This window comes from Phaseolus vulgaris, chromosome 5 (assembly GCF_000499845.2).
Source record: "Phaseolus vulgaris cultivar G19833 chromosome 5, P. vulgaris v2.0, whole genome shotgun sequence".
Classification (NCBI taxonomy): domain Eukaryota; kingdom Viridiplantae; phylum Streptophyta; class Magnoliopsida; order Fabales; family Fabaceae; genus Phaseolus; species Phaseolus vulgaris.
Genome location: NC_023755.2, coordinates 37,135,226 through 37,207,314, shown reverse-complemented (window position 1 = coordinate 37,207,314; position 72,089 = coordinate 37,135,226). Strand labels below are relative to the sequence as shown.

At 31.6% G+C, this 72,089-nt stretch overlaps 5 protein-coding genes and 1 long non-coding RNA gene across 8 annotated transcripts; 3 read left to right on the top strand and 3 right to left on the bottom strand.

Moving 5' to 3' along the window:
* Positions 1-14,430: 14,430 nt before the first annotated feature.
* LOC137834559 (uncharacterized) lies at positions 14,431-15,783 on the bottom strand. Its single transcript, XM_068642581.1, has 2 exons — positions 14,910-15,783; positions 14,431-14,625 (listed from the first exon to the last, which is right to left on the bottom strand). The coding sequence occupies exons 1-2, from the start codon at positions 15,772-15,774 to the stop codon at positions 14,585-14,587; spliced, it is 906 nt and encodes a 301-aa protein (XP_068498682.1). The 5' UTR covers positions 15,775-15,783; the 3' UTR covers positions 14,431-14,584.
* Positions 15,784-20,431: 4,648 nt separating this feature from the next.
* On the top strand, positions 20,432-22,085 carry LOC137835709 (lysM domain receptor-like kinase 3). The gene has a single exon (XM_068644325.1). The coding sequence runs from the start codon at positions 20,665-20,667 to the stop codon at positions 21,961-21,963; it is 1,299 nt and encodes a 432-aa protein (XP_068500426.1). The 5' UTR covers positions 20,432-20,664; the 3' UTR covers positions 21,964-22,085.
* A 2,331-nt stretch (positions 22,086-24,416) lies between these two features.
* Positions 24,417-24,905, bottom strand: LOC137834410 (transcription factor TCP15-like). The gene has a single exon (XM_068642466.1). The coding sequence runs from the start codon at positions 24,903-24,905 to the stop codon at positions 24,417-24,419; it is 489 nt and encodes a 162-aa protein (XP_068498567.1).
* Positions 24,906-26,051: 1,146 nt separating this feature from the next.
* On the bottom strand, positions 26,052-32,324 carry LOC137835708 (phosphatidylinositol N-acetylglucosaminyltransferase subunit A). 3 transcript variants are annotated; one of them, XR_011085118.1, is made up of 9 exons: positions 31,883-32,324; positions 30,280-30,425; positions 29,130-29,702; positions 27,740-27,894; positions 27,450-27,540; positions 27,180-27,296; positions 27,000-27,103; positions 26,524-26,703; positions 26,052-26,438 (listed from the first exon to the last, which is right to left on the bottom strand). XR_011085118.1 is itself a non-coding variant. In XM_068644323.1 (9 exons), exons 2-9 carry the CDS (start codon positions 30,403-30,405, stop codon positions 26,352-26,354), a joined length of 1,344 nt encoding a protein of 447 aa, XP_068500424.1. In that variant the 5' UTR covers positions 30,406-30,425; positions 31,883-32,324; the 3' UTR covers positions 26,052-26,351. The 3 variants fall into 3 exon arrangements, 2 of the variants coding, with proteins under 2 accessions (XP_068500424.1, XP_068500425.1); XM_068644323.1 differs by having other exon boundaries at positions 26,524-26,614; XM_068644324.1 differs by having other exon boundaries at positions 26,524-26,614; positions 31,873-32,287.
* A 20,771-nt stretch (positions 32,325-53,095) lies between these two features.
* LOC137834409 (uncharacterized) lies at positions 53,096-58,531 on the top strand. Its single transcript, XM_068642465.1, has 2 exons — positions 53,096-55,898; positions 57,462-58,531. Exons 1-2 carry the CDS (start codon positions 53,096-53,098, stop codon positions 58,529-58,531), a joined length of 3,873 nt encoding a protein of 1,290 aa, XP_068498566.1.
* A 3,699-nt stretch (positions 58,532-62,230) lies between these two features.
* LOC137835707 (uncharacterized) lies at positions 62,231-64,589 on the top strand. The gene is made up of 2 exons (XR_011085117.1): positions 62,231-63,526; positions 63,697-64,589. It is a non-coding gene; the product is annotated as an uncharacterized lncRNA (long non-coding RNA).
* Positions 64,590-72,089: the final 7,500 nt, after the last annotated feature.

The window sequence follows — 72,089 nt, the reverse complement described above, 5'->3', positions numbered from 1 at the left end:
TGGTGAGATAATTATTAAGTTCTATCACCACATTTAAAAATTATTCGTTTTAAAATTGAAGTTATGAATTACATTACAATATTATTCTTAAAAAATTATATAAATCATCATTAACGATTATTAACCGATATTGAACTTAATATACATAAAATAAGAAAGTTAAATCTCTCTTACTACCTTATTATTATTTTTTTTATTTTACTTTTCATTCTTTTAATAGATTGTAGATATGTCCCCAAACAATGCAATGACACGTTTAATTTTAAAATAGGTGGTTAATCTTAATCATAATAGATTGTTATTAATATTAGTATTTGTAATGAATAATATTAGTATTTAAAATAACTAAAATAATGAATAATGAATATATATCTTCCTTCTCTTTTGAACTCTTCAAAAAAGCATTATGCTATTATCTAAAGTAAGTATATTTTTATTTCATCATACTAGTAAAATAATAGTTTTCTTTCTTTTTGTTTTTTTCTCTTTCTCTCTTTATTTAACTAACTTCAAAATTCATATAATTTTTTCACATATTTTTATTCTCTCTGGTCGTATTTTTGAATTACATCTCATTTCTAATCAAAGACTTTAATTTCATTCTTCTTCTCTAGAATTCAAATATATACGAACTTTACTAGCTACACATATACATGTGAATTGTTGGTTTGTTTACCAGACTTAGTCTTCTTAACAAATGAGTCTTATTTATCTACTGTTGTATGTTTGGTATAACCAGCAGTTAAACGAGTTCCCTACCAATTAAAAGTTAAAAGAATTAAAATATATAAAATAAAAAAAATAACCAAAATAAGCAATTATACCTTTTATCTCTTTTTTGAAAATTATTTCTTATTAATAATTAATCAGTTTTTATGCTATAATAAAATAAAATAAAAAGTTAATAAAAACAAAAGAGCTTCACGAACTTGTCTGTTAACGTAAAAATAATCCCCTTAACCCACATGTTAGACGAATTAACTTAATAAAACTCACACTTACCGTAATTTAACATTCACAAGCATAATATTTTGTGGATATCTGTTGCTAAATTTTACTTATAGAAATAATAAAATAAAAATCATTGAAAAATAATAATAATAATAATAATAATTGATTATAATGTAACAAAAAATATAAGAAAACAAGAAAATAGTAAAATAAAAAAGACTTAAAATCCTTAATAAATTATAAACTTTTGTTTAAATCCCTATCCTAATATTATTTTTTAACCAAATTTTAATTTTTTTTATTCAATCAACTTATTTTTTTTTATTGTATAAAACAGCTCATATTCATATAATTACTTAAATTATCATGAGACGGATATGATTTAACGTATGTACATTCTTCGGTACTTTAAAAAGTGTAATACATGTTTTAATTAGACTGGAAGGTGAACAGTGAAATGGATACAAATAATAAAAATACTTAATTTATTAATTATTTAAATTAAAAATATATATGAAACGTGTCTACCCAAAATAAAGAATAGTATGAGAGTATTAAAAATGGTTTTGCGGAACCCACGATTGGGTGAAACCAACCATGTATCTACAAAGTGCGGCACATCACGTAAGATGTTGAAAAATTGGTGGCATGGATACGCCAAATTTCACCACGGCCTCATGCTGCACTCATCTTCTTCTTAACAATGGGTGGAATACAAATCTTAATCCAACACATTCCAAGGATTGTGTCAGCAAAACCCATTTTTAATAAAACAACTACTTTTGTAACCTTTTATTTATTTATTTGTGTTTCGACATCAAATTCATAGGATAAGGGAGTTTAGGATTTGTGTTTTGAAATTTTAATTTTTTTTATCAGTAAAAATAAATAAAATAAAATAAAATGAGATATTTTAGGTATTCTAACATAAAATTCAAAAAATAAGTTTTCAAATTTTTTAACACCTACCTGTACCGGTCGGCACCGGACGACCGAGTCGAATAACTTAATTAAATAAAGAACGTGGTTACACATGGAATAAAGAGCAGATACAATTACCGTTGATTAAGTCAAGCACGTTCTCTATAGCACTCCCTTCATTTCCGAAAGCCATCAGACACGACCTAGGGACCACTAAGCATGTCCCTAGCGAACAGTCGCTTGGTCCACATGGCTAAAGCCCAAGTCAACCTACTAAAGGAACTTCCGAAAGGGGAAAAATGTTCGTTTTTCATTCAATCATAGAATGCTCGCTAAGCACCATCGCTGACCTGAGCGTCGGAGTGCAATCGCAGGTACCCTACCGACCGGCTGAAGCACGCGAGGAGGAAAAGAGGTTTGAAGAATAGAACAATCAAGAGCAAAGAAGGATCGTGTATCGACGTGGATCACCATTACTCAGCCCAACTAAGGATTCAACAAACATTGCACTACAGATCAAGATAAAATCCAAGTACAAGATATAGAAACCCAACAAATACAGTTACATTAACTTCCAAAAGAGATCACACTCTCGATCAAGGACATACATTCAACAACTAAACAAGATCTTTGCCATCATGAAGTACCATAATCAAATGCCAAACTTGACAAATTAATACAAGACATATCATCCAACAACTAAACCATATATTTGTCCCAAATACAAAATAACCAATTACATTAACAAACGGTATTAATATTTCGAGTTTAAATTTATTGAAATAAAGAAGAATCCCGTTGGTTCTTGGTAGTGATGGGAAAAAGAATAGTGGCAGTGGCGTGAATACAGGGCAACCCTGGTGGCAAAAGAAAACAAGGGTTGTGTGTGTGACAGACAGAGAGAGAGAGTGATGGCTGAGAAAGATTGACAGTGACATGCACGCACTGAGTACTGTTACACTATGGTCACTCACCCGCTGGAAGGAGGAGGTGTGCAGGAAGCGAAATGAAAGAAAGAAAGAAAGAAATGTGTTTGGAATCGATGCTGCCCTGCAATACCTACGAATACACTACACCCTCTCTCGACTAGGCTTTCTGTTGTGTTCTTTCTGACGTTATTCTATTGTGTGACCTTACTGCAATTAAGACCTACACTTGTGCACTTTATTAGGGATTGTTCCTTTTGCTGTCTTTTCTTTTTATGGTTCTTTTTACTTTTCTTCCTTCCTCCAATACACCAACAAAATATTCAATCAATCCCTTCACAATTTTTAATATATTTTCTCATTCTCTCTGTACAGAAGATTTTCAATTCAGATCCAATTAACAAAATCTCATCTTACCCTTTATTCTCTTTCACCTCAGAATTCCCCCTTTTTTTTCTAAATTCTCCTGTACCAAACCAACTCTGATTATCTCCTAAACCGCATTAACGAATCTTGAAATGGCCACATGTACATTGAACTAAGAAGAAAAAGGTGTTTTACTGAGATTAATGTTAAAGTTTGTAATGGTGTGATATGAGTGGATGGAGAAGATTCTGATGTGTAGCTGAGAAATAGGGTGGGTATGTGTTGTAGGTTGAAGAAAGAATATAAAGAAGAAATTTCATGGAAAGGAACATTGGACGATCCTTCAGTCACCTTGACCATTCATTTGCTTAGTGACATTAAAGCGTCTAAAGACGTGGGGTCTAATTCAGATGCAAGATGCTTTTCTATATACTATTTCTCTACTTATAACCAACAAGAGAATATCAAGTTGCTACTGGGGGGATTAATTTCTCTTCTTCTCTGTAAAATATATTCTCCTTAACTAAGTTCAAATTCTTTTAATCTATATTTTAAAGAATTTGCTTTTTTTATTGTTTTGAACTAGAGGTGTACTGTCATATCTTATTGGTATGGCTGAATCAAGATTTGTTCCTTTTGCCACCATTTTTCTGGATAACACATTATTCAATTCAGACATCTAACCATTGTTGACACACTTTGCTTATGGAGTTTATATTCATTTGAGAAGACATCTAACTTCATAATGTTGTGGACTTAGCTAAATGGGAAACTTACAATACCAAAATTGACATTGTCTTCTATCTTTTTTTTTTCTCTTTCTGTTAAACCAAAAATCCTCCCTACACTCTTTAGATTTATGCCACTTATGCCTTTTACGTTTCCGTTCAAAGTTGGATGGTTAATCCACAGTAAGAAAATTTCGTTCTTGATTTCATTGAGACCAATTTAGATGTTGATCAACTCTTTTTCTTCACCTTCTTTCTTATCCTTGACCCAGACAAAAGTTCTCCACAAAATATTGAAGTTCATATATTTACTATAAGATTACAAAAATAATTATTTTTTCATGTTTTCTAACAAGAAAAAGAGCCATTTAAAAATACTTAGAATTTAGTAAATGCTGAGTAAGGTAACACTCTAAGAAAAATTATTAACTAAAAAATAATTTTAAAGATAAAAAATAATTAGTTATTATATTGAATAAATTAGATATTATTGTAGAGATTAAAAAATTATTAATATTTAATATAATTTATATTATTAATATTTTTTTAATTAATTTATAAGTTGGAATATAATTAGGTACCAAATATAAGGATCGAGAAAAATAGTTTTAAAGTAGAAGTGGTACAATTAAAATGATACATAAATATTTTTATTAAAGTTAAAATAGTATATAAATAGAAATTCAGTTATTCATGTCTTATTTTACAAGAATCACTATTTCTTTAAAAACTCTTTTTTTTTTCCTTTAATCTACCTTCTCTCTAATATTTTGATCTCCTTGCTCATCAGTTTGATGACTGGAATCCGCCATCAAATTCTTAGTAGTGAATACTACAAGACTGTCTAATCAGAATCTTTAATAGAATAAGTTCAATTTTTGCTATTATCTTTGAGTCAAATTTTGAACTTGTTAAGTTTGTCTCTGAATGTGACTCTTTTAGCTTTAGGGTTAATCTCTGTTAGCTTAGGATCCTAATAATATAGTTAGATTTTTTTTATCATAATTATGTGGTGCAGGTTAGGCTACCTTTAACCTTTTGGTAGATTTGGAGCTCTTAGTAAGCATCTGCTCAAGTTCAGGTAAGGGAAACAAGTCTTCTTCTTTTCAATAGAACCCTAGGTTAGAATATCTAGATGTGAGGGTGATGTGGTCACCAATTCCAATTTTGCTTGCAAAATTGTCTTTTCTAAGAGTAAATTAATATATTGACTGAAATGGTTAATTTTGAATATTATATATTGATTTTAAAGTGAATAAGTTATTGAAAGTGTTTGTGGTTGAGAATTGAAAGTGTTAGAATGGTAATATAAATGAGTTGAATTGTATTTGAATTGTGAATTACATAAAATGTGATGTTTGATGACAATTGGTTGTTTTATTTTAGACGAAGATTGATTTAGAGAGCATATATGAGTGAGAACTATCAATTGAATGTGTAGATTTATAAGTTGAATGTGTAGATTTATAAGTTGAATGAAATTTTAGTTCAGAAATATAATAGGTAAAATAGGTTTATGAAGATTTTTTCTGCATATCTCGCTCAGACGAGAATAAAATGAAAAGATGGGGTGTTATCAGGTCTATTTTCGCCCAAACAAGAAGAAATCTCGCTCAAGCAAGATTTGGGATGAAATTATAGGTGCTCTCAGGTTCAATCTTGCTCAAGCAAGAGAATTTTCGCTTGGGCGAGACTCATTTTCGCTCAAGTGAGATGATTTTCGCACAAGTTAGACTTTATAAAAAAAACAAAAAACAAAAATTTAAGTCAATGCTCGAATCTTCCAAGAGTAGAGTCAAGTGTCTGAATATGTTGGTCAGTAGAATTCTAACATAAGAAATGTGAATGATGTTTTATGATAAACACTTGACGGTCTGAAAAATTGTATGCGATGAATTATATTTGTTAAATTGAAATTATATAGAATTATTTCATAGCTAGCTTACCCTATTATTTGTTGTGTTTTGTTTTCTTTATCTGTGATGATGTGTTTTTACATGGGAGCAGATGATGTTACATGTAATAGAGTTCCTCAGTGAAGAGTTGGAGGATGGGAGGAATTTAATTTGAATGCTTTGTTTTTGTTGTGTATATATATTAAAATCACTATGAAGAGGGATATCTTTTTTAAATAAAATTGTGAGATAGTTGTATATGTTCATAGGTTAATTAGATATTGCTCTTTTTTTATTTTATTAAATATGGATAAAAATAGGGATGTTAAACCAAAATTTTAACTACCAACTACTTTAGATTTTTAAATTGAAGTTAAAATTTGGTTAGCTAATTAAATATCAATAAACTAATTAGATACTAATAAATTAATCGAAACTACTTTAGATACTAATAATATTTTAGTCTGTAAAATAATATTATATCTAATTTAATCCATATAATAATTAATTATTTTTTATCTTTAAAATAATTTTTTTTAATAATTTATAATTTAATCAATATAGTAATTCATTATTTTTTGTTTTTAAAATAAATGTCTATTTAATGATATTTTAGTAGTGTAAGTAGGTTATTAACTTAAATTTTAATTAATATAAAGATGTTTGTAAATAAGTTAAAAATAGCCTATTTTATCAACTTATAATTTAAATCTATAAGGTAGAAGTTACTTCAATTAGTTTATAACTTATGATTATTTTGGTAAAGTCAATGAACTATGTTTTAAAAGTATTTAGTAAATAATTTAATTATAAGTATATAACTTCATACTTTTTATATTACTTTATTATTTCTCATGTAATTCAAACTAAAAAGATTAATATTTCAAATTGAATAAACTAATGTTTCATTTCATGATAGTAACTGAAAATTAAATGCAAAAAGAACAATGGTTTAAATTCAAAAAATAAAAATTTGATTAATACTCATTAGATTAACTCATTTAAATAAAATTATTTCTTCAAATAAAAGAGACACGTATAACTTTTAAAATATAAATAAAAATACTAAAATTATTTACAAAGAATTTAATTATTTTAATAAATCTTTTAGTACTTCTATTTATTTTTTAAAGTTTGTATATATTTTTTTATATTTGAACCTGTTATTTTATGTAAATGAGTTTATCTAACAAGTATTAACAAAATTTAATAATTTTTATTTATTTTTTAAAATTTATTTATTTATTCTTAATTTAAATTACTGTTATATTGAATTTCCTTTTTATAAATTTTATTGATATAATTTTCATGTAACATCACGTAATGCAACATTTTTCACCACAATTTGTAATGTTAAATATTTTGTTTTTGAATTATTCTCTTTGCTTATGGAGTCTTATATTAAAGAGAATAATAAATAATAATCAATTGCATATTTTCAATCTCAAAACAAGAGGCCCGTTAGTGGCCCAATCTAGGTTGAGAAATAGTCAGCCTTCAGTTACATGCCATTGACTGTTTCTTCATGCACCTCCATAAGTTCTTATGTCACCTCCATACAAAACGTGAAATACCTTTTTATCATTTTTACGTATTCCGAAATATAATAGAGAGGTATTTTTGGAAATATGAAAAATTATGGAGGTGAGAGAATAATATATAGAGGTGCAAGAAGATATATACCATGCAATTCAGTTCAGAATAGTTTGATGCAATTGCTTCCTGCACCATATCACTGCACCCAATCACAGGGGAAAAACCCAAAATACCCTTAAAAAAATGGGTTGCATATAAAATTACATTCTGGACCCCCTTTTCCAGAACACAATAATCTCTTTCGGATAAATTTTTTTGAAATGTATTATTTTCAGTTCTGGATTTTTTTATCCGAAATGAGATTTTAATTTTTTTTTCTGGATTTTTATATCCGAAACACAAAAATCTATTTCGGATTTATTTTTTCAGAATGGATTATTGTCAATTCCAGATTTTCATTTCAATTATAAAGGGTATTTTTGAAATTTTTGAAATTATGTTGGATGCAGGTTCAAAAGTGTTGGGTACAGGGAGCATTTGCCATAGTTTGAACCATATTGACGGCCCAAATGCAGATAAGAATAGCCTTTGCCCCATGAAAGTATATTTAGATTTTCTCAAAAAACCCTATTTTTAACACCAGTACACAGTGTAATAATTTTATAAATTAATCAAGATTATGTAATGTAAAAATAAAAATATAATACTTTTAAAACTAAAGGAGGGATTGTGTAGGATTTTTAAAAAATTGGAGACTTTATGTAATTTGAACAAATTTCAGAAAATGCTAATGTAATTTATTTTATTTTCAATCATGTTTGAGCTTCATCTTTATTATTTTTGTCAGTATAAATTGCATGTAATTTAATGCTTGTGTGTTCACATGTTTTAAGTAGTAAAAGCACACTTACCACAATAAGAATAATAACAACAGTTTTATGAAAGAAAAAAAAGAAGAGAAAAGGTTATCAAAATGTCATGACTAAAGATAAATTGGTATAAAAAAGGTATACATAAAAGGTAGTTAAAAAACATATCTTTTTATATATTAGTATATGCGGTTTAAAAACTGATCAAATTTTACAAAAGAAAAAAATTAAATAAAACTCGTTTTATTTAATTTTCAAATTTTTTTATATTTTTTTTATAAATAATACTTATTTTCGTATATTCTTAGTAAAGTGACATTTATTTATTGTGAAAGAGAATATGACATAAATGTAATATACGTCAATAGACTAATAATTAAAAAAGGACAAAAGCAAAATTTAAAATATTTTATCGGATACAAGTTTATTATTAGATTTATTAATTCTTATATATAAAAAACAAATGTAGTAATTTGCTTAACACAAGCATGAACCGGATGTTGTTGCTACATAGAGAATTTTTATATTTCATTTCACTTTATTTAAGATCCCTATTTTTATCCATATTTTATAACCATATGGAATATATATAATTCTATAATGTTTCAAAATATCTTTTTTTATAAAAAATTTAAATATTTACATAAAATTAAAAAAAATATTTAAAATAAAATAAACATTTTCATTCTCGAGTTTCTCACTTTAGTTTTATCACTTGTAACATCAGCTGCTCATGTGTAAATACATGATCATCACAGATTAAAGAAAGCAAACACAAAACAAAAAGGAGGGTAAGCTAGCTATTTTTAAAACTTTTAATGTAATTATAACTTTAAATATCAACATAAAACCATCAATTTTCATACATTTCCACAAACAATCAAGTGTCTATCATAATTCATCTTTTTCATGTCAGACTATTACTTACTCACAACACATTCACACTTGACTATACTTTTGAAAGACTCATGTATTGAAATTAGTATCCAGAGATTTGCACATGTCATACTACTTCGTTGTGAAATTCACATAGTCATGCACATAATGATCTCAATATCTCATTATATCATCATCCCATATGACAAGACATTACAAAATAGAACAATAGAACAAAGATGAATAAAAGAGAACAGAGATGAACAAAAGAGTAAACAGAAGACAAAGGATATGAGAATGAATATCTCTTCTTTCTTGTTATTCAAATCAAAACAAATGGTCTGAATATATACAAGTAGTACACTCATTCTAGGTTTAACTAAAGAGAAAAAGAATCAATAATTAAATACTAGAATCATAACACACAAGACAAAATAAAGGTTATTCACCTGAAACAACTGATAATTAGAAAATACACCCAATTAATATTAGGATTCTTCTATAACTCTGGTATCCGTATCCTTTAATACAAGATAAATCTATTTGGTTTGCTCTGATAAGTTCTTTCAAACCCCAAACTCAGCCAAATGATCCTCTTTCGACTCTCACCAACTGAATAACTTCATCTATATGATTTTATTATCTCCGTATCATCTCATTCATAGGATACTCAAAAATCAATACATCCTAATAACAATTTCAACACGGTATTTCTTTTCCTGAAAATATTATGTCTTAGATTACAATTTCACCTCATTGCATACATCATTTAATACATCAATGCATCATTCAATCACATCATATTTTAAACTTTCTAAACAATCCAAATATATCTAAAAATTCACTTAAACACATAACTAAGTTCCTTTAATCATATTTTAAATAAAATTTATAATTTCACTTAAAAACAACAGACAATAATGAAATAGGGTTTCTAAAGCAAAAATAAAAAAATTAAGTTTTTTTTTACAGGATAGCTTGAACAAAAATTTGCTTGCTTGAGCGAGAATGGGTCTCGCCCAAGTGAAAATTCTCTTGGTTGAGCGAGATCAAACACAAGAAACCCTAGAATTTTAACTCAGGCCTCGCCTGAGCAAGATTCCTTCTTGTTTGAGCGAAAACGGGCCCGAAAGCACCCAATCTTTTCATTCTATTCTTGAGCGAGAATTATCTCGTCTAAGTGAGATATGCAGAAAAAATATTTGCATAATTCTGCCTAATTTCATCATTAAGAGTCAAACAAAACAATTTAATAACTCATTCACTTCAAAAGTAACTTACATTATATTAATTATAAAAATCAATCAAATTTTTAGATTAAAAAAAAGCCTCTAACATAAATCATCATATCAAAATCAACATATTCACATTTTATTTCAAATAATATCCTGCATTATTCATAAACAATCAATTGTGCAAACAAGATTTGGAATTGGTGACCACGTCACCCCACATCCAAATCTTCTAACCTAGGGTTCTATTTGAAACTAAAACTAGTTTTCCTTACCTAAACTTGAGCATATGCTCACTTAGAACTCAAAACCTACCAAAAGCTCAAGGGTAGCTTAACTTGCACCACAAAGTCCTGATAAAAAATATAACTACATCACTAGGATTTTGAGCGAACATAGACTAATTCTTAAGATAAAAACATTACATGCAAGCTTAAACTAAAGGTGAACCTAACTAGATCAAAACTAACTCAAATGAAAAAGGAGCCTAAATGAACTTACTCTATATAAGATTTTGATCGGGTAGTTTTGTACAGTTCACTGCGAGGAGTCCAATGGCAGACTCCAATCGTTGATCTGATGAGCAATAATGTTATAATCTTAAAGAGAAGATCGAGGAAAGGAAAAATGAGTTTTTAGAAAGATAATAGTTCTTTTAAAATAAAACATGAATAACTGAATTTCTATTTATATAGTCTTTTTTATTTTAATAATAAAAGATTTCAGTGTCATTTTAATTATACTACTTCTACTCTAAGACTAATTTTCTCCATCCTTTCATTTTACACTATTAATATTATGAATATATAGTGATGTTATATTTTCTTTGTCTATTAAGGTTTTTATGCATCAACCGATAAATATAATAAGTATTTAAAAAATAAAATCATAATAAAACAATTACAAGCTACTTTATTTTAGGGTTTAGGACCATCATAATTAAATTTTTCAGTTATATTTTTAATTGCAAATTAATTAAATATTAGACATAAAAGTATAATACCAACAAATGATTAATAATTTCTTGAACTTTTAAAATAACAGATAAATAATATTTTTTTTTCTAAAATTCAACCGTTAAAAATAAATAAAAAATATATCTTTTAACATTAGTTGCACCAAGATGAAAATATTAATGTTTTAAATTATTATATGTTTTAAATAAACCTTTACATCTTGGATTTTTGAAGGTTCTTCATGTGCTTCTTGTACATGGCAATTGGCGGTGCAGTGAAAAAAAAGGATAGGAATAGGGAGCGGTGTGCGGTGGTAAAGGGACAGAGAGAGAATAACCACAGTAATTAATCATGGAAGAAAAAAAACTTTATTAAACTTCAATTGAATTCATTACAAGAGAAATGTGTATATGCTAAATACACCCTGATGATGCAATCGGGACGCAATTGGGCTTGGCCCATACAAAACAGAAAAAAGGCCCAGAAAGATAAAACCCCCCCTCAAGCTGGTGGGTGAATGTTCTGTACACCAAGCTTGCTAAGAAGCCTATGAAAAACTTCACTGTGTAGTGGTTTTGTGAGAAGATCTGCAGGCTGGTTTTCGGTGCTTATAGGGAGTAAGTGAAATAAGCCTTGTTGCAGTTTCTCCCTTACCACATGACAATCGATATCAAGATGTTTAGTCCTTTCATGAAAACTGCTGTTATGTGCAATGTGCCTCGCAGATTGGCTATCACAGTAGAGGCTTGCTGTTTTGTTGTTATTGATGTTCAGGTCTTCAAGCAAATATTTGAGCCATTCAATTTCACAGCATGTGGATGCAAGTGCTCGATATTCTGCTTCAGAGGAAGACCTTGATATAGTGCTCTGCTTCTTTGCTTTCCATGATACAAGAGATTCTCCAAAAAAAATGCAGTATCCAGTAGTTGACCGTCGAGTAGAAATACAAGAGGCCCAGTCAGAATCACTAAAGGCTTGAATTTGAATGTTTGTGTCTCTAGGATAGAATATACGTTGTGCTGGTGATGATTTCACATGTCTTAGAATTCTCTGAGCTGCTTGATGATGTAGCTTTGTTGGTGCTTGAACAAATTGACTGAGGAACTGAACAGAGAAACTGATGTCTGGTCTAGTGTGCACCAAATAAAGTAACCTTCCGATAATTCTTCGATATGCGGTAATGTCATGCACAGGGTGGTTCTGTTCGAAAAGCTTCTCATTCTTTTTAACCATAGGAGTTGTTGCTGGCTTAGCATTTAGCATACCTGCATCTGCCAAAATCTCAAGAGCATACTTCCTTTGACATATATGGATACCTTTCTTAGTTCTAGCTATTTCTAATCCTAAGAAGAATTTAAGATTACCGAGGTCTTTGATTTCAAAGGCAGCATTTAAAGAACTTTTCACTTTATTGATCTCATTCATATTATTTCCAGCAATAAGAATATCATCAACATATATGAGGAGAGCCATAAAGGAGGTTTCAGTTTTTTTTATAAGCATAGAACTATCAACTTTTGAATGTACAAAATTAATGGTAAGAAGAAAGGAAGTGAGTTTATCGTACCATTGTTTGCTAGCTTGTTTCAAGCCATATAAAGCCTTGCTTAGCCGACAAACCTGAAGAGATTTTTTAGTGATGACTCCAGGAGGTAATTCCATGTATACTTCTTCTTGGAGATCACCGTGTAAGAAAGCATTGTTTACGTCCAGCTGTTCTAGGTGCCAATCAATGATAGATGCAATAGCCATAATACTTCGTATGGTAGTAAGTCTAGCTACGGGTGAATATGTTTCCATATAATCAATACCTTCACGTTGCGTATATCCTTTCGCTACAAGCCTAGCCTTGTATCTCTCGATGTCTCCATTAGCTCTTCGTTTGATTTTGTATACCCATTTGCAGCCAATGGGCATTTTGTTGGGAGGAAGATCCATGATTTCCCAGGTCTTATTGACTTCTAGCGCCTTAATTTCCATCTCCATAGCTTTTACCCATTCAGGGAACTCTTTAGCTTCTTCATAGCATTGTGGCTCAGTTTGTGTTGAAATAGACAAAGTATACTTTAGTTGTCTTTCTGACAGTTTTCTATAAGAAATAACAGAACTGAGTGGATAGAGTACCTTATCATTGTTTCTGAGAGTCTTGTTACATGGTGTTGTCATGATTTGATGATGATAATCTTCCAGATACGCAGGTGTTTTTCTTTCTCTTGTAGATCGTCTCAGAATTCCATGTTCAGCTTGTTCTTGACTTTGTCTCTGTTCTTCTTGTTCTGTTAAGTTTTTGTCAATTCCAATATGCTTAGGATCATCACAGTGATACCTCATTGGATCATTGGTCTCTTCTGCAATCACCTGCTCATTCCTTTCTTTTAAATCATAAAAATAAGTCTCATAAAAAATCACATTTCTGGATACAAAGGTTTCTCTAGAATGCACATCCATAACAATGTAACCTTTTGTTCCTTGTTTGTAACCGAGAAAGATGCACTTTCGTGCTCTAGGATCAAGTTTGCTTCTGTTTTGTTCAAGAGTTGAAGCAAAGCACAAACAACCAAACACTTTGATATCAGAAGGATCGGGCACACAATTATACAAAAGCTTATAAGGACAATTATTTTGAATAACAGGTGAGGGTAAACGGTTTATTAAATGGACAGCATGCACAACAGCAAAAGACCAAAGAGCTCTAGGCAAATTAGATTGAAACATTATGCAGCGAGTAACATTAAGAACATGTTGGTGTTTTCTTTCAACGGTAGAATTTTTTTGTGGCGTTTCATTACATGAAGTTTGATGCATTATGCCATGCTTATCATAGAAATCCTTCCAACAAAATTCTTTTCCATTATCAGTCCTAACAGTTTTAATATCTTTATTAAATTGACTCTTAGCATAAGTGACAAAACGTTGCATATGCTCTCTAGTTTCACTTTTACTTTTCATTAAGTGTATCCAAGTATATCTGCTAAAATCGTCTACTATAGTTAAAAAATACTTGTGTCCGTGTATGGAGGAAACACCTAGAGGACCCCATATGTCCATGTGCACAAGATCAAAAATGCATTGACTATTAGTTTTGCTAAGGGGAAAAGGGATCTTACGTTGTTTTGCAAGATGACAAGGAGCACAAACAGTTATGTCATTAGCATGTATACTAGCATGATTCTTGGCTAAATTTTCTAAAACTTTATTTGATGGATGACCCATTCTGCAATGCCAAACGTTCAAGTTTTCAACAACTTTAAAAGTGTTATCATTCTGAAAGAAAAAAACAAGACTGTCTTCCTTATCTGCACACAGTTGATAAAGACCATTCTTGATCTCAGCTCGACCAATCATCTTCAAAGTAGTCTTCTCCTGTATCTGACAAGCATTTTGTGAGAAAAGAAGTTGGCATCCTAAAGAGTTTGTCAGTCGCTGAACAGAGATAATATTCAACATAAAATTTGGTATATATAGAACATTATACAAAATAATGTTTTTAGCCAATATAACAGTTCCAGCACATGCAACAGTAACAGTTTGATTATTTGGAAGCTTAACTTTTACAGGTTTAATTTTATAATAGCTAGTGAAATAAGAGAGGGAGCAGGCTACATGATCTGTAGCCCCAGTGTCAATGATCCAAGAGTGCATACCTCTCTTACCTATGTTGTTTTTTATGGCAAAAGAATCTCCTATGGTGTTGTTTATCACCTTGTCTTTGTTCTTTGAATCTTGAATCATGTTTATCAGTTGTTGAAGTTGCTCCGGTCCAAAGGCTTTAAAGATTTGCTCATTGAGAGTTTCATTGTGTGCTTGTTTTTCAGTCTCAGACACCAAATCACCCTCCTTCTCAAGAGCGTTTGCAGTGTAATTCATCTTCTGCTTCATCCAAGGTGGGAACCCGTGTTTTGAATAACACTCGTCAGCAGTGTGATTCATCTTGTGGCAGTAAGAACACTGCTTTCCATAATTTTTTCCTCTTCCTCTTCCATAACTACGCCCACCTTGACTGGTGTTGTTGCTCTTGTTGATTTTCTGATTGGCACTGTTGAACATTATCTTTGTATCTACCCCCATGCCTTCATTCAAGTGACGTTCATGTTGAAGAACCAAAGAGAAGACACGGTTGATTCCTGGTAGAGGTTCTGTCAAAAGAATTTGCGTTTTAACAGCATTATACATTTCTCCCAATCCTTTCAAGAAACACATTACCCGTTCGGAGTCCCTATAGCTGGACATGGTCTTCATCATGTTACAACTGCACTTGACCTTACAGACACAGGTAGGTAAGGGGCGCAAGGCATCAAGTTCTTCCCACAGCGTCTTAGAGTCAGTGTAATATTCTGTAATGTTTCTCTCCCCTTGTTTGATGGAATTTATTTCTTGTAGAAGATCTGAAACACGAAAATGGTTGGTTTTTGAAAACCTTTCTCTGAGATCTTCCCACAGTTCTTTCGCATTGTCTATATACACCGTGCTTTGTGCGATTTGGGTCGTGATGCTCCGTGTTATCCAAGAGATGACCATGACGTTGCATCTCTCTCATGCTTCATATTGATTGTCGCTATGGGATGGCTCTGGTAGGTCTCCATTGACGAACTTGAATTTATTCTTGGAGAGCAAAGCCCTCTTCATCGCTCTGCTCCAGGAATGGTAATTCGAACCATCCAATTGTGGCGTGACCAAGACCATCCCGGGGTTTTCTCCCGGGTGTAGATAATACGCACTAGCGGGATTTTGTTGTTCATTCTTCGAAGGATTTTCCTGGGTTTTAGCCATGGAGACAAATGCGAGAAAAAGAAAACAAGAAATAAAAGGATAAGCAGGGAAAGGAAAACAGAACCGTTGGCAGCGGAGAGCAGAGCGGGTGTAACCCGCTCTGATACCATCTTGGATTTTTTAAGGTTCTTCATGTGCTTCTTGTACATGGCAATTGGCGGTGCAGAGAAAAAAAAGGATAGGAACAGGGAGCGGTATGCGGTGGTAAAGGGGTAGAGAGAGAATAACCACAGTAATTAATCACAGAAGAAAAAAAACTTTATTAAACTTCAATTGAATTCATTACAAGAGAAATGTGTATATGCTAAATACACCCTGACGATGCAATCGGGACGCAATTGGGCTTGGCTCATACAAAACAGAAAAAAGGCCCAGAAAGATGAAATTACATAACAAAAATTTAGAAGAAAAAATTATAAACAAAATAAAATTACCATAAATTAAATTTAACTTATTCTATATAAGTTAAAAATATTTTTTAACTAGAGATCCTATTTTAGTTTGTTGAGTTGCATACATCAATTATTGTAAATTACTACTAGAGTTCCACTCTTCCATGGAATGAAAACGAAATACGTGCTCTGTTACACCTTAATAAAGCTAATTAAAATTTATTCATAGTTACAAAAATGTTTCAGATTCGCTTCTTCGAACTGATTATCTTCCTCGATTTTGTAGTTTTCAAGAAATTTGAACCATTATTATAAAAAAAAAACCATTAAGAGATTTTATTTTAAAAGATGTTCCTATCACTCTTAAATTAATGAAAGAATTTCAATAAATTAATTTACGTATAAGTTAATTTTTTATTTTATGAATAAAATTGATTTTTTTAAATAAAGTATATATATGGAAACAAATTTTTTTTACTTTATATATATACATTACTAACAAAAACTTGTTATTATATATGTTGGTTATTTATTATTATTAATTCTGGTTTTATTATTCTTAAACTATTTTACCATTATATTGCATTAATGGTCAGTTTAGTTAGTATTCATATTTTATAGCTTTCAGTGATTGTAATTTTATTATATATATGATTGAGTAAATCAAAATGAATAAGATCAGTTTTGCAATTTTGTACAATTACGTTCTATAAGTTGCTACAACCTTCTCTCTTATCTTATTTCCTTCAATTAGTTCTTACAATATATGTAGTGAGAAAGTTTAATTTGCAAACACTATGTAAAACTTTTTACATTAAAAATATTATTTATATATACATTAGACAATAACATTACATGCAAATATTTATTATTTGAATCTTCACAATTTGCAAAATTCCTAAAATTCAAATAAATGTTGTTGGACCGTTACCTAATTATTGGGGCATAGGGATGAACGTGGAGAATGAGGTAGATGCATGTTGTGAATTCAAAGTTAATGTTTAAAAATTCCCTTGACTTGCCAAATAGTATAGTCCTTTTACCACCAAATTTTTTGGGAAAAATTAACTCATAAACATCTTTAGTAGCAAAATTGTCTTCACCAAAACCTTTGCAGGTTGATTCTATTATGTTATTTTCTTTGTCTATATTTAAACAAGTTAATTATGTAATTCGTTAAAATTAATTTAATCGGTTAATAAAATTTATTTAACTTTTAATTTATGTGGCGTGTAGATTGTGGGAGGATGAAGGTTGAGGAAAATTGAAGGTCTCTCGTTGACGCAAGCTAAGTAAATTTGGAATCCCTCATCTCCATATTGAGACCATAATGCTTAATATCGGGTCATTGTCACTATGCAACGTTAGTTATGAGACTACTGATAAAGATCTTATACATATAATATAAATCTTTGTTGAGAGGTGACAACACGACACCACTTCCTGTTGCTGAGATGATCATCACTCTAGATAACGTGTCTGCATTGTTCCATCTCCCCATTGTGAGGTAGTTTTCACATCAGTGTTATCATTGTTGGTTGAACTAGTTGGGATAGAGTTTGATGACAATGCGACAAAGTTGGGGCAGTGCCGTCATCTTTGGCTTCACAAGGTGTACGAGGAGTGCATCATACACCATAGATGGGAGTTCACAACTTGAGCTTATTTGTTTCATTTGGTTCAATACATAATTTATTTTTATAAAAGTGCAACATTGGTTAATGTGTTTTACTTGTCGCTATTTGACAATTTGAGGATTTGTGGTGATTACGCATAGAAAGCTACCACACTCACCCATGTGGACGATTAGATTGTTTTGCACAAACAAAGCAATTAGGAGGTTAAGTCACGCTACACTATTATAAGTAAAATATACACATCATTTGAACAATTTATTAGATTTATTTTCAATAAAATATATAATAATATTTTGTTCATAGTGGATCAGACGTCAATATATGAACACTTCCTAGGGATGCGAATTAGGGATATCACTCCCACATATTAAGAGATCCTTCATCGAACGTGCGATTATGTCATCAAACCCCATATATATACAATTGGCGTTGTGCTCATGCAAATCAACAGTCTTACCCATGATGTAATGCTTTGAACTCCTTACAGTGATCATCAACATAGTCGACAATTTGAGGTGATAACCATGTTCTCAGGACATGTTCACACACCATTTACACACCATTTGCTTGAGTGTGTGCTATGCTAGTTTGTTTATAAGCAAACTATTCTTCGGTCTCCCCCACCTTTCGAAAGAGGTGTATTAGTTGTCATTCATGACTAATGGTTGCACTTTGTCAACCATGTTGTTATTAGTGTGACACTAGCTTCACATCCCTCAGCATGTGCAGCCGATGAGTTATTTTTTCCATTATAATGTTAACATACTTATTTTATTTTTTATTTTCAAGTTTCTAATACAATGGTTCAATTAATACATGATATATTTAAGAGGATCGTCAACATTATATTATATAACACATGATCGATTGTGAACATGTAACAAAAGATATTTTATCATATGACAAAATTTATAATACATTACAATTAATTTGAGTCCTCACGGACAAAAAAAATCATTTATATTAGACATTCAAGAATTGTATACAATATGGACGTACTTATAATACTTAGATTTTATATTTTTAATTTAACAATAATATTGTAAAAAAAATATTATTAATATATGAAATATTATCATCATTCAATAACGTTGAATGTTTACTTTCGTAAATATTATTTCTATTAAGAAATATCTTTATATGAAATAAATTATTTATTTTTATATTAAAAAATACTCTTTAAAATAAATTAATTGTGTGAAGTTAATTCAAATAAAATATAAATATACTTAAAAAGAAATATGTTAAGAATATATAATCTGAAATATAAAAAATATATTAATTGTACATAAAAAAAAGGCAATTTTAAAAGAATAAAAGTAAATTTTTAAATTAATTAAATTACAGATGAATTTTATGGGGTGCAAAATGCAAAACACATAACGCTTATGTCTGCTAAGACCAAAGATGAAATATCTGACAATCATGAATGTAACTTCATTGATATCATCAATAAAATAAAGGCTTTAACCTTAGTTAGAGTTTCTCATTCTCAACACTAAAATTTCAATCCGATTTCGAAATATATAATTTCTCCGTTATAATGAAAGTTTAATTTTCGTACACCAGTTAATAATAAATACATCACCTATTAAAAAAAATATTTTTCAATAAATACATTACTTTTAACCAATACAAATATTAATATAATTTTTTTGAAATTTTATAATATTTTATTGAAGCAGATAAGACAGTTAATTTAAGTTTTTTCAAAGACAAATGCTGCCCAACGCTCTTATATACAAATTAGAAATTAAAAAGAGGGACATTTTCTGTTAAGATGCGAAAAAGTTCGTTTCTTATGATTTTTAATATATTTTTTAATATAATTTTAATTTTAATCTGTGTTTTTAGAACATTGATTATGACATTTTTTTAAAAATTAAATATGTACAAAAATGGAAGAAAGCTAGTAGTTTGAATAAGTAGATTAAAAAAAAGAAAAAAAAGAGGAAACTGTAGAAAAGTGTGTAAAACTGATAACACATAACATAATTATTATCAGTGGTTGTATTTTTTTTTCTCTTTTTGTCATAATAATGATAAATAATAAAATATTAATATTAAAAAATGATGATTAATAAAAGGATTAATAATAAATAAAGTCGTCTTTTTTTTCTATTAATTTTTAATTAAGCAAGTTTGTTCATTACTTTGAAACATTTTCCATTTCTTTTAGGTTTACCTTTATTAATTTGACTCAGAATTAATTAAAGTTTTGTGTAAAAAGTCAACGAATGCATCTAATGAAGCAATGGTCAACTTATTCTGACCATCTCTGCAACTTGTTAGCAGTTTGCACTTTACAGCCGTAGCCGCAAAATTGGGTGTCGACCCATTGAATCGGCAACTCCAGGGTGGGATAAGATAAGCTCACGGAACAAACGACATCGCATTGTTTAATAATTTTGGTTTTCCTATAAACAATCCACTGATAATTAATTAAACTGCATAAATTCAATTTAACTTAAAATTTCAAATTAATCATCTTTTCTCCTTTCTCTCTTCTAATCACCATTGGATCTTCCAACATCAAACTCCAAATACAAGAATTCATTTTGAAGACACTTTCTTCTTCTTCTTCTTCTTTTCTCCTTCTTCATTTGCTTATGTGCAAGACAAAGATGGCCACCAACGCGGCAAGTCCCACGCCCACCCCGCGAACACAACAAGGCCCAACCCAAAGCCCAAGACCATCCTCCCCAAGGCCCACTCTCAGGCCCACCACTTCTTTCTCCGACAAACCCTCCACTTCCTACGCCTCTACCGCCAGCGCTCCCTACACCGGCTCCACCGGCTACCGTCTCTCCTCCGACACCTCCACTGCCAGCCGCACCTCGCTCACCTCCCTCCGCGACACGCTCCCAGAAAACCCTAACATATACGATTTCTCGGAAATCTGCGCCGCCACCAACAACTTCCTCGCCAAGCGCCACTCCTCCTCCACCCCCTGCTGGCGCTGCACTCTCCGCGGAGCCGAAGTCATTGTCTTCCAGCGCAAGTTCAGCCGCAAACTCCAGACGAATCAGCTCCAGCAACTCCTCTCTGTCGTCTGCCGCAGCCACCACGTCAGCATCATCAAACTCCTCGGCGCCTCTGTCTCCGGCGACAACATCTACCTCGTCTACGACTTCGTCAACGGCGCCAGCCTCTCCGATTGTCTCCGCAACAAGAACAACGCGCGCTTCACTGTTCTCTCCACGTGGATGTCGCGAATGCAGGTCGCCGCGGATCTCGCGCACGGACTCGATTACATTCACAACAAAACCGGTTTGAACATCAATTTCGTCCACAACCGTATCAAATCCAGCGGTATCATCGTCACCGAACCTTCTTTCAACGCCAGGCTTTGCCATTTCGGCACCGCGCAGCTCTGCGGCGAAATCGACCTCCAAAGCGAGCAATTAGGCGAAATCTTTGAGATAGAGGAGAAATTTCCGCCGTCCCCGGCGAGATCCAGGCAATTCGAGGGCGTGCGGGGGTACATGGCGCCGGAATTTCAAGCCTCCGGCGTTGCGACTCAGAAGTCTGATATATACGCTTTCGGAGTGGTCATGTTGGAGCTCCTGTCCGGGGAGGAGCCACTGAAGTTTAAATTTGACGAGAAAACGCGCGAATTTCTTAGGACGTCGGTGATCGAGGCGGCGAGGGTCGCCGTGGACGGCGGCGATGGTAGCGTACAGGGAAAGCTGAGGATGTGGGTGGACCGGCGATTGAAAGACTCCTTTCCCTTGGACGTAGCTGAGAAACTGACACGTGTCGCACTGGAATGCGTGCACGTGGATCCAGATAAGCGACCAAACATGGGACTCGTAGCTGGAAAGATCTCGAAGTTTTATTTGAAGTCGAGGATTTGGTCGGACAGTATTAAGATTCCTGATATTACGGTTTCGTTGGCTCCTCGTTGAGTTCTTCATCTTCGTTTTCATGTATGTTCAATTAAAGTGACGTGTTAATGATTTTGAGATGATAGAAATGTAGAGTGATGAGAAAATTATTATTGAAATTACAGGCTTTGATTGCGACCGGAGTTGTGGAATATGATTGTTTAATCAGTCACTTTCGGAAAGATGAGCGCAATTTTATTATTGGAATTTGGTTTGATGACCATTTGGTACATAACGTATAATCTTAGTATAAAATAAAGCACGCCTTTTGTTACTTTTAGATTTGAATTTCAAAGGTGGAATGAATAATGTTGGAGAGGCTTAGGTATTCTGAGATCAGATTATTATTATTGATTATGAAGGTTGAAAGACCAAACAAGTCTTCATTTTATTTAAATTAAGGTAGATTTCCAAAACTAATTCCAAATGTGAACCATCAGATTATAACTAACATTTCTAAGATGAAGGTTTGTCATTTGAAGAAAAAGATAATGGTGTCTTCCAATGAACAACCAACATCTCAACATTATAAAGATATGATTTTCATACTGATTTAGAAATGGATACTCTTTCTAAAGATGGAAGAAACTTTTATCAAAATCTTAAAAACATAAACAACGTGAAAGATCTAAGCTTGTGGTGATTATTATATTTCCTCCTTTCTTTTATCTGTTTTAATTATGAAAAAAAATGTTCATTTTAGTAATTTTTTATTACTTTTTCTATCATATCGTTTAGTCCTTAAAATAATTTATAAATAATTTACAAATGTATTTATTTTTTATCAGATAACATGTATTTACTGTCTTAGATGGGAGAGATAAAGTAATAAAATAGAAAAATATACCACAAATTTATTAGAATAAAAAATGATTACATATTTTTGTTCTTGCAAAAATAAATTCAAAAATCATTTTAAAAAAAGGAACGGGTGAAGTATATATCAACATTTTATGTTTATTGAATATTTCTTAATCCATGTGCATTAACTTAAACATTAGTAATTATTTTTAACTGCCAGACTTTTAAAATATATTTGTTTTTAGCTTTCATTTTTAAATATAAATACAACATTAATTACTCTTTTGCGATTTATATCTTTACTTTATCATGATGTATTAGGTTACATATACATAATGTAGTGTTTAAATACAAAAGAGTAGAATAAAAAAAATTAAAATATTTTATTAAGATCAAGAAATTTTATTTCATTTATTGGTTTCTTCAAAATAATCTTAAACTGTCACTTAAAGAGAGAGATAATTATTTTCTTTTATCTCAGTAATTTCAATTTTAACTAAATGATGAGTTTTTAAATTAATTAATAATGGAGCATTAATATTTTATTTATTTTGTTCCCAAATTAATTATACTCCCTCTCTCTATTTATTAAAAGAGTGAAGTTATTTAAATAAAATTACTTCAAACAATAATATATTTACTGCTATTATTAATATGTGTGAAAGAACTTTAAATTGCAATCACTTTGGGATAGAGGAAAATGTTTTGGACTAAGATTATCCCAGTGTGGCTTAAAGTTTCATTAACACAAGTTAAGAATTTTGTAAAATAACTTTATAAAAATAATCTCAATTAAAGGCTTCACTTTTATTGCAATAAAAGAATAATCAATTAGGGGGGAAATAAGAAATAAAAACATTAATGTTTCAAAAGTGGGAACAGAAAGACATCTTTTTAACTTGAAAGTGAGAAAGATAGGATGAAAACATGTAAAAAAAAAACTATCAACATCTCATAGTAGAAGCCAAAGATTTATGTTTGACATTCTTCCTTTAATATGAGAAAATATTCATGGTAAAGATTATGTAAGAAATGAATGAGTATTAGAAGGATTGTGCCCTGTGTATTGTGTGGAGTATATGGAGTATTGTGTGGTACTGTGTACTGAGAAGAAAATTATTTGTTTTAAGGAACAAAATTGGCAAGAGAGATAAGAGAAGTGAGAGATTAATAGCGAGGATTATGTATTGAATATTCCAGACAACAATTGTAATTGATTTGAGACACTTGTATATTTTTTTCATTAATATATTTTGTCTTATCTAGAAACAAGACAAATGTTTATGTTTGACGTTTTCGTTGATATAAGATAATGATTTATACTCGACGTACCTAAAAAACATAAGCCAATTAACACAAACACACCAATCCATAGTTATTAAAAGGAAAGGGATTTGAAAACGCCAAATATTAGTTTAACACCTAAAGATAAAAACATAAATAAACATATGAATGATAAAACAAAATAGAATTTGGTAGTGTTTGCAAAATAAACTCTAAAAGTCCAACAAGAAATTGAGCAAGACTAAGTAATAAAAATAAACATCTGAATTTGTCCACTAGGAAATGTCGATTAATAGTATTTATGCACTTTGCTTCTGTGTCTACACAATTTGAACCTCATGTTAATTTCATAACTTCCCATATTAGTTACCATCGTTAAATTTGATTGTTTAATTGTCACGAAATCCTAAATCGGAGTGCTGCATCCACTCAAAGTCGAAATGGAAAGGGGGGATCGGCTGCTCTGTCCTTGCAACCGCAGCAACGGTGACTAAGTTGGCATCCTGAGCAGCAATTGTGTGTAGTGGCAGAAAGGTGGTGGTGGTGGCCATGAAGGTGGCGGCAGTGTCGACGGAGGTGGTGATGGAAGGCACAATGCCAGTGCCAGTGGCGGCAATAATGGCTGGCTCAGCCTTGTGTAAGAGCCATTCGATGGTCTCACCATCTGTCTTCTTGCCTAGCTCACGGGTGAGTTGGAAGATACGAGCAGCACAGATTGCTGATAGACGAACTCGGCGGTCTCTCCCATTCACCTTGATGTGGCGGTCCCCCTTACTGCCTCTGGAAGGAGGCCTCTTGTTTTTCACCATTGAGGGACCTTCCTTGGCTGAAAAAGATTCATATTCCCTCTCTACACTAATGTTATTCACTGAGCCCATTGAATTCATGATGTTGATCATCCAGTTTTAGCTGCAGCAGCAGGTTTATATAAACTGGTTTTGGGGACTCCTTACTCAGTAAATATATTATATTACTATTAATATTAGTACTATTACTAATTATTAATATTATTAATGTTAATACTATTATATTACACAGAATTATGAGGGCAGGGATTGACTGCAGTGTTTATTTTTAAGTTTCATAATGATAATTAATCAGGCCAGCGCATGATCAGAGTTTCAATATCTCATTTTCTGACACTTGTATGTGGTAAAGTCATTAATGATTTTCTGTAACTCCCTTTGTGAAGTAATTAAGCATGAGCACAAAGCATCATCCATTGGATACATGGTGCGTTACAGTTTCTATTCAAATTTGTCCTATGTTTCAGAGTAGAACTAGTGGCGCCTTTCAGAAAGTGAAATTGCCGTTACCAAAATGCACCGAGAATAAGGCATGGTAACTGTGTTGCAGTCACTGCTGGCACCACAGTTCAAAATTGCAACGTTCTTAGTTGTTTTCTCTACATGGCATTTTACAAGCTCAGTAAATAATCTCTAACTTCTTCATAAACATCCCCAATAATATTGATTAGATATTAATTAAAACAGACTATCAATTAAGATAGGGTATATTTATTTCCAATAATTAACCACATTGTACTTGGAAACATAGTCAGATATACACTTGAGAACACTTTTATTTGTTTTATCTTAATTGAAATATTAGAAACACATTCTTTACTATTTAATGGAATTTATTGAAAATTACAAATTTGTGTCTTACTTATTTAATAAGTTTCACTATCTAACTCATGATTTATAGTTCCTTATAAGTTTTTTTTAACCTGCAATAGAAAATGTAAAGCATGTTAAATAGGGTGTTGCTAACACTCATCCCACTAAGATCCTGGATTGTGAGTGGGAATTAGTCCAATTCTATAAATATACCCTTCATGTGAAAGCATTCACATATCTGTATTGTGTGTTTATGTGAGCTATTTATTTACTAAATAACATTTATTTTTCATTCCATGAAAGGGAGAACAATAAAATCTCATTTCATACAAAGAGCCGGTGCTTATTTGGATCAGTGTCACTATAGTTACTTCTGCAGGTTCATGGTTATGGTCAGAGATGCTCTTGTATAGAAAAATTTCGAACCTTGATTTCACAGTTCAATTTAGCATGTTTGACTACAACCTCAACAAGATAATGCTGACAGTATTAACACTAATTAGAACATACCGCACAGTTCTCTATACAGAATCCATTTCAACCACACATGTATCTCCAAGACCATTCATGCAAAGGATTGATGATTATCTCCATTTCAAGATCTGGGAACTCGGATTAATGTTACCACCATGCGTATTCCTTTTATTATTCTGCATATCTTATTAGTGGCAAAACAATTCAGCAAAAATAATGTATCACACCTACTCATTTCGCTGGGTTTTCTTCCAACATATCTTCATCACAGTTGTGAGGAAGACTAAAATCTGGCACCTCCTCAATATCATCTACAGGCTAATAATGAGAGATATACAAGCAATATGGTTACCAAAACGAAAATAAGATCAAATGTCAAACACATGCAAGACAGCAAACCTACCTGCCATAGTTCCAATAGCTGCCATAACAAGAAACCAACAATCATGACCAAGCAAAACAGCTTGCCTGCCCACGCTCCACAAAAGAGATATCTAAAAGAACAGAGACTGTCAGCACAGGTAGAAGTAACTCCTTAGGTCATTACAGCAAGTATGCTTTAACATTGAAATGGCATTAGTCTCTGAAAATAAAGAGGAAAATCTTAGAATTATTATAATCAGATTCGTACTCCTCCTTCTATTTGAACTACTACCGCTATAAAAAGAATTGTCATGGCAGCTGTTGAATGAAGATCCAAAAATACATTTCTATATCAAGTATCAACAAGCTTGTGTTACAAGCAGATTTAACAAAGCTATGCTGAAGTAGTTAACAAGGTCACATAACTAAAACCGAATTAACAATGGAGTTCCTATTACAGCTATCAACTATGTTACCATTGCAAGCAAATTGAACCAATGATGTTAAAGAGAGTACCGTGAGAGTCTTTCAAGAAGATTTTGATTGGAGCACTTCAGCGCGCGATCATATACAATTTCAGTTCTTTTGGCAACATCATGCCAATTGTAGAGTTCTCTCATCTATATAGATAACATTAAAAGAGGATCTAATTTAGGCACTAAAAGCATCAGAAAGACCACGAAGACAACAACTCACTCGATTGTGCATGACTTGCGGATCAATCTTTGGCAGCATAGATATTGCCTTTTGAATTGCATGCACCATATCACCAGGATCAGGCTCTGCCAAGACAACCATTTCATCCGGCAAAACCTATAAGCAAATAAGCGAATTGGTATCAAGTCCTTCAAGATAGCATTCAAATTACGTATTGAAATGACACTGTAGTTCATACACAGCACAAACAATATAAAAGGTATATATTCTCAAACTGAACCAGTATAGAGGGAAATATTTTGCATCTACCTCAGGAACTCCTCCGACTCTTGTGCTCACTGTTAATAATCCACAACTTGCAGCTTCTAATATGGCTATGCAAAAAGCTTCTGTTAAAGAACTGAAACAGTGCAAACATCATTAATGATTAAAATAGATATGCAATTAAGCATTGTAACAGTAGCTGACATGAGAACCCCAACATCTGACAATGAAAGAACTCTAGTGTCTAGGACTGCTCAATCTCCAGACTTAGACAACAGAACTATAAATTCGTTGTTCTAAAGCTTAAGGTAAGGAGAGACTTGCTAGAGCCAAACCTGTTTAAGAAGATGTGCCCAGATATTAGAACAGATCGAACTTGTACATGTTGGACAGCTCCCAACATTTCTACTCGATCTTGAAGTGAATGTTTTTCTCTCATCTCTTCCAACCGCACACGCTTAGGTCCATCACCTCCAATAATGAAACGAACCTTCAAATTGATAAGAGTTATGCGTTTGAAAGTGTATAATTACAAAGGAAGAAACTAATCCAAATCATTTCTATAGCATTCCATATTTCTCTTGGAACTTGCTTCCCGTATGAACACATCTATAAAGTAATGATAATGTATGCCTAAATCTACCAAACACAGCTATTTGTTCTGTCAATGGATAAAAAAGTTACATCACAGCGCAGACACATGCCTGAAGACTTAGTTTAGCACTGATATTTGGTAACATAAGCAGAAAGTTCATTCTGGAGCACATATCAAAGGATTAGTACTGTGTGCATTGGCCAAAGTACCGTACAATCTTCAAAAGAAATGCCTATATACTAACTATCTGAATGCAGCACAAGTTGCCTATTCATGTACATTTTTTACTGAATATTGTAAGCAGGAAATTGGGGAGCCTAGATCTTTCACCATCTATCTAAACGTAAATTTTGAAATTAAATGAGATATCTCACATGTTTGAGTTAGCTGATAAAAAATCATTGATGTCGAACAATATATGACAAAATTAACAAAACTTTCTTTTACTAACATTGTGTGCCTCATGTAATTCTTCATCATGAAAGTAGGCCCATCACTCATTTTTCTTGAAGGTTAACAAGAATTAGTCTCCTGCATGAAACTATATGACGTCCTACTTACAATCAGATTTTCTCTGGTAAATCTCCAACTCATCAAAAAGCATTATGAAAAGAACTCATTGGGGATGCTGTGGCTTTTAGAATCACTGCTGATAAGCCATTGCATCACATGTTTATTATTGTTATTTGGGTGAATATTTCATAAAACATTTCATAAAAGCTGCTCTGAAGTGCTACCAAATAAGAGATTGCTAAAAACTCTTCTAAAACTTATCTAAAATTACAAAAAACAGATATGTAGTGATAGCACGAATTATGAAATTATAATCCTACAAATAGAACTTAAAAAAAAGGCACAGGTACTTCAGGTATTGCATATATTTGATACACCAACTACGGCGTTAAAAACTAGTAATTGGGCTGTTCTCAACAGCATCTATAATATAATTCAGTCAGAGCAACACAAAAAGCGCACAAAGAAATTTTACCAAAGTTTGCAGCTTTGAACACTGTAATATAAAGCTAAAGCATTCTGAACAGGGCCTTTAGCTTATTCACGTCTCTTCCATGTAACAAATCGAAATCCAAATTTCCTAGCTATGCAAGACAACAATGTTTTCATCAACTCACATTGGGATGTAATCGGCATACTTCTGGAATTACTTCAACAAGTAAATCAACTCCCTTTCGATAAACCAATCTGCTAATAACAACAATAACAATTTCTGGTCCGCTTGGACGATTCACTGCAGGCTTGAAAATGGCAGTGTCCACAGCATTAGGTACGACAAAAACCTTCTCAGGTGGCAAACCTGACCGCAGCACTGTGTTTTCCTTGCTTGTATGGGAAACACAAATCGCCTGACTCACATCTGCCAAGGTAAACTGTAACACCTTGTTCATGTGGATACTTCCAACATCAGCAAAACCATATAGTGAATGATCTGTAAACACAACCTTGTATCCCATAGTTCTTGCATGCATTAGAGCTTCATGACAAAATGTTGAAAAGGCTTGGTGTCCATGCAACACTGTAATTCTTTCTCGGATAAGAATAGTTCTAATAATTGGTAGTAATCCATAGATCGTTGGTAATGTATTCTGCATAACAAACGGCCTCCATGGAACATAGTAGACTTTCAGACCACCAGTCATATATCTGACCCCAGACCGATTTCCATAAGCATGAGTTGCAACCACCACCTGAATAGCCATTTTAACCCTCAGCATAACTAAGCAAAAAGATTAAATTACTCTCATTCCCCTATATTTTGCATTTACAGCATAAACCTCCCATCCACATATATAATAGAAACCCATATCATGTGCAACTAAATCGAAGTGCTACTAAACCTAATCAATTTGTTAACTCAAGTATCCACTTGGTTTGCAAGATGAACTTAATTCGGGCACACGTCTAAATCAACAGTTCAAAATCAATTCTACCAAAATCTAAAACAAAAGGCAGTAAACTGTTGGATTTCTATAGTCAACGTTTACAAGCGTGTTCACATGAATATTAATTAGCAATCATAAGACGGTTCATATTTTATCTCGATAAATGAGAATTGAAAACACGCATTTGAGATTTGAGCCACCCAATTTCATCACACAAAAATTCAGACTGCATTGAATCTATATCCCTAGTTTACATCTACCCTGGCATGTTGAATCAGCATAGTGGAACCTCCAATTCAGTTCTCCTTAAATGAAACCGTAGTGAGAAAAATACAAAGTTCTCATAATTGAATGAATGAAAGAAACAAAAACACTGGTTTACCTTGTGGCCTAGCTTGAGCAAACACTGTGAGAGGTAATATATGTGATTCTCCACACCACCAAAGTTGGGATAGAAAAAATCTGACACCATCAGGATTCTATGCTTTTGATGATCACCCATCATCATGTCCCCTCACACACATATATCTGCATGCATAATAACAATCGTATTAATAATAAATAATGATAACAATAATAATAATCAGAGAAATCATGCGCTATGAAGGCTCTGCAAACCCTAATACGATCGAGAAATGAAAGACACAACAAGAGTGGAAGCAATGACTCACTTGAAAACGTTTTATTGAAAACCAATGACCCCGACAATGGTGGAACCAAGACTGACTCACTTGAAGAAGCTTGTATGTATAACCAGAAAAAGAATATGATCACGAAATCCTTGCCAGAAAAATCGAATTGAAAAACAAGATTCAATGTTCAACACAAATGGAGAATGTTACTTTCCAGCGAAAAGAACACCAATGCAATTTTCTGCCTCTTACCAATTTTTTGAACTAGGTTTAATTTATCTAAATATCTGCCGATACTAATAAGTTTTATGTTATAAATTTTGCTAAAAGAAATTAACATTTATTAACATTTTAAATAAATAAATAGTTTCTATTATTGGTGAAATAATGTGCCAGTACAAAATCGTCTTTCACTTATATTCAATAAGAAACAAATTAGTTTAAAGTGTACAATTATAATCATTAAATTTTAACACGGTTACTCTAATTTAACAAATTCGTCTGATATATATGAAACAACTGGTATTTGTAAGAAAAATCTTGGCATAAGAGTTGGTGTTACAAACTCGGTCTAATTCAACCATATATGGATTTCCATAAGTCTACCTAAATCGTCTTTAGGTATTATAATTAGTAATAAAAAAATATTTTTCATGCATTAAATTACAGGATTTTATACATCAATAATAGTAATGAGAATTTACCCAATGACAAGATATTGATTGTATTGACTTTTTGAATGATGACTTTATCACTTATGCCTAGATTGACTCAGATGAGGAAGCGAGCCATAAAAAAAGTTCACTGCTATCATTAATTTAAAATTATCAAGTTTTATAGCTAATAAATCCATAGAAAAGTTCACTAAACCACAATTAAAGAAACATATAAAAATATACACGAGCTCATACAATGTATAATAATGTATAATGTATCACTTCACATTTAGAACCACTAAACCACCAAAAAGTACAAAAAAATGTCTAGGTGATACAAAACAGGAAGGTAATACACCAAAACCACAAAGAGCCACAACTCTCCCTACACTTAGATAAGCCCCAAAGTGTGACCTATCACAAAAGAGCCTAGTAATGCCCCTAACAGTGGCAAACCATGGACAGAAAAACAGAGACAAACCAAAGCCCTGCACATTCTCAGCTCAATAACCCAAAAAGAAACCATAAACCAGAGTAAAACTCCTGCAACATCTATGCCAAAATAAATCTGCATGGATTATTTTTTCCAACAAAACCTTAACCAAAAAACCAGTAACTTCCTGCAAACAAAGAGAGCAGCATACAAAAAATTAGATTCTATTTTTTCCTATAATTTCTGTTACATACTAAACAAAACCTGAACGAGTGCAGCGGTGGTGGCCGGAGGTCGCGCGGTGGTGGCGATTGGGCAGAGTACGTCGCGTAATGGTGACGGTTCGTGAGGGTCGGGTCGGTGTTTGCAAAAATCCCGAGCACACGGGATCAGGTACAATGGCAAAGGGGGGAAGCTGGACACTGCTAAACCGAAAGAGATTGCTCAGTTTAGATGCTCGTTCGTGCGTGCGGTGTGCCAGATTGTTGATCGACAACGTCCCGCGGCGGTTCGTGCGGTGTGCCCGATTGCAGATCGACGGTGGTGTCTTTGGCTGGTGCCGTTGGGGGTGGAATTACGGTTGCCGTGATTTAGGTTAATTGGGATTTTTTTTTTACTGAATGAAGAATACGTGAAGTGGGTGGCTGGTTTCAATTCAGTTTTATTTTTTTTTATTGAAGTGAAGCTGGCTTAATTAAGAATACGTGAAGTGAAGGTGGCTGGGTTCCAATTTAAATTCAACATATTTTTTATTTTTATTGTTTTTCGTTTTTTAATTATTTTGTTTTTTAATTTTAATGAAATAATATAAATCACATTTAATTTTTTATGTTATTTTTTTTTAAATTGTTTAGTTATTTTAATTGAATATAATTTATTATTATAATTTAAATAAATATTTGATTACTTTAAGTAATTAACTTTTAAATAATCTAAATAAAATAAAATTAAATTACTTTATGATGGATCACACGTAAATCACCACTTATATATTCTTTTCTATTTTTAATATATTTTTGATTTTTTTATTGTTTTTTTTTCAATTTTATTATTTTTTAATTTTAATCAAATATAATAAATCACATTTAATTTTTTATGTTATTTATTTTTAAAATTGTCTATTTAGTTATTTTTAATTGAATATAAATAAGTACAATACTTATAGAAACAATAAGTAAATAGTTAATGGGATTCTTTAATAGTGATCTCAAGTCTCTTTTATAAACTATTTTTAGGTTAACACTTATAACAACCTTATTTGATTGGAATAGTCTTTTACAATTCGCACAATCTTATGCAGAGAATCTTCTCTCCTTGGAATGCATAAATCATAACAGAATGGTCGTCAGAGTACCAATCATAGTTGAATCTTCTCTCCTTGGAATGCATAAATCATAACAGAATGGTCGTCAGAGTACCAATCATAGTTGAATCTTCTCTCCTTGGAATGCATAAATCATAACAGAATGGTCGTCAGAGTACCAATCATAGTTGAATCTTCTCTCCTTGGAATGCATAAATCATAACAGAATGGTCGTCAGAGTACCAATCATAGTTTAAGTGTAATCTACCTGTGTAATAAATTTTAAATGTTCTGCATAAAAACTTTTATCATAGTTTGATATTATACAAATATTTAAGTTAACTACGTGAAAAATAATTTCTAAATTAAAACCGTAAATAAAATTGAAAGCTGGCATCGCCACCTTTTCATTTTTCATTCTAAAAAAAATTCTAACTTTGTTCCAAAATAATAGAGTTATGCCAAAGCATTTAACTAATTAATTATTATTTTTAATTCAACCAATCCTTATAATTAGTTATATTTTTCTTGTTAAAACTTCTATTTTGAATTATAGCACATGACAACACAGTAATGCCTTATATTTTGTCCCAAACAATTTTTAAAATTTAGAAGAAAAAAAATCAATAAGAGAATGTTGCCAAAGTAAAATTAACTTATGTTTGATAAAGGGGAGTTTCTTCCTACACCCTCACATTTTTAGTAACCCCATATTTTTCTTCTTGCACTCTACTTTTTTGAAATATCTAAAAATATTCTTTGGGTAATTTCGGAATAGAAGTTCTCTGAGCAAAATTATTTCCAGAATAGAGGTTCGTAACTAAAGTGTATTTCTGGATTAGAAAATCTGAAAGACAAAAAATCATTTCAAAATATTTTTTCTGGAACACATTTTTTTTATTTATGAATTGATAAATCTGGAATTAATAAAATATATTTCAGAAAATATGTTCCAAAAATATTCTAGAAAAAGCTATTCAGAAGTCATTTTTAAAAGGGGTAAAATAGTCTTCTTAAAAAATGATGGGGTGCAGGACAAAATTTGTTAGGGTGCAGGAAGAAATAGTCTTGATAAAGTACTTAACATTCATGTTTCATTCGGCCCACAGGTTACATAGCCCTTTTCCTTCTGGGCCTTTATTTTTTTATGGATATGTTGGCCTAATAAAAATAATTAAAGAAAAGTGCAGACCGAAATACAATTAAAGGAAAATAGACCAAAAATCTAAAATGAATATTTCTACTATATGAAGAGGGTAATAAGAAACTTTGAATGTGAAATTATATAACATTTTCTATATATATAATAAAGTTATATAATATGATTTATTTTTATCTTCTTTTTTTCTTATATAATAAAGTTATACAAATCCAATTTCTCATTTTTCCAAAATTTGCTCAATTTTACTATTTCTTTCCAAACACCTTTTGTATAAGGACAGGTATAGAAAAGCAAAAATTGTTCGGTTATTTTTCGGCCTTAATTCATAAAACAAATATTTTCCTCTAGTTAAATTTCAAAAAAATAAATTCATAATTAACCCATTAAAAATATATCTAGCAAAAATTTACGAATGGATTTTTTGATAATATAATGCCCATTTTCAAGGGACAAAATGAGTGGGAAAGTAAATATTTCCTAAGTTGTATTAAATAACTATGGTAACATAATGAAATGACAAAAGAAATCTAAGTGAACAAGAAAAAACAATAGTCTAAATTACAATTTTTGTTTAATTCTTGATTTTTCTTCTTCATCTTTTTCTCAACTTTCTTTACTCTTTCGATTTTAAAAAGTTACACTTTTGGTTTAATTCTTGATTTTATATTTTAAATAAATGTGTTAAGTTTAAGGTTCTATTGTATCATTTAAAAAATAAAATAAATATTACAATTTTGACCAAAATTACAATTTTTATAAAAGAATAAAAATCATGGAAAAAAAAAGAGAAATCAAAATTGTAAATCAAGAATGAAATAAGAACAAATATTAAGATTTAATCAAAATAATAACAACGAGAGATATTAGGAATTGGAATAAGTAAATAAGAGTATTTAATATTTACGAAGTGAATAGATAAAATAGGCAAGGGCTTTACGTTTTCATTTGTAACTACGTTGGAGTTTCAACAAACACTTTAGATTAATTGAAAATTAGAAAAAAAACTAAAAATAAAAGTACAGGTGATAGAAAGAGGAGGACCAATCTTGAGCCATCGTGTTTGTTTTATGAGGAATTTAATTGAAATATATATTAATGATGTATATTTACTAATGAAAAAAATATTTTCTTTGACGGTTAAAGCATATTTTTATTATATCGATTTTAAATGCAAGCAATATGGAAAGCCTTTATTTTTTATGATGATTGTATAACGATTATAAAAAAATTGTTTTCTATATCGAGGAGGATGTGTGTTATGTGTGGGTCTAAACTTGAAATAGTAAATAATCTTTTCTTCACATATAAAGTAACTTCTAAAGTGTGGTATATGTCTAATGTTTGGGGTGGTAGGGTCTCTATACATTGTGATAATGTTATACAACATTTTGAACAAATAGGCCTTGCAGATATAAACTACTCGGGAAATTGTGTCTGAAGATGTATGTGGATTGCCATTATTTGGAGAATTTAGAATCATATGAATGCGATAATTTTTAATAATGTAGTGGTGGATCCTGTTGAAATTTTTGTTATGGCCCCAGTAAAGGTGTGAACATGGGTAACCTATAAATTCCTAAAGTCAAATTTCTCTTATTTTGATAGGTGTATTAATGTATATAAATGTTTAAAATCACTACATCGATGGTTAACGTATTTTCTCTTCTTTTTGGTTGGTTTTTGTTTTGGATGAGATGACATTTTGTTGGGTACAACTATAGGCACAACTAATGTGTGGGAAGTTGTAGTAGATAGCAAGGAAGCAATTTTTTCCTTAGAGCTGCCATGTTTTATATCCTGGAGTTGGGTCGTTGTTGGCTTTCTTGATAGATGTAGTATAATGTATATGTGATGATATTTTGATAGAGATTTAGGTTTACCAGCTCTATATGTGCAGAATATGGCTATGTTCCTTTTCCTCTGCCAAACCTCACCTCTCTAGCTTTGAGGATTTTTGTACATGGGTTGGAGTACCCCTAGTACTCCCATTTATTAAATTTTTATAGCAGATTAAAAATATATACATAACTATTTCTCATGTGCATTCATCCATACATTTCAAATTGTCCTCAATAGCATAAAGATATATACATACTACATGCAAGATAAAATACATCATTAAATACAGATCCTATTATTCTAAATAAATGTATAAGCACAAGTTTCTTATCTATACATGTTTCAATATAGAGAATATCGTTTGATGAACTTATTTTAGCATGAGTGTTTGATTTTTACTTTAGTACTTAAGTAAAAAAGTTATTACTTGAGTGAAAATTGTTGCTTAAAGGAGAAATCTCCATACAATAAGTTTTATGTCTTTGCTTTAATTTGCTCAAGCAAAAATCACTCACTTTAACAAAAATAAAATAAAATAGAAATTATTTTAAAAATAAAACATTTTTCATGATGCAATATAATCTACTAAATAGTTCACAACAATTCCAACACTAGTATATACTTATTTTACATTCCATAACATAAAAAATGTGTTTCTAAATAATAAAAAAATACTACCTCAACCAAAAACAACATATTATTCAGTTTTACCAACTTTATACTTCATCAATTTTTATTTCAAATATTACTAAAACATTCAAAACTTCATATCTCTTTAGTTTAATTCCAACACTATCCACCTCACAGAGAAAGAGAATTCGACCACACACACACATAAATATATATATATATATACATACACTAGTGCAAAAATGTTAATTTACGACAATACATTCACAACGATTTTTTTGTCAAATGTTGTTCATCAAAACGAGGTGCAATTTTCGAAATTAAACGAGTCTAAAATGACGACTATGAATTAAAACACCATTTTAGACCAAAGCTTTTGGTTTACAAAGGCGGCTATGAGTGGTAGCCGCTATTTTAGAGCAAAGCGCTTTGGTCTACAAAGGCTTTAGAGCAAACGCTTGGTCTATAAAGACTTTCGTATTTTCTTTGTCTTCTTGCGCTTTGTCTTCCTTCTTTGCTTCGTGCTCTCTCTGCTTCTTCATCTTCGAGCTCTTTGCCATTGTGTAAGTTTCTTTCATTCACTCACTATTGCTTATTTGTTTCTTTTTTTTGTTTCTCTTATTTGTTTGTGTCCTCCATTGTTCGTGAAGGTTTTCATTGTCTATTATTTCTTTGTCTTCCACCACCGCTGTCTTCATTGGTTGTTTTTTGAGCCTCCATTGGTTCTTCGTTGCTGCTAGTCGTCGTCGATGTCTCTTCACCACCATCGTTGTTGATATTAGAGCACCATGTGTGTTGAGATTAGGTAGGGTATAAAACGCAACTTTTACCATAGTCGTCATTTTAGACTAAATGTAAAACGACAGCTAGATAATCGTCTTATTTACATAAAGAGAATAGACTACGCACTGAAAAACAACTATAAAAAACCACCATTTTAAGATTAAAATGACCGTCATTTTTCACCTTTTCTACATCAGTGATATATATATATATATATATATCCATAATCAACTATATAAAATTTCATTTTAATTAAGCATCACTATAATAGATTCTTAGATTATCAAATCATACCAAAACTTTAGATAAAGTAAAATGAAGTAAATGTATTATTTTTCTTACCTTAATTTAGTGCTCCATAAAAAAAAAGTTAGTGATTAAACAATATTGATGTCCTATTTTTGTTATCAAGAAATCTATTTCATAAACTAAACATATCATTCCACATCTCATATAATCTCATTCACATGTTAAACATATTGAATTATTACTTTACCACAAATTTATATAAGTTCATGGGTATAACACATTAATTTTTTTTTCTTATATATATATATAATTTTAATATATAAGTGAAATAATAAGTAGTATAATAATATTTACAAATAATTTGTTTCGATATGATTTAATTCCTAAGTATCAAATACAAACTGAATTAAACTACAAGATTTAGAAGAAGAAAAAATCAAATTGATCTAATTTTTATTTTATTTTAACCTATTGTAATTTTTCTATCAGTTTCAAACACCTCTAGTAATCATAACTTTTATATATAACAATAATAATATTTTTATGATTTTCGTCATAGTCAGTCTATCTCAATGGGGAATGTACCCTACCTTAAATTCTAAAACAAATTATGATGGCCTTTGTTTTACAACCACATTTCCTACGCAAATGCCACAAACCAACGTGTCTCAATGGCTTATAAAGGCAAAGTATACCCTACGTTTGACGGGTCACTGCCACAAAAGACCACCTACTATGCAGGCCCCTTCAGAATTTAATAACTCGTGTTGTATAATGGCTCTGTATAATTTAAAAGCCATATTTCTATATATTTATAAATCTCATAACTTTTCAAAACTTATTTTAATAGTTTTTTTTTCAATTTATAAAAATAAGTATTCTATTTTAACGAACTTCATCGTAAATAACATAAATTCTTATGTCATTAAATCTAAGTAACGATTTGGTCAATCCAGTTATGAATATGTTGACTCTCATTGAATTGAATGTTGAATGGATGTAAAATACATTAGTGAAGAGAAGTTAAACAATATCTTATAATATAAATATATATTTATAATATATATGTTCAAAATGACAGAATGTTTCTGAAACAAGATATTCATTGTAAGAAAAAAATTTGAAATTCAAAGTTTTTTAAATAAAATCACACACATCTCAAAACCATTTTTTCATATTAATATATATATATATATATATATATATATATATATTTATTACTGTGTTGATACTATAATGCTGCTGAGCTCAGTATACGATGAAATTATTGTAAAGACAGAGCCAGGTGAACTTCGAAAGTGGAGAGAACAAGACGCTCTAATTTATTTACTTCAAAATGGTACATAGAATTATAACATTAAATCTTTAATCCTATAAATTTGTTTACTGAAATATATAACAGTACTATCAAATTTAATAGCTAAATCTTATAAAATTCTTCAATATAAAAGTTGTAGAAACATTTTATGACATAAAAAAACTTACAAAAATTAAATTGAAATTTTTAAAAAATAATTTTTTAAATCTGATTTGGTGAACTATCTTTTTTTAATTCTTTCTAGTATTTATAAACTTTATCTTACTAGTTAAGTTGGGATTAAAGTTTATTTGTAAAATAATATCAATCTATTTTAATAATATTTGTTGAATTGTAGTGTTACTTATTATTATTGAGATATTTATACGTTGAATTTGTAACCATACAAATCTCCAACATGTTGTTTGTTTTGATGCATTATCAAAGGACTTTGACATATGAGCCAGACGTATCTTATAGTCATTTTTTCATGAGGGGTCCAAAACACAATGGTTAATGTTGTATATGTACCTCAACAAAATATCAAAAGGTTACAATTTTCTCCAAAATTATTAGATGACAAATATTTTTATTACAAAATGGATAAATTATAATAAAAAAAAAATTGTGTAGAAAAAAATTGTGAAAAATTATTTTTATCATGTAAGACTTTAAAAAAAAAATCAATAACTGAATTTTACATTAATGATTTTAGTGTAAATTTTATGCAACTACAGTACAACTTTAATTATATAAAATTTATAGTAAAATTGTAGATATTACGCTGAATATCTTTTTCAAAAAGATTTAAAATATAAATAATTAATTAAAATTTTAACAAATTTTATAGAAAAAACTTTCCATGTTAATAAATTCTATGTGTTTGTTTGAAATTTCAATCTAAGTAGCAGTATTAGGTATGAGACTGACACCCGAACGTATAATCTTTAATATATATAATCAATAAAATTTAAAATATATATTATATAATTATAAATTATATAAATTGATAATAAATTTTTTTTTATAAATATATTTAAATTTTTTTATTTTTTATTGTTGATTAAAAAAAATTTATTATTTTTATAATTATAATAAAAATTTATACAATAAATTTGAGTTTTTAAAAAATTAATGTATTTTTCATTTTTAAAATTATGTTATAATCATAATAAAATTAATATATTAACATTTCATCCGGACATATTATTTAATATGTTTGTTGGAACCTCGTAGATTTCAATGAATCATTTATTTTATAATTAAATTAGACTTAATTTATTTTTTCTTAATATCTCTTAATCTAAAGTTGGTGAGAAGATAGTACCACATCTTTCATTCACCTTCCTACTCCTCCCACTTTATAGAAGGCCTGCAAAAGAACTGAGGTACTCCACTGCAAACTCATGAAATTAATTTCTTTAATCTCTAACCATGCCAACAGCAGTGTAGATACTCTCTTTCTGGTGGCTAATAACTGAACGTTCGTTTATACCTTTCTATAAGATACTTTTTTTTGATACAGTGAAACGTGGGAAGTGTAGATGATAGAAAAAAGAAAAATGTTAGGAGAAAAGAGAATTATTAAATAAAAAAAAATGGAAATTATTGTAGAGGTTGACCTTTAAGTATCTAAAATTAGAAAATAAAGATGAGAGGGGAATGAAAGGTGACAGGTGAAGAGGGTGCGTGTCACGTGGGCGGCACTGCTAGGTGATATCGCATTAAAGAAAGTGTACGGAGGGACCCAAAGCCACGTGAAGGGAGCATGGAGTTGGAAGCAAGTCTGTGTGAAGGAGCAGTTTCCACGGTTTCCACTTATCCTTCTCACCATTTCTCACCTTTCACTTTCTCCTTCTTTCAATTCATCACCTTCTTCGACTCAAATCAAAACTATCTCATCATACATAAACATGCACACACAACAAATTAACACCACTTTTTAAATGTATGTTAATATATCAAGATAAAATAAAAATACACAATTTTATTTAAGTTATAATATATATTAAACTCTCTGTAAAATAAGCATTTTATAATCGAATAGTTAAGTTTTGATTAATATTAATTAGATTCAAATATCGAATATTCACTTCATTCCAACTATACTTCCAGTTGGAAATCTAGGATTAGAGATTAAGACATTTCATAATAGATAAATGAGTGCAAATCTTATCTTATAAGTAAATTTTATAAGGTTGAGTTAGGTTTGTAGGAACTAATTGAAAGAAATAAGAGAAGACAAAAGGTCGTAGAAACTGATTGAACGTAATTGTACAAAATTACAAAACTGTTGAACTGATTTATTCATTTTGATTTACTTAAATAATATATATAATAAAATTACAATTACTGGAAACTAAACAATAAGAATACGAACAGCCTGACCATTAATGTAATAACAACAGTAAATATTTTTTTAAGGGTAATAAAATCAGAATTAATAACCAACATTTAAGGATAATAAAATCTGAATTAATAACTAAAAAGGTTTCTTTTCAAAATGATATCAAAGTCATTTTGAATTTAATGACAGTTTGTTGAGTCTATCGTGTCACTTGTTATCGAATCACTGTCAGACCATCTATAAATATATAGTATTACATATGAATTGATAATACAAACCTCAACTTATAAGTGAGTTAAAAAAAAAAAAGAATAAAACACTATCGAAGAAAAAAAAATTATCAAACCGAAACCAATAACAATTACTCTCTAATCCCTATACAACTATGATATAATTTGATGTTAGGCATGAACACTCCCTACAAATATAGGACATGGAAGACAATCTATGAGAGGACTTTTGAATAATAAGTGATTGATAAATAGGTAATGGAGTTATGTTTAATGAAAGATGAGGTGTGATGTCAGGTATATTAGAGAATGTACTGTGGTGAGTGGACCCATTAAGTTTTGAAGAAGAAGTTGAAATGTAAGGATGAATGTTGGAAGCGTGTGCGTGTTGGTGCAATTACTCACCACTTCAACCAGTTTCATTGCCTAGTTAGTAACGATCATCGCATTCAATGTTCAATCAAGCATCCCTTGCTTTGTCACTCTCCAGGACCACTTCCACTCCTTTTCCTCATACCTCACCTCCACTACTTTCTCTTACTTAGTTTCCTTTTTATCTATATTTTATATCTTCTCTTCTTTTCTTCTATTATGTTTTCTATATAATTAAATTAAAGATTAAATATGTTTTCAGTTATTATATTATAACTTCAAATTATTATTTTTTATCAAATTTTGGATCGTCAGGTGTTTGTAATATGAAATAAATCCTTTTTAATGTAATATTGATATTTGAATCACACGACGAGACCTAAGTAATATTGATCCACTTGATACACAATTCGTCGTTATACTGGTAATCTCTGAATTTTTCAAAGTTCTTCTCCACCGGTCGATGGGGTTACCTGCGATTGTACTCCAACGCTCAAGTCAGTGCTAGTGATTAATTTGTTCTCTTAGGATATAAAAAACGTACTTTTCCTCATTTCAGAAGTCTTACTTATAGGTTGACCTGGACCTCTACCTGCGTGGGCCAGATTATCAACTCACCAAGATGTGTGTAGTGGCTCTCAGTAGTGTTGGTGATTTTCTGATAATAGGGGAGTGTGTTCGAAGTGTCTTTGACTCATTCAACGCCAATTAAAATCGTTTTCTTAGCACGTATTTATTATGTTGTATTATTAATTTACGTATTCGGTCGTAGGGTTTCAACCAGTACAAAATCATAGAAAAAAACTAATTTAATGTTAAAAAAATATATTTAACCTTAAATCAAGGAAAAATGGAAACTTTGTGACCATGATTCCCGGTGATTAAGACACAAAACACCATTATAAAAATAATTATTTTTTTCTTACTGATTTTTCTTTTGAGGGAATAATTTTTAAGCAGCTACGAATCAGTGATGGTGAATTAGGAGAAACGAAAAAGAAAGAAATTGTACCGTGGCTATGGATTTTGTTGATGAAAAAAAAAAGAAAGAGAGAGAGACAGTTTGTACGGATTGGGCCATGGTCTTCTGATGTGGAACAGGTGGTGGGAGCCTGCCTTTGACAACAGAGGCAAAATTTTAGGAAATGTTTTAAATAGTTTTTTCTCATTTCTAATAAATTTACGATATTTTGTATATGATTTTTTTTTTCACAATTTTTTTATTTCAATTTGGTCTCTACTTTTTATTTGTATCTATTCAATGATGATCCTCTCTATTGACACGTTAATAGTTAAGTAATAAAAATGTTTCTATTTTGGTTTCTAATTTATTTTTCGTTTGATCTGATTAATTATTATTCATATTTTAATGTAAAAAATTATTTCTAAAGTGAGTATGTAAATAGTGGAATAAAATTAACTCTGTATATATACGTTAATTTTCGTTTATTTTTCAAAATAAGGTTATTTTAAAAAAAATTAGGTTTATGAAAAAGTCATGTTAAAGTGATAAATTTTCTTGTAATTTTTTTAAAATAATACAATTTTATTGTAAAAAAGTGAATTCGTACTATTAGACTTTAATACAATCAGCATGAACTGACTTCTCCTATTTTTTTAAAAATAATTTTATTTCAATAATAAATAGAAAAATCGTCCCAATTTTATAAAAAAAATCAATATTGATTTCTATTTTGTATTATTGTAGGTTATTTATTGTTGATTTTTTTTTTTATATTCAACTGTCAAGATGAAGATGGTATGTATAATGTTTTTTTTACTGTGATTCTCTATTTTTTTTAAGTTTTAATGTCAAATAAAAAATAGTAGATTTTTTTAAAACCCTAACTCAAGAGAGAGAAATTTTTTCACATTTTTTAATTTTAAAAAAAATACAAATATTAGTTCTCTCCTCAAGCCTTTTGTAAATTTCACATTTCAATAATAAAAGTTAAGAAAATAAAAAATATATAAACTCTAATTAAAGAAAAATAATATTATTTACATTTCATTAATTATTTTTTTCAAACTTAATTATTATATAAAAATACATGTTTCAATTATACTCGATCATCATTAACATTTCAGTTAACAAATGACTCGTCATTTAACAAATGATTGTAAATTGTAAAAACTAAAACCATTATATATTTTTTTTTATCAAAAATCATATTGAAAGATTTTTTTTTATCAAGAACTAAACGTAAATTTTGCAAGTTTATGGGAAATAAAAAAAATCTTAAAATGATAAAACAGTTGTTTCTTTTATCAACGAAGAAAAAATAAATGTTTTTCACGCATAAGAAAATAAAATAAAACGTGGAAATAAAAGGCAGAGCAACCATAAACTTAATTTGGGCATTTCAATGGTCAACTAAAGATTGAGAGGATATACATATGAAATCGAAATAATTATGATTATTGATAATACCTTATTTAGCCATATTATTGACTATGATATTAATTTCTCTATAAATTTGTTTAGTTGAGATAATAGGTGAAGATGATAATTATTATAATAATAAAGGGATGTATTTACCTTTATTTCATAAATATTGTGACGTGCTTAGTAAAATAAATGAAGAGAAGAGAAATAATTTTAAAAATTATGAAATTATTATATTATTTTTCACCTATTTTTATTTATCTCTTTACTCTTCCTTTATTTCATCTATATCTTTCTTTAATCAAAATTTTCCCGTTTCCATTTTATATACCATCCTTTTCTACTCTACCTATTTATTTTCATTAACCTATTTCTCTTAAAAAATGTGTGTTGACAAAGCCTACTCACATTATATAATACTACGGAAACATACACGTTCTCGCATCTCTGTATTCATATTTTTTATTTTTATCATTTATATATATATATATATATATTTATATTTATATTTAATATAAAAATTTGAATAAACTGTATTATTATTCATACACTTATATTTACAATATAAATTTATAGTACATTTTAATAAATATAAATATATATAAGAATACACATAAATTATCCACCTACATGTAAGAAACACATAACATAGCTAATATATATTAATTTACAAATATCTTTAATTTTAAAAAAAAGAAAAAGTCAGATTAAAATAATCTAAAACAGTCGGTACCAACTTTTCAACTATCCTGATCCACATGACAATTAAGTAACAATAAATAAAATAATTTTTTAAAATTTAAAAACTACTTTATTAAATACTGAAATTACAAAATAATTAAAATAAATTAATAAAATAAAATATTAATAAAGATAAAATAAGAATAAATTTGTGTACACCAAATCATAACGAAATCTCTTATATAGGTATAAATATCCAATTATTTTTTAGTATTTTTATAATGAAAAAACCATGAATAATAAATATAATATATATGTTGTTAGAATTTAGTTTAAGGTTAATATTCTAAGCATATCGACTATTTTTTTTATTTTAGTACTTCATATGTTATAATTGATATATATAAAATCTATTTTTTTTTCTATTATGTGTTTTATACATTGCTATTTTATAGTAAATAATATAAATTAATTTTTACTGATTAAAAATATCTTTTAATCTTATTATCTAAAAGTTATTTTTTATAAAAAAATATGTTTTTTTTAAATAGTAACCCATGGGTTAGTTTACTGTTTGTAAAGAGTTGGATTGGAAAAATTACAGCACACTATAAAGTTAGTATGTTCTTACTTAACTTGAAAAGGGGTTGGTCGTAATGTACCAGTAGCTATCAAGTTCAGACACTTCTCTTAAATGACGTGTCGGTGTCGGATACTCGTATCGAACACTGACACTCGTATGACATTTGTAGGACATGTATTCGTGAGGTGTCCAATTCAAAAAGTATTTGTTGAATTTTTGATAATTCTAGTACGAATCTAACACAATTGTTGGAGATCCCACATCGACTAGAGATTAGAGCCTTTCATTGTATATAAGTGGATGCAAACCTCAACCCTATGAGCCGGTTTTATGGGGTTGAGTTAGGCTTAAAGTCCACTTCGTAACATGGTATCAGAACCATTTCGAGCCTATCATGCCACCCGCTATCGAACCACCCAAAATATATAGTCCCACGCACGAGTTGAGTTAGGCTTAAAGTCCACTTCGTAACAACAATTTTAAAAAGAAAAAATACATTAATTTTCTAAAAACTCAAATTTATTGTATAAATTTTTATTATGATTATAAAAATAAGAAACAAATTCTTTTGAACATACTTGAACACATAAATCTTTATTGTCAATTTATATAATTCATAATTATATAATATATAGATCTGTGTCCCCGTGTTCTACATTTTAGATATTTTACGTATTTTCGTGTTCGTATCCGTATCGTATCAGTGTCTCCGTATCGTATCAGTGTCTGTGTCAGTGTATGTGCTACATAGTTTAGTAGTCTATATAATTTTATAATTAGAATTAAGTATGTGTGCACAAGTTTAATTTAAAGTGGTTACTGAATTTTTACTGTGTCAATTTATATTGTTAATTTCCAAAATAAAAATACTATTAAAAACTTTTATAAGCTAAAAAAAATTAATAGTAAATAACTAGTGAACTACATTGATTTGACTTAAATTTAATATTACATGTAAATTAAATTAATTTAAATTATTTCTTATATAAAAGCAAAACATTAATTTTTTTAGTTTTCCTTATTTTCTTCTTTATAATTCTTTTGTTTACTTTCGTATGGAAGACTAAATTTTTTTGGTTGATTCTATTGTAATTTAACAATGAATCCTAAGATTTTATGCTATTATGTTTTTGTTATTCAATATCTTACTGTGCTAAGTATCTGGTTTTTCTTTTTTGGTAATTGTTGTTTTGGGAATTGTATGCATGTTGATAATTCAATTATGTTTTTAATTAAACTCTTGTTTGATTTTCTTAACAATCTCTTTGACACATAATTCAAGAGTTAAAAGATTAAAAACCTTGTGAGTAGACACATGGAGACAAATAATGTACTAAATAAATTAGTGAACGCATGTTTCATTAATGAAATTTTATTGTCATTGGCTCACGCATGTTTGGTCAATTCATTTTTGTTTAAATAATTGAATGGATTATATATTTATCAATCGATGAAGAATTCATTGCTCTAAAAACTTGAGAGTAATTACGTTTTCTCCACTGTTTTTTATCATCTCCTTTACTTTTTTGCATAACAATTAAAAAAACCCTTTTTACTTTCTTGTTATTGTTAATCTTATTGTTTGCATATAGTTCTAAACACTATTTGACTAAATTTACTTTGGGATTCATTTGGAGATAACTTAGGATCATCTTTCCACAACTATACTATCATCTTTTTAATGTTAGATGGTCTAGCACTATAGTATATGATCAACATTGAAGTCATTTTAATTTGACTGCAAATGACTGTCATCACCCTCACAAAGACTACATTACCTGATCCTCATGTTTCCTTTGAACAATCGTTGAAGAGACTAAGTAAGAACATTTTGTTTGTCAAGTTTAAATAGGGTTTGGTAAAAAAATTTCCAGCTCATCCCAAATGATTCTTAGTTTTGTAAAATACTCAATAATTGACAAATCACCTTGATCCAAAGAACCTGCTTCCATTTGCAAATCTTAGATACATAGGATATCACCTTGAGAATACCTAATAATGAGATCATTCCAAATGATGCTCTGCCAAATAGGGAAAAAAAATCGAATACACAATCCAAGAAACAACCATATTGTTGTAGCAATTCTAGGTGGAAAAATTGATATCCGTCTTGGATGGTTGGGGTAGATTTTCTTTGATGAACTCCTTCTTATTCTTTGCATTGATATCTATAATCATGGATTTGCTCCATGAGTGATAATTAGTTGAGTGAAGAATGAATGACACTAAATCAGTAGCGAGATTTTCATTTTGGTGCAGATAAAGAAAGTTGTGGATGGACTGATTTTTTCCCATAACGAAAAAAATAATAAGAAAAAAAAAATAGAGAGGAAACAAGAATCAGAAGAGGCAACAAAAGTTTTTAAAGGAAGATCTTATATATCATAACAAAATTGTATATATTAGGTTCTTCTAATATCAAACACATGAGATTGCTTTCAGTCATAATATTGCAAGATGAAAATGATATTGCAAGATGAAAAAAACTAAGAAAAAAAGAAAAAGCATGAGAAAGATAGAAATAGACATAAAATAAAAGAGTGAAAATTGTATGTGTTACTAGAGTAAAAAACAAGGTACACACATACATATACAAATAACATACACATAACCTGGAGAACAAAAATAGGTAAAACAAAAAATAGACAAAGTGCATTTTTCTGTTTTATCAATAGTTATATCCATTTATATAATATGATTTAATTATATTTCTAATAGATATGAGACATTTAATAAATAATTACTGAGAGAATGTTAAAAATCCTAGAAAAAATCTTCTAATTTTGATGCTGCTAGTGGTGAAATTTTGTAGGAACTAATTGAAGGAAATAAGAGAAGGCAAAATGTTGTAGCAATTGATTGAACGTAATTGATTCATTTTGATTTACTGGAAGCTATAAAATAGGAATAGTAACAGGACTGTAAATTGAACATTAATGCAATATAACGGTAAAATAGAGTTTAAGGGTAATAAAATCTGAATTAATAATAATAAAATTTGAATTAATAACCAACATCCTCTCTTAATTATGTTTTGGAACAACCTTCCCAATTTGAGTCATGATATTGTTTTTTCAATCGTCATCAATTATTCATTCATAGCTTTTTGCCATTTCGGGTGTTGAATAACATGGACAACTCTCTGATTCTGCAAGAAAAGCAAAGTGAACCAAATCTCCATTGTTATCAACTTCATCATCAAGATTTACTTCGCAATCTTGAAGATGTACATATTGTCGCTGCTGCCTTCTTGGTCGCAATTTTGATGCTACTAGTGGTGAATTTGTTGTTTACAAATTTCGTGCTATGAAATGCAAGTCAAGGATGAGTAGATAATCCTTTAAGCCAACTTTCTGATTGAATCAGAATCTTCATTACCAACTAAAAAATTGCATATGGTTCCGAGTGACTAATGAACATATACATGTGACATACTACTATAACATTTTTCCAAAACATAAGTGGTTGAAGAAAGTGATATGTAACTCAACATTGTAAAATTCCAATTAGTATGAATGTGTGAATTCTTATTGCAGTCTAAACAAATGGAGATAGAAATAGACGTGCAAGTTTTTATCACCATAACATTAAAGTATAACTAAAATGATTTTCATTTTGAAATACAATTTATTTCTAGTTATTGTAGCAAACCATGAGTTCTGAAAAAGAAAAAGAAAAGTAGATAGAAGCATGATTATGTGAGATTATGTTAACATCTCTACTTAAATGTTGATTAAAAAACCCAAATTTACTTGAAAAAGAAAAATGGAATGAAGTAATGGAGGTAGGTTGTTGAGGATAAGACAAAATTGGGGGACCCTTCTTCTACTCTTGCAGTAGTGAAGGAAGAGTAGCCAAGGGATGGGGCACCATTAGGTAATAGACTAGGACAATGTTGATGCCACTTTTTGGAATTTTTTCTATATTCAAACTTCTTTTATTTTTCTTCATCAAAATTATTTGTTCAAAGAAGCTTCCCAAGCTTAGATGTCCAGTGGTAACTAGCAACAGAGTATTGACCTATCAGGGTATCATCATTTGACTAGTTTGTCAGAGTAAGAAGTATTATTGGACAGGTTTTTCCTCTTGTATTTTATTTGAAGGCTGTATAGTTTCTCAAGTTTCGGTAGTCATGTCAAGAGAAAATTGTTAAGTATGGAAAAGACATTGAAACCTAATATTTATTGTGATTATTTTGAAATAATTTAATTAAATTGTAAGTTTTTTTATATTTAGGTATTTTTAATTTAACTTTTATTAGAATAATTTATTTTATTGAGTATTATTAGAATAAAAATTAATTAATTATATTTCTTGTTTTATTTTAATAAATTTATATTTTTTTATCGAGTGATTTGTTTTTGTGGTCAACTAAGGTGATGTGGTTTTTATTTTGCATTGTCACTTATATGTTTTCACATGAAAAACTAAAAGATAGTCTAATTAAGTTTTAATACTTGGTATATCTAAGTATTTTGAATTGATTTCAAGTTATAATATTGTGTTCTATTAAGGAATCAAAATATTTATATTTTTCAATTGAATATTTATTATCAATTGAGGATATGCAAGCGTTTTATGATTTTAGATACAACACTACCAACTTAGATAATACACTACAAGAAAATCATGAAATAGAAATCAATATTTGAAGACCAAAATAATTAGTTGTAATAGTAACTAAATGAGACATCATTCTAGAAACTAAAAAAAAAATAAAAATTGTTTTCTAAATTAGTTTCTATTATTGTTAAATAGTTTAAAACCTTGGTTACTAATTAGTTTCTATTAAAATCATAAAATGGTCTCTATTAAAAATTAGTTTCTATTTCATGATTTTCTTGTAATGATAAGAAGGATGAAACTCTAATTATCTTTACAAATAAAGACATCATTTTATTTTATAAAAACACTAAAGCAAAAATCAAATCAATAATGTGAAGACAAGACATTTGGTAAAAATAAATAGGTTTCAAAACTTTATTTTTCTTATTGGTCAATTCCATACAAAATCAAAGAGTTCATCCGAGTTAACAATAATTACTTAATTGAAAAATATAAAAAAAAAATCATATATTTAGTGATACAATTAAAGACGAAAAAATAAAATGTTAAACACTAAAAAAAAAATATTAATAATATAACAATTTTGGTATAAAGATTCAATAAAGAAAATACTCAAATAGAAAATAGATTGGTGAGGGACTTAAAACTTAACTTTATTAGGTGTATTGAAATTATTGTTATTTGTTTATATTTGCATTCCCTTTGGTTGTTTTCTTTCACATTTTCGCATGGTATATACCTTTTATTTATCTATTTTTCGTTTAGTCATGTGAATTGACTTTTCCAATGATCTTAACTCTCCGGCTCTTATATTGGTTTACAATCTATTTATCCTTTATGTTTAATGTACTGTATCTTTAATTTCACTTTCTTCCTTTCTTTAAATTTCAATTGCACAGTTTTCAATTCTGTATTGTTTTTCGATCTCCATTTACTTGTCTTCTTCAAAGCCTTTTATCTTTCATATGATTTATTATTCTCGCATTTTCTGGGTTTTGTATTATTTTCTCTGCATATTTGGCAAGTTCTTTTCCTTCGCATTCATCACAAATTTACATTTCAGGTTTATTTATATATTCATATGTTTTCTGCTTGTTTTACGAGACTCTCTTTAAAACGATGTATAATTCTAAGATCTGTACTAATCTTCGAATTTGGGTCAAATTCATGTTTTGCATGCAAACTCACATACTCATATAAATATAATAAGATAATTATTTAAATTTTTTTTATCGGCAGGATAATTATTTAATTACGTTTCCATAAATTGAATTTAAACTTTTGGGAATCATACTAGAAGTGGGATTTTTACTTACGTATAGTACTCTTAGGTAAAAGAATTAACTACTTTTAAGTCTCACAAATAAAAAATAAACATGAAATCAACGATTTTGAGAATCAATATATTTTTATTCTTAGAAACAAATAATAAAAATCATTTGACAATTAAGTTAGAAGAATTTGTAGGGAAATAACATTGTTAGGAGTTATGATTAATCTCATAATAAATTAGAAATGTTTCAACCTATTACAACCAATACGTTATGATTCCTGCATATCTCCAAACAATGAAACATCCAACAAATTCACTTTAAACCGCTAGTAGCAACCTCAAAACACAGCTATACAAAACATTTATTGCTAACTTCTTATAATAACTTAGATATTGTTGGCACTACAAGTATAGTAGGCGGATTTGCAAAAGAGAGCACCAATCTAAGCACACAAAGAATCATGAACAAATATTTCAAATAAAATTTACAATAGAGAAGTGTTTGCTCTGCATTGTTTGCATTGGATTGTAGTTAACTTTCTCCCGATCATTTTTTTATCAGCAAGGAAAAATAAATAAATATGACTCACTTCAAGAGTGATCAAATCTTATAGAGAACAATAGGAACAAACACATCTCTCTCCAAAGCAAAATAAAAACCAACAATTTTGTCATCAACTACCTACACAAACAACATCAACCAATAACACCTATCACACAAAGCCACCACAAGAGCTACTACCCTCAATGACACCAAGGACCAACTTGACCATCCTATAAACAATCAAAAAAATTTAATCGAATATATACAAATCAGGTGTTCTATGCACCAATCAGAGAAACAAAAACCCATTGAGGACATTTTTGAGGAAATCCAAGACTAAACCTTTAGTTGTGCCAAGGAAAAAATTTCAGAATGATCAATTACTCCGTCATAACTTAGAAAAATAAAATTGTTATTGTACAATTTAGTAAAAGTATTAGGGTTGAGATGAATATCACTTGAGTCAAGCAATCTATTTTGCATATAGTAGGTCTTGGATTGGAGATTAAAAAAATGTTGGATTATTAAGATTAACAATCAATGAATGTTGCTCAAATTTATCGGTTTGTCAATCTAATTCAAAGTTTGTAGATGTAGTCCTAAATGCATTGCTATATGTACTGGTAGGCACCGGACGAACGCACGTGGCCGACCGGCCTTATACACTAAATGGAAACGAACGCACGTGGCCGACCGGCCTTATACACTAAATGGAAACGAACGCACGTGGCCGACCGGCCGTATACACACTAAATGTAAGGGCATTTATGTGACAAGCTAAGGTGGTTAAGATACACCTCCGAAGAATAAGGAATATGCGTTTAGAGAAGATATGTTCCCCGGGTATTCCGGAGCACGACTGACAAGACATATCCATAACCACCCTGAGCCCAAGGGATAGAAAGCCCATTAGGCAATCCTATAAATACTGTGCTCAAGCCAGAGAAAGGTACGTTTTCATTCACTTACGAAACTGCGCTTAGAATCTCATACTTACTTGAGCGTCGAAGTGCCTTCGCAGGTACCCTCCCCCGCCCGACCGAAGTTGATAGCACGAAGGGACGACCGACCAAAGGAGACAGCAAGAAAGGACAATCGACCAGAGGAGAAGAAGATCAACACGTCAGCAATTACACCACGTCAACCGACCGTGTCTAGGCCCCATCTCTCCACTCAGGTACAATTGGCGCCCACCGTGGGGCCGAGGCAAATCTTCAATTTTTGAAGCTATAATGGTTGCGACAAGAAACAACAACGACGCTATGGCAGAACAGATGACTATGATTCAAATCCTCCAAGCTCAGATGGAGGAACTGCGACAAAAGGGGATGGAAGACCATCGTCAACATGAAGAAGATAGACGCCTCCAAGAAGAAGATAGACGCCGCCAAGAAGAAGAAATCGCCTTATTAAGAGAGCAGAATGCACGACTCCAACAACAGGTCGATAATCCCGAACGAGAAGGCCAATCCCATATGGCCGACCGAACCGCCTCTCGCATACCTACACCTGCCAATACCAATCCTGCTTCCAGAGCTGAAACAGTCGAAAGAAAGTCAAGGAAAAGGGGTCATCCTTTTACAGACGAAATTATCACCACTCCACTTCCTGACAAATGGAGAGGCCTCGTCATTAAACTCTATGACGGCTCGACCGACCCGGACGAACACTTAAATGTCTACAAGACGCAAATGACTTTGTATACCACAGATAACAATGTGTGGTGTAAAGTATTTCCCACGTCGCTCCAGGGAGAACCTCTTACCTGGTTCACAGAGCTGCCTCCAAACTCCATTAACGATTTTGACACCCTAGCCGCAAAATTCTCCACTCAATATGCCACTAGCCGACCGCATCACATGTCCTCCATGTCTCTCCTAGCGGTACAACAAGAAAAAGGTGAATCTCTTAGAACCTTTCTAGATAGGTTCAACAAAGCATGCATGAACATCCGAGGGCTCAAACAAGAGGTTGCATTGCACCATTTGGTCTCGGCCATCCGACCGAGCCGTTTCACTGAAAGTCTCATCAAGAAACCACCTCAAGACATGGAGGACCTTCGAACTCGAGCAACCAAATTCATGCAAATCGAAGAACACATTGATTACCATCAACGGTTCAAAGCTGTCGGATTCGGAGCCCTTAAAGACCAAACCCAAAGTAAAGAAAGAGAAGTCGAAACCGAACGAACCGTCCGAACCACTCTGAGGTCCGACCGGAATAGGGGAGGCCGAATCCCCAGGTTTAACAGTTACACCCCTTTAACTGTGCCGAGGGGACGAGCCCTAGATGAAGCACTACAAACGGACCTAATCCCGACATTGAAGCAGTATCAAACACCACCGAATGCAGATACTGCTAAGCGTTGTCAATACCATCAGAATTTCGGTCACACGACCGAAGGATGTCAAGCTTTGAAGGATAAAATTGAAGAACTCATCCAAGCTGGCCATTTACGGCAGTTCGTCAAGAGGACAAGGAGTTCAAGATCCCCACCACGGAATACTGACCGTCCTTCCCGTGGTGTCGACCGGTCGTACCGTAACGATTACAAACGCCACACTGACCGTAGCCAGACTTCGCGAAAACGCAGCGAAAGCCCCGTTCGGCGTACACGCCCCCGTAGCACAAGTCCCGACCGAAACGCCCGACCTCGCCAACGAGTCCGCGAAGTCATCAACATGATTGCTGGACCCGTTAACTTGGGCGAACCGAACCACGAAACAAATTATATAGCTGGAGGATTTGCCGGTGGCGGGTGCTCAAATTCCGCCCGAAAGAAACATCTTCGTGACATCCAGTCCGCTCATGCTACCACGAGGAGGCGTCCACATATACCTCCGATTACTTTCACTGACGAAGACTTTACAGCCATAGATCCAGCCCAGGACGACCCCATGGTCATCACTGTAGAAATTGACAAGTTCGCAATTGCCAAGACTTTGGTAGATCAGGGTAGCTCGGTCGACATACTGTATTGGGACATTTTCAAGAAAATGCGCATCCCAGAAGCACATATTCAGCCCTATAACGAACAAATTGTAGGGTTCTCAGGTGAACGGGTCGATACTAAGGGGTACATAGACTTGTACACAACCTTTGGTGAGGAAGACGGCCTCCATAAAACAATAAACGTACGATACCTCCTGGTTAACGCACAAACTTCCTACAACATCCTGCTCGGTCGTCCGTCCATTAACAGATTAAAAGCCATTGTGTCCACTCCACACTTAGCCATGAAATTCCCCTCGGCTAACAACGACATTGCAACCATCCATGTCGATCAAAAAACCGCTAGGGAATGCTATGTAGCAAGTTTGAAAAGTGAGCCAACTCGACGACTCTATACAACCAATACGGACGACCGAGTCCCGCAAAAACGAGGACGTTCCCCCACACGGCGTTCCGGACGACACATGTCCCGTCGTCAAATGATAGCCCTTGTTGACCTCGACCCTCGCATGGACGATCCCCGTATGGAAGCAGGAGAAGACTTGCATCCATTCCCGCTTCGCGATGATCGCCACACTACGCACATCGGTACTTCGCTGAAACCGGACGACCGAATGGCCATCGGGACGACACTTGTTAAAAATTCCGATCTTTTCGCCTGGACGGCCGCTGATATGCCTGGCGTAGACCCACAGGTTATCACTCACCGATTATCACTGTATAGAGAAGCTAAACCAATAGCTCAAAAGAAAAGACATATAGGCGAGGAACGACGTCAAGCCGCACGTGAGGAAGCCGACAAATTGTTACAGGCTGGATTCATTCGGAAGGCCCATTACACCACATGGCTAGCCAACGTGGTTATGGTGAAGAAAGCGAACGGAAAATGGCGTATGTGTGTTGACTACACAGACCTCAATAAAGCTTGCCCAAAAGACTCGTATCCTCTGCCTACCATTGATCGTCTTGTCGACGGTGCAGCCGGGCATCACATCCTCAGCTTCCTTGATGCCTACTCTGGCTATAATCAAATCCAAATGCACCCGGCCGACCGGAAGAAGACGGCCTTCATGACTGATTCCGGCAATTTCTACTATGAAGTAATGCCCTTCGGACTCAAAAATGCCGGAGCCACTTATCAAAGACTAATGGACCACGTATTCCACGACATGATTGGTAGGAATGTTGAAGTCTATGTCGATGACATCGTCGTCAAGTCCGACTCATGCAAACAACATATTGCCGACCTAAAAGAAGTTTTTCAAGCCCTCCGCCAACACCAGATGCGACTCAATCCGGACAAGTGTGCGTTCGGCGTCGAAGGGGGGAAGTTCTTAGGTTTTATGCTAACTCATAGAGGCATAGAAGCTAACCCCGAGAAGTGCAAAGCTATCTCCGAAATGCGAAGTCCCAACTCCATTCAGGAAATTCAGAGACTTATCGGCCGACTCACCGCACTATCCAGATTTGTTCCTAAACTCGCCGAACGAACGAGGCCAATCGTCCGACTACTGAAAAAAGCATTCCGCTTCGAGTGGTCGACCGAATGTGAGGAAATTTTCCTCGATTTGAAAACTTTTTTATCAACCCCGCCGGTCATCCAGAAACCGGACGCACGAGAACCCATCATAGTCTACCTCGCCGTTTCACACGAAGCCGTCAGCTCAGTCTTAGTGCAAGAAATTAATTTTGAAGAACGGCCGGTTTACTTCGTCAGCCGCGCCCTTCATGGCGCCGAAATCCGATACCAGACGATCGAAAAGGTAGCCATGGCCCTCATCATTACCGCCCGACGAATGCGTATGTATTTTCAGAATCATCGGATTATTGTTCGGACAAATTACCCTATTGTAAAGATCCTCACTAAGCCAGATTTAGCCGGACGAATGATCGGTTGGACGATCGAACTATCCGAATTCCATATTCAGTACCAACCACGCGGAGCGATCAAGTCGCAAGCTCTCGCCGACTTCGCAGCTGAACTCACTACTTCTTCAGCCGAGACCGAACATTCATCATGGATCTTATATGTTGATGGCTCCTCGAACGAGAGGTCGTGCGGCGCTGGAGTTGTTTTGGAAGGCCCCGGCGAGATTGTCATCGAGCAAGCCCTCAAATTCGACTTCAAAGCTTCAAACAATCAGGCCGAATATGAAGCCATATTAGCCGGTCTACGTCGCGCTCAAGAATTAGAAATCACTAAGTTAATTTGCAAAAGTGATTCCCGGCTTGTCATCGGTCAGCTTAACGACGAATATGAAGTCCGAGAAAGCTTTTTACAGCGATACTATCACTTAGTCAAACAGTCGATGAGCACCTTTTCTGAAATTTCTATGCAGCACGTTCGACGCGATCACAATACCCGCGCGGACGCCTTGTCCCGGTTAGCAACCACGAAGTGTAAAGGAATGCATCGGTCGGTCATCCATGTTACGCTTCCACGCCCAAGCATCGACCTACAGGAATGCCTGACGACCGACACGGAATCTACTTAGATTACCCCAATCAAGCAATATTTACTCGACGGCACATGTAGTCCTCTCGGCGAAAAAACCATGAAGCTGCAGGCCGCCCGTTTTGTCTTAATCGGCGACGACCTTTATCGCCGAGGTTATACCCAACCACTCCTTAAATGTTTGACACCAGACCAAGCTTCCTATGTCATCCAAGAGTTGCACGAAGGAATTTGCGGAACTCACTCCGGCGCACGGACAATGGCTGCCAAAGTATTCCGGGCTGGATACTACTGGCTGACCGTCCAGGGTGACTGCACCAATTTCGTACAAAAATGTCTTAAATGCCAAGAGTTTGGCACTTTGTCCCATCAAAAGCCTGAGGAACTCCATTTTATGTTATCACCTTGGCCGTTCGTCCAATGGGGTATGGACATCATTGGTCCTTTCGCCCCCGGTAAAGGCCAGTGTAAATTCTTACTAGTCGGCATTGATTACTTCACCAAGTGGATCGAAGCCGAGCCCCTGACTGCAATCACCGCCCGCAATGTTCAAAATTTCGTATGGAAAAATATCGTTTGCCGCTTCGGGCTTCCACAAATCATCATCACCGATAACGGTCGGCAATTCACCGACCGAACGTTAGCTGAATTTTACGAGAAGCTCCACATCAAACACATCGCTAGTTCAGTCGAACATCCGCAAACAAACGGACAGGCAGAAGCTGGAAACAAAGTTATTTTGAACGAACTGAAGAAACGTCTCGGCCCAGCAAAGGGCAACTGGACTGAAGAACTCTTAGAAGTATTATGGGCATATCGCTGTACTCCTCAGACGACTACACAAGAAACGCCGTACAGCCTAACGTATGGCACCGAAGCTATGATCCCCGTCGAGATTGGCGAACCCTCTCTCCGCCGGCAAACCCTTGATCTTGATCTAAACAAGGAAAGCCTCTCGGTCGGTCTCGATCTCATCAACGAACTCCGGAACAAGTGTAGAATTAGAGAAGAAGCATGCAAAATTCGGGCGGCCAGACGATACAACTCCAAAGTTAAACCAAGATTGTTCCACAAAGGCGACTTAGTATGGCGAATGCGGAGCAGCGCACGGAAGGAAGGAGGCAAGTTCTCCAACAATTGGGAAGGACCTTTCCGCATAGCTGATACGGCAGCCGGTGGAGCCTATTATTTAGAATATTTATCTGGGAAGGAAATACCGAGAACGTGGAATGCCACACATCTCAAATTTTATTACAGTTGAACTTTAATAATAAAAGTGCACTCTTTCCTCGCTCAGTCGGTTTTTCCCTAAGGAGGGTTTACGACCGGGAAGGTTTTAACGAGGCACTAAATTAAAATCCAAATCTCCTAGTCCTTTACTCAATTCATATCTCGTTCGGCATCAGACGTTATCGGATTTATATATGCCTCGTTCGGCATCTGAATTATTACAACGTAATCATAATTATTTATGTCACGTTCGGCATCAGAATTATTTACTCAATCTGATGCCTCGTTCGGCATCTGAATTATTACCTCAACGTAATCAGAATTATTTATGCCACGTTCGGCATCAGAATTATTTACTCAATCTTATGCCTCGTTCGACATCTGAATTATTACCTTAACGTAATCAGAATTATTATGCCACGTTCGGCATCCGAATTATTTACTCAATCTTATGCCTCGTTCGGCATCTGAATTATTACCTTAACGTAATCAGACTTTTTTATGCCACGTTCGACATCAGAATTATTCACTTATTTATGCCTCGTTCGGCATCAGAATTATTCACTTATTTATGCCTCGTTCGGCATCAGAATTATATTATTACCTCAACGTAATCATAATTATTATGCCACGTTCGGCATCCGAATTATTTACTCAATCTTATGCCTCGTTCGGCATCTGAATTATTACCTTAACGTAATCAGACTTTTTTATGCCACGTTCGGCATCAGAATTATTCACTTATTTATGCCTCGTTCGGCATCAGAATTATTCACTTATTTATGCCTCGTTCGGCATCAGAATTATCTTATTACTAATGTAATCAGAATTATTTCTGCCTCGTCCGGCATCAGAATTATCTTATTACTTTAATGTAATCAGAATTATTTATGCAAGTGTGCATTGCCCACATGTCGGGTCCAGCAATTTTCTATGCCACATTGTTCATTAACTCTTCAAAAGAGGCGTCAGGCTGTGGGCCAGGGGTCTCCCCCTCGGCCTCCTCATTTAAATTATCATCGGGGTTGATCGGCACCAGCTTTCCATCAACTATTATTTTTTCTGTCGTACTGGTCGTCCTCCAGGGGTGCTCCATGCAGGCAGGCCGCTTGTCCGATGCCTAACCGAAAATATTCTTCGCTAAGCCGAACGTCCCGTCATTCCGTTAAATTTAATGTCTGACAACTCGAAAGGCACAACAATTATTACGACTCTTCGGCTTTTATTCACCTCGAGCCTGGGGGGCAAGTGTACTGGTAGGCACCGGACGAACGCACGTGGCCGACCGACCTTATACACTAAATGGAAACGAACGCACGTGGCCGACCGGCCTTATACACTAAATGGAAACGAACGCACGTGGCCGACCGGCCGTATACACACTAAATGTAAGGGCATTTATGTGACAAGCTAAGGTGGTTAAGATACACCTCCGAAGAATAAGGAATATGCGTTTAGAGAAGATATGTTCCCCGGGTATTCCGGAGCACGACTGACAAGACATATCCATAACCACCCTGAGCCCAAGGGATAGAAAGCCCATTAGGCAATCCTATAAATACTGTGCTCAAGTCAGAGAAAGGTACGTTTTCATTCACTTACGAAACTGCGCTTAGAATCTCATACTTACTTGAGCGTCGGAGTGCCTTCGCAGGTACCCTCCCCCGCCCGACCGAAGTTGATAGCACGAAGGGACGACCGACCAAAGGAGACAGCAAGAAAGGACAATCGACCAGAGGAGAAGAAGATCAACACGTCAGCAATTACACCACGTCAACCGACCGTGTCTGGGCCCCATCTCTCCACTCAGGTACACTATATGTTTAAAAAATATATAAGTTAAAGTTTAATATGTTAAAAGGAGAAAAGAAAATAGATGAATTTCCATTCCATGGTGAATTTGAACTGTAGGAAGAAAAAAATATAGACCAAAAGCGATAAATATTGTCTTTGATGACATATAAAAGTAAAAGGTGAAATAAAAGTGAAAGCAGAGATGAACAATAAAGTACTACGAGTTAAAAATAAGTTTATAGGATATAATATATTTATTCTCGATCAATAAATTGAAGAGGCCTATACATATAAAGATCATTTAGATACTGGAAAATCCTATTCGTAATCAATCCCATTGTAAATAAAGATTTATGATTAGTGGTGTATAAATTAAAATACTGGAAAAACTTGTAACAGCATAAAGTGAATGAATGATAGTTATTAAATAAATAATTTAATAATTACTATACAAATGTTAAATAGAAAAGGCCAACTAAAATAGGGTATCCTAATAATAATAAATTATATATAAAAAAAGTACACAATGTGAGCAATGACTGTCTAAATCAACTGGTAATCCAATCAACTATTAAATTAATAACCAACTAAGTTTAATGGCGTTTATTTTACGTTTATAAACACTCATTAATGTCACCAAGTTCCACTTTTTTCAAGTAATATTTAGTATCACCCCATTAACACCTAATTTGTTTTAGGTATATATTGAATTTAATTCATTTTAATTTTTAAGAAAATCTTAAGTAAACAAACACAGTATTAATAATTTTAAAACTGAATTTATGAGTTTTACATTACCTTTGAAGGACTGAAATTGGGAATCTTGTAAAATGCATAGTTGTCATACTTTAAAACATTAAATAAAAATAAAGACTGCAACCATACTTTATGTCCTACGTGCCTACACACTTATCGGAAGATATATAATATGTAAGAGCATTATCTGTGTACAAAAATAAGAAGAAAAATATATTTTAATTTTGATATTAATACATGATTATATAGTTACAACTTATTATAATCTTACTCACAATCTTGTCAAATGACTATTTGAATTTTTTATTTGAGAAAATATGCAGGGGTAGCGCAAATCGTTATATCGTAAAACAATAAATTTATTAATTTTTGTTATAATAATTTTAAAATTCATATCAAACGTCATAAATGAATTTTTACCTCTGATAAATAAGGAAATAAAATGATTAAACTGTCTTATTGACGGGTATAATATCATGTCCAAACTATAGGCTGATTCAAAAATGCTTATAAAATGTGTTTTAATTAGAAAGTTAAACTTTAGACTACTTAAAGAAAGAAATTAAATAAGATAATTTGTATAAAGTAAACATAAATAATAATTGTTAACATTAATATATTAAATTTATTACATGGTATCAAAATTGTATAACTAATTATTTTTAAAAATATTAAGTTTGTTGATTTATATAAAAAGAGTCAAACTTAAAAACTTATTAAATAATAAAATAATACTCATCAGTAGTCCTTGTCACAAAAGAAACTTTTGAATATATGGTGATAAATTTTATTTTGAACAAGAAATATTTATTTAAGCAAAACCATGTTTGATCTATGTTATTTCAGCCTGTGCTGAAGACCTGTTACATTATTATAATTGATGAATCAAAGATAGATTTTGATGAAACTTATAATTTAAAAATAAATATTTTGAAATGAAACACATGGTTGGGCGATCATATGGTGTGGAAAATGAGAAAGGTTATTTTTGTGGCGTCATCCCTCCGCCAATGAGTTGAAATTAGGGTTTAGGGAGATTAGAATGAGTATCTTGGCCACATAAAACCCGGTACAGTACCATATATACAGCTAAGTCCAACCAATGGGAATATAGAGAAAGCAAATCACCAATTTCATTACCAATATATATTTTCATTCATCACACAGGCCTTTCTCCCCCTATATATTAGTCCCCAACCTTCATCTACTGTTACCATTCAACACACACTTCCTTCTCTCTCTCTCTTCCCACCTTTTTCTTTTCATTTTCTCCATAGTTTTCTTCTCAGGTTTAGATCTTAGGCGTTTTGGGAAACACTGTATATGTATTTGTATATATTCTATATCTATATATCTCCTCCTTCCGATTCTAAGTCTGATCTATAATCTATTTCAAGGCTACATATATAAATATGAAATATTTGGATGTGCCCTTTTTATCTTTTGAGAAACTACTCCTTCTTCCTATGTGGATTTGCCAAGGTACGTGAGTCTTTCCCTTTTGGAGGGATTACTGTTTGGTTTTGATTCTTACATCAAGGGTTTTTTTTTTAAATCTCTTTTCTTGTTTACACCAAGCGAAAGTATGGTTCTTTTTAATCGACACAGCAGAAGCTGTACTTTGTAAAAGTGTAGGTAACTGGGTTTGAAGATAGTTTGTTTTGGTTTTCTTCAATCTTTGGAGGTTCTGAAAGTAAGCGCTTTTGTTGTTCTTTATGGAGTGGTTGAATTTTCTTGTTTTGTTTTTTATTTAATTGGGGTTTTGGCTTTTCTTTTGTTCTTGAGGTATGAATTGAGTTCATGTGGTTAGATTCCATTCGGGGTACCCAACTGGCCTCGTGTGCCAAACATAAACTAACCACTTGCAACAAGCCACATCAGCTACTCCTCGTGGCCTTGCTGCTAAAATTCCACATAAAATCTCAATTTTTCGTGTCCCCTCTTTCTTTTCTATTTTTTACCCTCCCTTGCTTTCTCTCTGTTTCATGTTGTTCACCCTTTTTTTTATTTTCCCACTCGACAAATTTCCGTGACATTAACTGGTCTTCACTATTTGAGTAACCTATTGAGCTTTTTAGCCATACATACGTTTCACTAAAATTGGTAACAATGCTAGCTTCTAAATATATACACATGTCTATGTATGTGCATAGCTCTCTTTTTCAGAAGCTATAGTTGCATGGACAGATTCACAGTCGTTGTTTGCGGATGTAGCATCATCAAGATTCACATGCAAATGAAGGTGGATGGGACTCTGATGCAATCTAAGCGCTCTGGCAATCCATTGGTCCTTTTGATGTGAGAATCTTGATGATGCTGCATCAGCCATAAACGACTTTAAAAAGTTGAACAAGTACTGCGAGTTGAGACCCCCCCAATTAAAGAGTGGAGATAAAAAAGAAAGTGGGTAGGTATACACACACACAGCTCAAACTTCCAGACATTGTCCATGAGATCATGATGCATAACAAGAGAGGTGACTCTTTCTGCTTTCCTTTCTGTTGTTGTCAGGTGCCTTTTTTCATGCATCTATCTTTTCTGTTTGCAATTTGCAGTGCTAAATTTTTGTTTATTCACATTACTGGATCACCTTCTTGTCTTTTAAATATTAATACTGTACACTAATTAGGCTTTTTTCATTTGCAGACAGTCCTAGGTTATCGAATATTGGCTATTTGGATTTTGGAGGCTGAGTGTTAGGTCCTTTATGTGCTGACTTCACAGATCTATGAATATTCCTTTTCAACAGGAATGCTGGAATAGAAATGGTGTCTTTTCAGTTTCTTAATATATATTGAAACATCACTTTATCCAAATCTAGAGCCAATAAAGACACACACATATAATGCAGAGAGAGTAAGAGAGAGAAATTAATATTTGGATTTTAGTTCGCCATCGGTGGTGCTCATGTTTCTCATGTCATTCTATATTTTTATTTTTATTTTGGTGATGAGTATTCAGCTTCTGTTATCAAATTCTATACTTTTACCAGAAACATATAAAGGTCTTCTTCAGCCTGCAGTTTTGTGGTGCCAGATTATAGCATGGTAGATAGATAATTACATGATTTTGATTTGTTACCTTGATAAACTTGTGCTTTTACTTGCTGATTGTGTAGTTTTCTCGGTTGTGGGGTGGGGTTCCCGTGTCTACAATTTTGTCCTTGTTACCACATTTAATATTATATGGACATTCTTCCAAGTGGCTTGCATATGAGGATCACTGAAAATTGAAGCTGGCTTGGAAATTGGATATGGCTAATCACGGACTTTGTCTTAGATTCATCTCAAAGTTTTGGCTTTAGCATGCACAAAATCACTATAATGAAGCCCTGATTGGTTCAACAAGAGCTAGACCCTTGCTAACTAATCTGAACAGCAGAGATATTTCAAAACCATCGATCCATAATTATTCACCCCACTTATATACATTATTGGTCAAAGATGAAAGTAGCAGAAGATTTTTATTCTACAAAATAATATATTGTTCAATATTTATGACAGTGATAATTCAGTCTATTTAAGATGTTATCATGGAAATTTGTGTGCTCGCATCGCTGTCCAATCTTGGTTCACTCATATCTCCTCCACTTGTTCAAATCATGCCACACGCTCTTCACTATCTTGCCCTATTTCTTCGTACTGCTTACAGATCTTCGTGTTCTCTCTACCCTTGCCAGAGATACAAGGCCATTATTTTGCTTCCATTTTCACTGACATACAGGCACTTAACGATCATACAGTGTCTCCTTTTTGCTATAAAAGTTGAGAAATTATTTCAGTACAACAAAGATTAATCATGAGAGAAAATAAATAAGTGTATGCATGATGTTGCAAGTATAATGAAGCCAGCACATGGAGAAAAAGAATTTAATTAGAATGATATCACAGTATAAAACTCATCTAAACTATTGTACAGTTGTATATGGACTGTTATATATACTAGATACTTAGATAATAGATCTAACAATTATTTTAAAAATTAGAATATATCTAAACTGATTTCTAATTAGTAATTAGATGGTAGTGCAGACTTTTATATTCAAATTAAGTCCAAGAAAAAAATAATATAAAACCTAATGTGTTTAGAAAATAGTATATGGATAGTATAAATTCTAAAAGTTTTGGTCAGAATGACATTAAGAATTTTGCTAACTAGATAGTATCTTAAAAGCATTGGTTAAAGAATTAATAAATAAAATATTTTTATTATGAATTTTGTTTCCTGGTTTACCTATCAACCATATACTTTTACTCGTTTTTATAAGAGTTTTGAATACTTCTAATACTCTCATTTTATATATTTTTTTATTATTAATAAATAAAATAAAATTATCATAAGAGTGAGTCTAATACTTTCTAAAAGTAACATTTATAATTTTTTAATAATATTCTTCCAATAATCTCTTTAGTATCAATGTTTTTGGGATTATTAAATCAAATCATGTAATTATTGTAAGAGAAATACGTACTCAATCATCTATATAAAAAAAAAACTTACTCAATCTTCTTTCAGTACATGGGTTAAAGAGAATATTGTGATCCAAGATCGTGAGTATCTGTCATTAAACTCCAGATTCTCATACATATTGCAAATGTTCCCTTCTGATCATAATACCTTTTTTATTTTGCAATAGTATATATTTTGCACAAGCTAATTCATGACTTCATATACAAGAAAGGAGTGAAGAATATTTTTTTTACAAATAAGAAAAATAGTAAAATATCGTATGTAATAAACTTATAGCATTTAGTGTTTTTCTGGAAACATAGTTCATGTTTGGTTGTAATTAATTTTAGAAGTTTTTTTTTTTTTCAAAGTTGTCTTAAATTTGTAAGATTTTGATTATAAACTGTTTTAATATAAAATTTAGGTGGTGTATTTCTGTTTATTTAGTTTTATATCCTGAGTTTTACAAACCTCAACTTAGAAAAGAATACATTACTTTTATATCTGCTAACATTTACTCTTAATTTTGTTTTTCCATGCAACAGCAAACAAATCAGGGAACCTCTAAATTGAAGTTCATGAAAAAAAATTATTTCAGCAAAACATAAAAGAAATTATATTTTTAATATATTGTTCATAAAGTTAAAAAGGTAGTTTTTATTCAGTTAAAATTATTAAAAAAATGTTTAGGTACTTTGGTTTTTAAAAATTGTATTTAAATAATAATAATATTTTTAATTTAAAGCTTTAAATAAACACACCATTTTTAATCATGGAAAAAATCTACAACTATATATACAAAGCAAGATAACTACATGTTCCCCATACATTGGAATCTTGCTGTTAGCATTTGAGACAAAGTAACAATACTATTGTTAACCATACTCATATATATGTCTAGTAGTAGGGACACCTTCGCATGTTCAGTTAAACATTGTAATATTGTTTTGTTACTAATTAGCCCATGTTTGGATTATCAAAGTCACTTTTTTGTCTGAGAATTATTTATAGTTAATGTTCTTCATTCTTTTAAAGACATATTAAATCTTGATTTTTTTTCCCGTATAAAAAATTTAAAAGTATCTTTTTTTTGTTCTTATATAAAAAATACAATTGTATTTTACTTTTAGTATTTTTTTTTTTAATTTTTAACAATAAACAATAACATTCTCATTTGTATTTTCTTTATTGTTTGATAATGGTGATGTTTCTTTATTTCTTATACTTTCCTTCATGTTTTTCTAAGTTTGTTTAATTTAAAATATATATATATATATATATATATATATATATATATATTATATCTCGTTACTTTGTAACAAAATTGAAAGCATCTAAAATTCAATGTATACATGCATGATCATTCATATAATACGACACCACATAATTTAATAATTTATTTAACATGTTCTGTAAAAAATATTAAATAATGTTGGATTTGATAAATTTTCCAATGTAATCTAAATAATTTTGAATGAACCATAGTTTGAAGAAGGGTGTTGATTGCTCAATGCTTTGTTTGAATATAGTTTCATACTTTTGTATTTTTTTATTATCATTGTAATATTGTTGTACATCTCTTAAATAACATTACTTTCATTTTTTAAGAAAATAGTGAAGAAATTGATGTAAATTATGAGAGAGGAATTGTTATTATTATTAGTATGTGTAGAAAGTGAAAAGGGTGAAATGAAAATGAGTAGAGTTGTGGAGTAGGTCCTATATGTTGGGTAGTGGTATGTGGGGTTTTTTGGTCCCCATGGTTTATGTGTGTGTAGTACATGTTATGTTATCGTATGGTCCCACACTGTCATTCACACTGTGTATGTCATACTACTAGGTGTAAATGGGGCAGACATGCAACTCAAAGGACGCACTTTGTGTTCTTAATAAAATCTATCATTTTTATTTTTTCATTCCTAATTTTTGTTTCCAACATTTAATTAGAATTGAAAAATATTAGTGTATTAATAGAAATACATGTCAACCCCACACAGTGTGTACACTCATAAACAATTTTATGTGATATTTTTTTAGTTTATTGATTTGATTTTGAAGATGTCATATTCGTTAGAGATAAAATTTATTTATAGTACATAAACTGAAATAAACTTCGCTAGTTTAAAAAGTTAGATTTAAATTAATTTTTTAATATGGTATTAGAGTTTATTTTTTTGACGTTATATTTTGATATTGGTCCATATATATCTAATTTCATACTTGATGTCTTTCACATGAATAAAACTAAATCCTAAATCTTAAACCCTAAACTCTAAAGAATAAATCTTTCATTATCTTATTAAGTTCGTTTGGTCTTATCATGAATTAAACTTAAACTTATTTTCTAGTAAATTTTTTATAAACAAATTTTATTCAACTATCACAAAATTTATTATATGTAATGTAGTAATATCTACTTTATTTAATATCATATTAAGTTATAAAAAAAATATGAATCCATATTGTGATAATATCACAATAAAAATGTGTCATATAAACCTTTCATGTTAAAAATGTGTCATATAAACCTTTCATGTGATGTAACATGTTAGTACTTTTTTTTATGTCATTTATTGTCTATACTTTTTAAAATTAGCATGTTAGTCTTTAAAAAAGAAATCACCATTCAATTTTTAGTTCTTGAATTTTTTTTATTTTGTAGTCCCTATAAAAGGTTTTTTTACTCCTTGTTTTTTTTGTCTTACCTTATTTTTTTTTTCAGCTATAATATCTTCTTGATCACGTGGTATCATTTAAATTATTGGAATTGGCAAAAAATATGAAAGTAAAATCAACTGACTCAAATATCAACTTCACTTTATTGTATTGACTCAAAATACATTGAATCTATCATTCAACTAAATTGAAAGCTCACCTAACCATTAAACTTGGAATTTTATTTTATTTTTATGAGCAAAATAATAAATAAATGTGAAGTATTTTAGGAATATCTTAACCGTATTATATTCAATAAGTTTTTTTATCAATAAAAAATAAATAAAATTAAAAGAAACACTTTAAGGTATCTCAACCCTTATACATAATCATCCTAACACACCCTACCCTCCATCTCTACAACATTACAAAAAAATTAATCCAATAGACTTCATAGCAAAGTAGAAAACTTCCTACCTCTTATGAGTTCATGTCCTTTGTGAGAGAAGTAGATAATAACCTTTACATGCAAGTCGAATGAAGGGGTAGTAGGGGGAGTAAGTTCTTGGAGTGTACAATTGGAGATGTATAAGCCTTCTAATATGCCAATGAATGTTGCAAATAAGCTGAAAGAGGTGTTGAATGGACCCCTTATCTCAGTAAGTCCAGGTAGATGCACAAGGTAATCACTACAAGAAAATTATCAAATAAAAACTAATATTTAAATACCAAAATATTTAGTTGCAATAGTAACTAAATTAGAAACCATTTTAGAAACTAAAAAAAATGGTTTCTAAATTAGTTTTTATTATTGTAAAATAGTTTCTAAATTTGTATCTAATTAGCTACCAATGTTTTAACTACCAATTATTTATATTCTAAATTTGGTAGCAAAAACCTTAGTTGCTAATTAGATACCAATTTAGAAACTATTTTACAATAATAAAAACTAATTTAGAAATCAAAAATTTATTTAGTCCCTAAAATGGTCTCTAATTTAGTCACTATAGTAACTAATTATTTTTAGTCTCTAAAATTAGTTTCTATTTCATGATTTTGTTGTAGTGAATTTGGACTCATGTTTTATACTTTTGGCCATGGCACCTGCTGCCAATGTGTCGGTTGCTGAGTTTTGTAAGTGTGAGTGTTGAAAACATCATTTTATCTAGGTATCTAGTCTTATTTTGATGTGGTTTACCTTTAGCTAACGTTGTTAAACTGTAGTAGAGTGTGCAGACATAGCTAATAAAGTGTTGGGGAAGGATACCTTCTTTTTGTGTTGGAGTTCTACTTAGGGGTTATATTTGATACATATTTTTGTTGGAATATCCTTAAATGTTCTTATTAATTTTATTCTTTTGCTATAAAAATGTGTTCTTACTTATTTGATTATTATAATGCATTGGGACTCAGTGAAGTGCGAGATACTCACCCTTATAATCATCTTCAGGTGATTGGCATGTTGACATTGCAAAAACATCTACATATGAAGAAACTAGTATAGTAACATTTTTTTTTTATACTCTGTGCTGCTTTTTGTGTTGAAGATAAATTGATTTGAGTATAAGATATATAAAAAAGAGGATTTGGTATGTATCTGTAAAAATCCTTTTTAACCTTAATTAATTTTTTTTTATCAGCAACGAATTAATTAATTAAATACTTCAATGCACACATTTTAAATTGAGCAATATTTAACATAAACACTAATAATATTTTTGTAAACAAGCAAATTGATGAATTATTTTATTAAGTGTAAAATAATTTGGGTTAATAATAACTCTTTACACACTTTATTGTTTTATGGGATTGATTTTATTTAAAAATTTATATTAAATATCATATTATTTTTTAAAATATTTTTTTGGGGTATTACACATGTTAATTGTAACACCCCATAATTTACATATAACTATTACAATACCGGTTCTACATATTTCTATACAAGTTTACAATTTTTTAAAACATTCCTAATAAGTGATTAGGACGTATAGAAATACAAATATTTGCAATATAAGTTTCAAAATCAACGCCTTAAAACTCTTCTGATCCTTAGACACCTGTAAGATCATCTACTCGTGTACGTAGTACAGTCATCGCAGTTCAAACACAACAAGAAAAGCAAGGGTAAGCTAGTGAAAATAGAATTTTATAATATACAATTAAATCAAAAGAGAAAACCAAGTTACATGATCAATTTCTCAAATTATTCAATTTTCTTCAAATCTCAACAATAAACAATCACATAGATCTCACATGGATCTACACATCCAGAATATTCAACAAACAACGTCTTCCGGAAGACCCGTATTAAGTAAGTCCTACCAGAGACTAACACCTGATCCAAAGATTACCAGCGAATCCAACAGAAAGGATCAGGGTAAGTTCAATACAACCCAAGCCGTGCATCTCATATGTCACGGTGTGCATGAACTCCCCCATCAGCTTCTCACCACCTGATATCTTAGTCTATGTGACTTAGATCATCAGTGAAGCTCAGAGATCTCTGTTACCACATAGGCATCAATACTTAATACACAACAAACATCAGTCCATACATTATCCCGACATCAATACTTAATACACAGCGAACATCAGTCCATACATTATCCCAAATGTATGAATTCAATTCCACATTATTTCATCATACAATATCATTCCAAACACGATCCATAACATTCAAAAGCGTAATTAACATAAGAAAACAACACCTTAAATATTAAACCATCAAAATCTAATATTTTTACAAATTTAAATAATATATAAACAAACAACATCCCTGCAAGAGAAATTGAATATTAGGACCACGTCCCTTCCGCATTCAGATCTTCTATCCTAGGGTGCTATTAAAAATTAAATTTAGCTTCCCTTACCTTAATTGCTTGCTTTCCAAGCAACTTTCTAGAATTTTATTTCCCACTATCTGGATAAGCTTCAAGATTTACGGACCTAATGCAAATTATCCAAACAGAACAAAAATTCAGTATATAATAGAGTAAGTTGAGAGGATTAAACTTCTCAACTGACCCCACCAAGATTGATGACTAAATCCTAAGAAAAAACAGAGAACAAAGGATATTTAGAGTAAAAATGAACTTACTCTATTTGAAAATCTTATCGGGTAGAAATGTTCCTTAACTCGTCAGTCACAACGTGATCCGATCAGATTCTAAAATAGATGAAGATTGGGAGAAGAAAATTAAGAGAGAAGGGAAAGATTTAGAAAGAGAAAGAGAAAGAAATAAAAGAGGTACTGTGGTGCAGGGGGATAAGGTTCATGTTGGTGTTTTAAAAAAAAAAAAACACGCTGTTACATTAATCAATTTCTCTTCAAAATGAAATAAAGTTAATTTTCTAACTTGTTCAAAAGGTGAACTCACTACTAGCTAGAGTCAACTTTGATTCCAAAAATAGATAAAGTTTAGAAAATGAAATAATATCAACCTATTTCATTGGTAGATAGTCTTTATAAAAAATATATGAAAATTATTGTGGTGTAGGTTGAAGAAAGTTTCCTTTGAAAAGTAATAGATGAAACTCAATTAGTCTTTCGTGTGAGAAGAAACTTACTTCATAGTGTTTTGATTACAAATGAAGTTGTTGAAGAAGTAAGACATAAGAAGATAAGTTGCATGATTATTAGAGTGGATTACGAAAAAAAGTGTATGATTAGTAAGATGAGACTTCCTATATTATATTATGGAAAAAATTGATTTTAATGAGACTATACCTAGAATCAACAATAATGTCTAATCTTATAAATGGGAGTCTCGCATTGAAATTTAGATCAAGAAAAGAACGTAGAGTCCCAAAAACCATTCTTATTCCTTATAGTGACAAATGGCTAGTAGAATTAGTTAAAAAAGGTGTAAAAATACATAAGACGAAGTGGGTAAAGATTAGTAGAAGAAAGATACCAATACAATTTGGGGACT

Excerpts from the sequence above, each read along its gene's own strand:
- LOC137835708 (XM_068644323.1), bottom strand. The coding sequence starts at position 30,405 with ATGATGATGGGTGATCATCAAAAGCATAGAATCCTGATGGTGTCAGAT. Across the intron at positions 29,703-30,279 it reads TGCTCAAGCTAGGCCACAAG|GTGGTGGTTGCAACTCATGC; the intron begins GTAAACCAGTGT and ends ATGGCTATTCAG. Across the intron at positions 27,895-29,129 it reads TATGCCGATTACATCCCAAT|GTTCGTTTCATTATTGGAGG; the intron begins GTGAGTTGATGA and ends ATCAATTTGAAG.
- LOC137834559 (XM_068642581.1), bottom strand. The coding sequence starts at position 15,774 with ATGGTCATCTCTTGGATAACACGGAGCATCACGACCCAAATCGCACAA. Across the intron at positions 14,626-14,909 it reads TGCCATAAAAAACAACATAG|ATACAGGAGAAGACTACTTT; the intron begins GTAAGAGAGGTA and ends AATGCTTGTCAG.
- LOC137834410 (XM_068642466.1), bottom strand. The coding sequence starts at position 24,905 with ATGGGCTCAGTGAATAACATTAGTGTAGAGAGGGAATATGAATCTTTT.
- LOC137835709 (XM_068644325.1), top strand. The coding sequence starts at position 20,665 with ATGTGCAAGACAAAGATGGCCACCAACGCGGCAAGTCCCACGCCCACC.
- LOC137834409 (XM_068642465.1), top strand. The coding sequence starts at position 53,096 with ATGGTTGCGACAAGAAACAACAACGACGCTATGGCAGAACAGATGACT. Across the intron at positions 55,899-57,461 it reads GGCCTTCATGACTGATTCCG|ACCAAGCTTCCTATGTCATC; the intron begins GCAATTTCTACT and ends GTTTGACACCAG.